This window comes from Neltuma alba, unplaced genomic scaffold, assembly GCF_004799145.2.
Source record: "Neltuma alba isolate B1F8T4 unplaced genomic scaffold, ASM479914v2 tig00005619_pilon, whole genome shotgun sequence".
Taxonomy (NCBI): domain Eukaryota; kingdom Viridiplantae; phylum Streptophyta; class Magnoliopsida; order Fabales; family Fabaceae; genus Neltuma; species Neltuma alba.
Window position 1 is genome coordinate 5542 of NW_021634174.1, and position 63059 is coordinate 68600.

General features: G+C 37.5%; 4 protein-coding genes and 1 pseudogene across 4 annotated transcripts; all 5 read right to left on the reverse strand.

The window, feature by feature from the left end:
• Positions 1-1325: 1325 nt before the first annotated feature.
• On the reverse strand, positions 1326-21157 carry LOC114748125 (uncharacterized; annotated as a pseudogene).
• A 4385-nt stretch (positions 21158-25542) lies between these two features.
• LOC114748121 (uncharacterized) lies at positions 25543-43665 on the reverse strand. Its single transcript, XM_028936475.1, has 4 exons — positions 43077-43665; positions 41665-42495; positions 26720-27306; positions 25543-26394 (listed from the first exon to the last, which is right to left on the reverse strand). The coding sequence occupies exons 1-4, from the start codon at positions 43663-43665 to the stop codon at positions 25543-25545; spliced, it is 2859 nt and encodes a 952-aa protein (XP_028792308.1).
• A 9383-nt stretch (positions 43666-53048) lies between these two features.
• Positions 53049-54968, reverse strand: LOC114748122 (cytochrome P450 CYP736A12-like). The gene is made up of 2 exons (XM_028936476.1): positions 54244-54968; positions 53049-53879 (listed from the first exon to the last, which is right to left on the reverse strand). The coding sequence occupies exons 1-2, from the start codon at positions 54937-54939 to the stop codon at positions 53049-53051; spliced, it is 1527 nt and encodes a 508-aa protein (XP_028792309.1). The 5' UTR covers positions 54940-54968.
• Positions 54969-56664: 1696 nt separating this feature from the next.
• LOC114748123 (cytochrome P450 CYP736A12-like) lies at positions 56665-57381 on the reverse strand. Its single transcript, XM_028936477.1, has one exon. It carries the CDS (start codon positions 57379-57381, stop codon positions 56665-56667), a length of 717 nt encoding a protein of 238 aa, XP_028792310.1.
• Positions 57382-59695: 2314 nt separating this feature from the next.
• Positions 59696-60430, reverse strand: LOC114748120 (cytochrome P450 CYP736A12-like). The gene has a single exon (XM_028936474.1). The coding sequence runs from the start codon at positions 60422-60424 to the stop codon at positions 59699-59701; it is 726 nt and encodes a 241-aa protein (XP_028792307.1). The 5' UTR covers positions 60425-60430; the 3' UTR covers positions 59696-59698.
• Positions 60431-63059: the final 2629 nt, after the last annotated feature.

Below are 63059 nucleotides of genomic sequence, written 5' to 3' on the forward strand. Positions count from 1 at the left end.
AGGAAATTAACTTAAAAATGATTATGAAAAAAATAAACTCAAAGTGATTCATGTATCTCAAAAGCTAGCATGATACTAATTTCTTTCTTTTCTTTTTTAAACAAAATGTCTTTGATAACTAATTTTCTCATTTTATTTTTATTTTTTTAAAAAAGATGAAAAAAAAAAACATTTTTGTTAAACAAGCTAAAAACCCGTGGGTCTGCTCGAGCCTGCAAGCTTAAAAGTCGGGTTCTGTAAAAGTGTCTTTTTTCAAAATACGGGCCTAATTGGCCCTGCCTATTTAGGCTTGTGGCCATGGAGGGCCGGCCTGGCCAGGCCCCGCTCTAAGTTTATCACCTGTCACCTTATGGTTCCCTATGTTTTCCTTTCTTTGACTTCGAAGAAAATTGCCGATGTTGTATTCATGTTTTATATTTTATTTAATACTTCCTGCAAAATATGATTGGTGAGATCTCATATAGCGTCCAATTAGATAAAGCTCAATTGATTAAATGATCTTGCCAAATTTCCATGCTACGTTTTAGGTATGATTGTTAGAATTATCAAACCTTTTACATCATTGTGTTTCGTTTTACACACTATCACCTTTGATATTTAATATAAGAGTTCGTTTGACTTTTGTTTTAGTCTTAAATATATACAAGACCTCAATAAATCTATTTTGTCTCTCATGTTTATCCATTTTTTTGAAAGATTGTCTGTATAGTAATAATAGTTTTACCTAATACATTTAATTAGTAAGGGTATTCTAGAAAAATAACGCCTATTTATTATAAATAACTAATTTACAAACTTTCTTAATTTACTCAAATTAATCAACTAGTTCTTATATTAAGAATAATACGTAGTATTATGATATTTTTACATATTAAGACTAATAGGCTTTGATGTCTCCACTCTCGATACCTATGAATATTATGTTTCTTTTCAAGATATGAATTGTTATTATCATTATGTGGTTATTAATTACAACATGGTGTATTCATTTTCATGCGGCGCGCGAAGATTTTATTATTTGTTTTTTTTAGTTTGCGTAGTTTCATTTTCTTAAACAAACAAGCAAGATGAGAGAAAATGAACATAATATATCTATATATCCTCACTTGTATGCGCTGCATATAAAAATGAAGTAAAAGAAAATGAATATTTTATGTATGATGTTATTTTATTTTAATTTTTTTGCAAAATACAAATTTCAACCTAAGACTATTTGGTCTAGTAGCACAGGATGTGCTCTTGGTGGCAACAGGTCTAGAGTTTGATTCCAACTATTGATCAGACTCTATGAGCATCAATATAATGCGGTTGTTATGTTCTTCATCTATTGTTAAGAAAAAATGAATATCATTTATGTAAAAACTATTACAAAATATGGAAGGAAAGACCCAATCATAACGCAAATTACATAATCTTAAACAGTTCAGGTCATAAAGAAAATTACACTGACATATGATTAAGCACAACAATCACTCTGCTAGGCAATATGATGGAAGAGCTACTAAGTGATTAGCTCTTGGAATCAATAGTCCAAATTTCTCAGTCATATCCACTTCATCAGGAGAAACGCCTTGTGGAAGTTCCCAATTAAAGCAATGCATTAAGTGTGCTATAACCAGCTTAACAGTAATTAACCCTAACTGCATGCCAGGGCATCCTCTTCGACCTGAACCAAATGGTATCAGTTGGAAGTCTTTTCCTCGGAGATCTACATTGCTATTCAGGAACCTCTCTGGATAAAACGCTTCCGCATTATCCGACCATATCTTAGGATCCCGTCCTATTGCCCACACATTCACAATCACTCGTGACTTGTTCCTTATATAATATCCATTGATAGTTATATCCTCGGTGCTGACTCGAGGGAGCAGTAATGGCGCAACAGGATGTAGTCTCAAAGTCTCTTTGACCACCATGTCCAAGTAAGTCAACCTCGGCAAATCAACCTCCTCGACCAAATTGCTTTTTCCTACAAGGTTTTCCAGCTCATGTTGGAGTTTTTTCATTACTCTGGGATTCTTCAAGAGTTCTGAGAAAACCCAGAGACTAACAGTGACGGAAGTGTCTATTGCACCAGAAAGCAAGTCCAAAAGTATGGCCTTGATATTGGTTCGATCTTTGACTGGATTTTGTTCATCGTCATGAGAATCCTTCAAGCAAGAGAGTAATATGTCCACGATGTCCTCGTGTTGCATTTTCTGCAGTACTGCTTGTGCCTCTTCATGCTCTTTGATGATCGTTTCTAACATTTCATTAATTTCCTTACCATTCGTCTTTAAGCGTTTTGTAAAACCCTGGATCAGTAATACTTGGTTAATATGAGTGCTAGTAACAAATTTTTGTAGGATTAATGTAAACTATGTTATATATATTATAAAATTTTGTGCAAAATTATACTTTTCACAAAACTAAAATTTTGCGGCTTATTTCTAACTTCACGTGTGGCCTGAGTTAACAATCTAGTTTCACTCAAATTCTTTTATCTTCTTTAAAATTTAAATTTTGTAATTATATTTTTTAGCTTAGTTTTTATCTGTCATGTTTGTTCTCTCTGTTTTATTATATTTTACTGAGAATCACTTATTGGTAAACAAAGCAACCAACTGTATAATTTAAATAAAAAATTTCAGTAAAAATAAAAGGAGAGCAAAGTAACCAACTGTATAATTATAATAAAAGGTAGATTGACAATGTGACACGCAAATTTTTGGCTTGTATGAGATTTTGATTCTGGACCCACAGAACAAATTAAATACAGACAAGCAAGGGAGAAAGAAAAATAAAATGTACCCTTTTTTACATGGGTTTGAGAAGTCTAACAAAACTTAGTGCGAAGGGCTAATTTATTGTAAAAATCGCAAAAAAAAAAACCTTAAAATTAAAAAAAATTACAAAACAAGAATTAATTCACAAAAATTGTTATGATTTGTTTATCAATTATTGTCAATACTGATGATGTTGTAATGTGTTATTATTTGAAATTTCCTCTTTTCACAGTCTTTTTGGTGATTTTTTTCTTCTATTTTTTAACTATTAATTTATTTTTTGTATTGTTTAGTAATTGCAGATTTTATTATATGTATTTTCATCAATATTCTTTCGCATTTGATTATTTTAAAAATCTATTCAGAGTAGCTTATTAGAATAATTAGAAATTTGATTCTTTAATATTAAGACTGGTTTTTTTTTTGGCCACAAAAGATTATGATTAGTTTTAAAAAGAAAAATTTGGTAAAAAAATCCCTGTTTAAAAACTTAATTGACTAAAAAGACCTAAATTTAAGAGCAAGCAGATATAATCTGTAAGTGTAACTTTTTTCTACTGTGTGTAATATATCTTTCGCTGTGCTAAAATGACTTTAGTGTTGATAATTATTGCACACAGAAAAAAAAAAGTTACATACATGAATTATAGGTGCACGTACTCAAATTTAAATCTTTTTAACCAATTAAATTTCTTAACAGAAACTTTAACCAAATTTTCTTTTTAAAAACTGGGATTAAAAAAAGAAGATACCTGAATATCAAATGGGCGCAAGAAAGGCAGGAAGTCTGCGATATTGAAAGCTCCTGCCAAGCTGAGCGTCTCTTGAACTATTCTCTTCAAATCAAACCTATCGTCTCTCTTGCGTCCCAGTATGATTCTATATATGATGTCCTCTATCACCTCCCCCACCTTCTCACTTACATCCACCACATCACGCGCCGCCGCCGATTCCTTTATCGACTTCACCGCCTCTCTCAACTCCTCCCTTCGTATGGGACGAAACATCTCCACTCTCGACGCACTAAAAAGCTGCAAAGTACAGAGCTTCCTCATGTCGCGCCAGTAAGGGCCATATTCAGCGAAAGCGATTCCCTTGGAGCCATAAGAAAGGAACTCCGACGCTTGAGTCCTTGGGCGGCTGGCAAAAACGACGTCGTGCCTCTTGAGGAAAAGCTCGGCAGCTTCAGGCGAAGAGACGACAACGGCAGGCACCTGTCCTAGTCGGAGGGACATGATGGGGCCATATCGTCTGGCCAGAGAGTGAAGGGAACGGTGGGGGAGGGTACCCAGCAGGTGGAGGTTGCCGATCACCGGCCAGGCCGGTGGACCTGGCGGTTGTTCCCGGCCATCTCTGGTTGGTTTGAAGTGAGAGAGTAGGAGCAAAAGTGATACAGTGAAGAAGAGAAATACGGCAAGAAAGAGAAATGGAGGGGAAGGTAGCAATAATGGAGATGGAAGCAGCATGTTTAGACTTTAGATGAGCGTTTGTGTCAGAAAGGGGAAGGAATTGAACGAGGAAGCACATGAGGTGGGGTTGTATTTATAACGTTTTGTGGGGAGGTGATTACGGAGGACATGTTTGTTTAAATTTTCTTTTTAAATTCTTTTTAGAGTGACTTTGAGGAGGTAAATAACTAAATATGAGATAACTATTATTTAAATTAGGTTAAAAATTTTGTTTTCAGTTCATTTAATTTTGTTTAGTCATTTAAACCATTTTTTGAAAAATATTCATTTTAAGAAACTAATAATTTATATCACCTGAGAAAATAATTTATTTTTTTAAAATTAGCTCAAGTAATAATTATTTCATGTCTAATCTCTTATAATAATTTTTGAAAACTTAGACAAGGGCTAGTTTAGACATTTAAAAAATTAACATTTTTTTAATACCTGGAAAAGTAACTTTTATCTCGACTTATTTTATAAATTAAAAATAAAATTAATCAGCATAATATGCTTTATTTTTAAATAAGCTTTTATAAAAAAATCAATTTAATAGAAACTCATTTGAATAACATGTTGAAAAAAAAAAGATTTGAATCTTAAAATATTAAAGGGTGAAAAGACAAATTTACTTATCATAATATTAAAAAAAAAAACATCAAACACTATAACAAAATACTAAGGACAAAAATACACATGAACTCTTTAAAACGAGATAAAAGTGTCATCTCCGTTAATTTTCCAAAACGGCCGTTACTTTTATGTTTGGTGGGTCCCATTTTACTGTCCAGGTGTCATCCAATATCACCCTATTCATGCCCCCTCCAATCACAATGCACGGACTCATTAATTTAATGCCACGTGTCCCATACGTACAATTACCTTTCCCATTCTTCAACGTTTTTCTTCTCCTCGGCGCACACAGCCATACCCATCGACCTTGTTCTGTTTCCCTTAGTGCAACCCAAATACGTTTTGTTTCATCTCCTCCAGCTGTGACTAAGTCACAATCGAATAGCAGCAACACCTCCTTCTGGTTCTAATGGCTTCCCGATGCTCAAACGGGATGCCCCTTTTCTTCCAAAGATGGTCCCCACCAAAGCCTACTTCTTCTTCCTGGCGGCTTCATCAGCGATATCATCCAACTTGAAGAGCGACGACGAATCGGAGGGCGGTCGCAGGTTCATCTTCCTCCAAGCGGCGACAAACACTACAGCAATCTAAAAAGGTGTTTGGGTGGAAATAAAATCATGACACCATGAGAGAGTCACTTCTGAAACCTATCAGTTCGTACTCGACAAGGTCCGAAATAGATTAAGCACCTGGGATACGTCGCGTATTTCTTTCGCGGGTTGCGGTAGCTTGGTCAAGTCTGTCATTGCTGCTATGCCGACCTACTCCATGCAAACAGCAAACATTCCGTCTCACACTTGCGACAATATTGAGAAGAGAGCACGTAACTTTCTGCGGGGCTCTACTGACGAAGCAAGGAAGATTCACCTTATCTCCTGGGAAGTTTGGGTATGAGGCACTTGAAACAACAGAATCGTGCGTTTATGATGAAGCTTGGATGGGGACTTGTTAAGGATCGCCAATCGCTTTGGACTCGGGTCATCAGAGGAAAGTATGGGTGTGGGAATGATTTACTGCCACAAATAAATCCCCGTAAACCAGGCTCAAATGCATGGAATGGCATCAAAAGAAATTGGAAGGAAGTAGCACATGGTATTCAACAGATTCGGGATGGGAACGGTGATGTGCGAGTCAAGTGGAAGTGGGAAAAATGTGGCGAGTTCACTGTTCTCTCTGCCTACCAGTCCTTAAATACACACCGTGACTGTACTTCGATTAGATGGACGGAGATGTGGAAGCTCAAAATTCCCCAACGGTGTAAAACCGTCGCATGGATCTTGCTGCATGATCGTCTCATTACAAATCAGTTAAAGAAGCGTATAAACCTCCACCCTACGGGCTTATGTGATCGTTGCAAACACATCCCCGAAGACACCCTTCATGCTCTGAGGGATTGTGAGGATGTCAAGAGAATGTGGGAGACACTTATTACTCCTGCTTACCGTCATAGGTTCTTCTCCAGTGACTTACAAGACTGGTTTCAACTCAACATGACTAGAAAGGTTAGTAGTCACTCCTGCTATTGGAAGGGTTTATTCATCATTATATGCTGGCTACTGTGGCGCGACAGGAATGAACGCGTACGGATGAACACTGAGTCCAACATGCATAGTATCCATGCCCGAGCCACTGCCATTCTGGGCAGCGTGGCGAAAGCACAAAAGAAAGTATCTAGCGTCAACCTCCACGGAGCTAGGATAATCGACACTGCAGATAACCTACCCTCTAATGAGTTCGAGGGTCTGATCGACGTAGATGGGGCTTACTCACATCTGAATCGAAGTTCAGCTTATGGTGGTGTCCTTAGGAAAAAGGATGGGAGACTAATCGAAGGCTTTCAATTTAAACTCGACACTGGAGATGAACTCACGGCTGAGTTGTGGGGCTGTCTCATGGGACTACGAAGAGCATGGGACGATGGCTTCAGGAACATTCTCCTCCAAAGTGACTCACAAGTGGCTTTGGCCCTTATCGGCAATGAACCCTCGGACCTGCATAATGACTTTCGCCTGATCACGGAAATAAAGGAGATGCTGAGACGAGACTGGAGAGTGCAGTGCAGATACACTCCTCGTAACGAAAATTTAGTGGCAGATTCTTTGGAAAGAAGGCACTGATGCTTGGTGTTGGACTGCAGATCCTGACTCCGTAGGCCACCAGAGACTTTTTTCATTTGGATACAGGAGACTGTGGGCTCCTTTTGTTTTTGTTTCTTGTTTAGGTCCTCGTGTTATCCTTTCCAGTATATCAAAAAAAAAAAAAAAAGAAATAAAATCATGATTTTATGAAGTAAATATATGAAAAAATTTATTTTAATTTTAAAAAAAATTGTTTTTAAAAGTGATTATTGAGCAATCCAAACACCCCTTAACCCACATCAGTATTTTTGAGGTAAAATATTTTCTCCAAACAGTTTACGGTGAAGTAATTAACGGCATGGTAATTTTTTCGTCCTTTTATACTGTTTATGGACATTTTTATCCCCTATATTTTATTATGATGGCTGATACTTTTTTTAATTTTATAATGAGTAAATTTGTTCCTTCATCCAATATTAAAACTAAAAATTAAAAGAAAAATTAAGGCTATGTACGATATTCAAATGAAATTATTTAAAGCGTGAGAAAGCTTCCAACGCAAAATTAATGCGCTGTTCTTCTGCTAGGAATACGAAAATCTCAAATGAAAACTTCTAACAAATTAAAATGTTTGAAACGTGGTGTGATTTTCTATACCCAAAAAGAAAAACGCGGTGTGTGGAGGTGACGTTAGCAGAGCCCCCGGTGAGCCTTGTGTGTTTTCGGTCAATGGTTTCTCTGGGGCACAAATAACATGTGGCGGTGGATGAATACTGAACTGAATAATCCTTCTCTTCTACTAGCCACTAGTTAAACAGAGCACTATTTTCCTCTTCCTCGTTTTTCACCTTAACCAATTGTGTACCATTTTACTAAGGAAAGAAAGAAACGGTCCTAAACCTGGATGATCCTGGAACCTTCACTTAGGGTGTGTTTGGATGAAACCAAACCGTGGTTTGGAAAAGTAATTCTGGAGAATAGATTCTGGAAAAAATAGATTCTGTGAAGAATAGATTTTGTAAAAAAGTGATTCTGAGAAGTGAGAGTGTTTGGATAGTTGTTATCAGAAGCACTTTTTATATATACAAATTACTAAAAAAAAAACATAAGTTAATATGATAATTATAGAAAAAATAGATTTTATGATATATTTAATTTGAAGAAATAAAATTGTTAATAATATATTTTTACCAACATAATTAATAATACATAAGATAATATAATTAATAAATAATTAATGTCTATATATATTTATAAAATATAAGATTAAATATATTTATAAAAAAATATGTTTATAAAAAAAAATAACAAGATACATATCATATAGGCCCTCACACTCTCCTTTTTTTCTCCAAAAGCAAAAAAATTTTGCTTTTTCCAAAACCATGGTTTTGGAGTCAAAACCATGGTTTTGGTTTTTGGAGAGGCTGTTTGGGTAGCATTTTCCCCAAACCATGGTTTGGGTTCCCAAACCATGGTTTGGAGTGCTATCCAAACAGAGCCTTAACCTCGGGTCGACAAGACTGAACACGTACGGATTGCATAATGCACCGTGAGGATCAAAGACAGATGCCCAAGTCTCCTTCACAGTCGTTTTCCTTTTCGGTGAAAATAGCAGAGGCTGCTTCCAAACACCTCTCTCTTGCAGAATAAGATCACTCCATGTTTAGCTTAGGAGATAATCTTATTCGAATTAGTACCAAATATGATCATTTTTTCCGTGGACATCAGAATCTTAATTTGTTATGTTGTTAAAAATTAGCTCTTTTTGCTAAACTCAATTCCCTTTGGCTAACTTAAAACATATTTGGATCTTGACACCGTGCCATTTTCTGGGGGCCTAGGCTCTCAGCCAACACTTCTCTTCAGTTCATTTTTTTCGTTTGTTATTTGTTTGGGTGCACAAACGAGGCAATAGCCCAAATAATAGCTCCCCGAGTCGCCGATATTGTGCCTATTCAAATATTTTATTCTTTTTTTTGCCCTGAATGAGTTCTCATATTTTTATTCATATGTCACAAAATAGACGAAGAACTACCTTTCAAAGGCGGGGAAAAAAAAAAAAGATAACCAATATATAAAGCTTATTTGAAGATATGGAAGGAAAACTGACATTATAAAATAAATTTATCACATAATTAATTTTTAACCATTCCATTAAAGATTACACTGACGCATGACTAACCAATTAAACTTGTACTGTTACAATGACATGCCTTGCATTGATTAGGATATAAGGGGTGGAGCCATTATTGAGCTGCAAAACGCCTCAAACTAATATTCATCAATTGGTAGGCGATAAGATGGGAGAGCCAGCAAGTGATTAGCTCTTGGCATTGACAAACCAAATGTCTCAGTCATATCCAACTCATCTGGAGACTTGTCCTCTGGAAGTTTCCAGTTGAAGCAGTGCACTAACTGTGTTAAAATAAGTTTAACAGTAATTAAACCCAATTGCAGACCAGGGCAGCCTCTTCGACCTGAACCAAATGGTAAGAATTGGAACTCATATCCTCGATAGTCCATATTGCCATTCAAGAATCTCTCCGGACAAAATTCTTCCAAATTATCAGTTATTCCTATGGTCCACGAGTTCACTATGATTCGTGAGTTCTTCCTTATGTCATACCCATTGATCGTGATGTCTTCCCTACACACACGAGGGACCAATAAGGGCGCAACTGGGTATAGCCTCATAGTCTCTTTAATCACCATATCTAAGTAACTCAACCCTGGCAAATCAGCTTCCTCGACCATATTGCTTGTTCCCACTTGGTTTTCTAGTTCGAGTTGGAGTTTTTTCATCACCCTTGGATTCCTTAAGAGTTCTGGGAAAGCCCACAAAATGACAGTAGCAGAAGTCTCCACTGCGCCAACAATCGTATCTAGAAGGATCGCTTTGATGTTGGTTCGATCTATGACCAAGTTGTGGTGATCATCGTAATTACTATCCATGCAAGAGAGTAGTATGTCCACGAAGTCCTTGTGTCGTCTATTCTGTTCTTCTGATGCTGCCTCTTCATGCTCTTTAACAATGGTCTCTAATATCTCATCAACTTCTTTGCTCGTCTTCACCAAGCGTCTTGTAAAACCCTAAATCGAAAGGAATATACTTTAGCTTCCAAAAGCTAATACTCCCTTCGCTCTTAAATATAAGATTTATTTTATAGTGTAAAGGAGATTTATTTTGTAGTATAATTTACACTACAAAATAAGTCTTATATTTAGAATAGAGTAGTTGATTATTGGTCAACTTAAATCTGTGGGGTATAATTTCACCCTGTTTTTAACGAAACTTGAGCCCTCGATGGGACTTTTTATAATGCAATGCCGACAGAAATTTAATGGTATAGAAGGACATGTGATTCCCTCTATTTTGTGGATGCGGAAAGAGATTTCTGGCCCCACGACACCAAAAGGATACGTACCCATCATTAGCATGTGGCGTGCAGACTTATAACTCAACCAGAGCTTAAATCTTTCTATAACAGCTAAAACAAATTGCCCCCAACCATTAAAACTAACCACGTGCCATGGCTTCAATTTGATTTTGTAATGGTGAGCTGGCGGTGGCTTACTAAATCTTTCCAAGAGTTAACTATTCCATGTTGCTCAATCAATTATATTGTTTGTGCATAATTTCATCCATTTTCTTTGGCCTTTTAAAACTTCAACCCTCTGACTTTCTAGTGTAACATTAGTTATCTCCAACCTGTTACTAACCTTTTTAAACTCCAAATATTTAATAATACTAACCATGGTAGAAAAGAATCTTAGTATAATATTTGAAAAGGCTACCATGGTTATAAAAAGAAATTTGATTCGCTAAAAATGTTAATCATGATAGCAAAGACTTGAACTAATTATTCAAAATGTCTATCATGATTATAAGAGTTTTACTAAGCAAATTGTATGAAAACCGTAATTAATAATATTTCACAATAATTGGGTCTTGGGCTTTGCAAAGTCCAGCACGTCACAATTCATCTCTAAGCCCATAACATGATATTTTCTGAATAAAATTTGTCCAAACCAACAGTAATCAACTACTTTCAAAAGTCATTATGGGTTCACAACTTACAGACCCAAGCAACTCGACAACAAAAGTAACTAAGACTATAAGTCTCAAAGAAATCAGAGTATGCAAAAAGAGTTATATGTGGCAATATACAATACTCATCACATGACAAAAAGGAGGCTATACAAGATAATCGTGATAGCTAAGCTTTCGTTGCCTTCCTTGACGGACCAGCCCTAGAGCTATTATCTGAAAATGTTAAACCACGGGGTGAGACAAAAGTCTCAGTAACCAACAATCCTACTCATTAGGCATACAAGTAAGTGTTTGAGAGGTGTCAAGTGGAACAGTTACTAAAATCATACATTCACAATTGTCACATGGTTATATATATACACACATATCAAAATACAATATCTCACTCTCAATTCCACCTTATTTCCTCACACCTTATTTCCTCTGACTGAACCCATGGGCTAGTACTGTCCCATGTGACTGGTAGCTCAACATAATAAGCTCACCGATCAAGTGATGTGAACAGGCCAAAATCCACAGAGCACAGGATCGGACCATGGATTCCCCCTCTAGTCCACTAGCGGGGTGTCATACGCCCTACAACACATAAAAGGGCCAAAGGATCAACCAGTGTACATCTGGTGTCCTCCCACCTTATTACCTCTATAATATGTACAAAATTCACCCCCTTATTCTCCCTATAATATGTCTCCCACCAATCAATGTTCACCATCCCCTCTCGTATTTATACTCATGAGAATAGTCATTTACTAATAACATAATAACTTTCACATTTACCAAAATCGAGATTTCAAAATTTCAATAATCAACATCAATCCTCAAACCATTTCTCAATAAATTCTTGTTCCACATGACAAATTTATAAATTCATAATTTCATACTATTTTTCAATAACATAAAGTATCTCAAGGCAATTTTAACAATGATGCCTTCTATTGCTCAAATAATAATTCGATAGCATTTCAAGAATCTCATATAATTTGAACTCACTCACAAGCATCATACAAGTATACATAACAAGTGGAAAGTGGTTACCTTTCACCAAAGCTATAAAAGAATTACTACAAAGTCAACCCCGTGCTCAAACCAACAATCCAATAATCAATCTACACCATTAATATAACCACAAATTAATATTAGCTAGTTAATTAAGCTTATATGTATAGTTAAATTTCTAATTTAATAATTTTTTATTCTAAATTCCCACAACTCTTATAACCCAAAATTAAGTATTTTAGAACTAACTTATAAATTTTCCTAACAGGCTAAAATATTCATTTCCATCCTCTGGATTATTTACTTTACTAAAAAGAATTCTCCAAAATTCTCAAATATGAAATTATTATATTTTACATTCTAAAAAAACTCTATTTAAAGTTTCAACCTCAAAATAAAATCATCAAAAATTCAATAGTAACTCAAATATTTATAAATAAATAATCTACTCAAAATTCTATTAGTATAACTATTATATTTCTTTTTCTTCACAAATAATAAACTCTTTTACCTAAAATAATTATTTTAAAATTTTCAGTCATCCAATAACTAAAACTAAACCGATTAAAATCTTAATAATATGTCAAACAACTCAAATAAATTATTTAACATAATTTTGACCGGTACAAATATAATATATCTCATAAATAACAGATTTTTCAACTAAATAAATTAATTTAAATATTAAAACCAACAAATATGCAGATCTAAACCGATAGAAATGATCTGCTATAATAGATCTACAATACTGTGGTTAAAACTCATCAAAACCCAAAACTTATCCCATATATAAGTCTCAAAATTTTCTCTAATTATTATAATAATATTGTTATTGGAAAGCTCAAAATATATAGGAAATATTTATCAAGAAAGTTTAATGAAAAGAAGTAATTTTATGTACCTAAATTATCTCCAAAACTTGCCTTCTTCTTCACAAAGACCGCAACTCTCTTGCTATCTCTCTCTCACTCTCTCTCTATCTTTCCCTCTTTCTCTTCTGCTCTCTTGCGTAGAAAAACTGAAAGTGTGGGGGTATGTTTTCATACCCCTCACACATTTATGAGGGGGAGGGGGAGTTCCCCCTGATAAATTCTTCTTCCCAACTTCCACCGAACTTTCGGTGGAAGGTTTACTTTTTTTTTTTTTAAATAATGATATTATTATTTTATTATAATAATAATAAAATATTATTAATATTAAATCCTAAAATAAAATTTAGGATATTACATCTAGCTATAACCTAATTTTAATTGGTGTGTCCAATAGTTACTAATATCTTTCTTTTGGGTCAAAAAAATGGAACGAAATCCAATTTGAATATGCAATAAGGGGATGACTTATATGAGAAAGAACAATAGGGTTGTGTGGGTCCATTGAAGAAGGGCAGATTGGAGTGGAGGCATAAAATCAAAACGCAGGCGCTTTAGACGCCACTCATTAATTAAACTCTGTCACCGAATAAATTTTAATGATATACAGGGATGTGTCACTCCGTCTGGACTCAGGAAGAGATTAATGGACCCAACACTTTGAAAAAGACTTAAAGTCTGCTCTAACTCTGGACTCAGGAAGAGATTATAATATTCTAATTTTTTTTATTTTTTATATTAAATTTCACATAAAAATGAGTAATATTTTAATATCTTATAATGAGAATAATAAAATGATGTAGTTTTAATTTTTTTAACAAAAATAAAATTGCATTAAAATATTACTTATTTTATATAAAATTTAATAATAAAAAAATATTTAGGAGGTTACAATATTACTTTTTTTTTTTCCGGGGGGCAAGACAAAGTCTTGAATTTACACCAAAGTGAACATTAGAGTCCTAACTCTACATCAGATCTAAGGTCAGGAGTGGAACACATCCCATTGGTGGTTGCTGCAAGATCGTGAATTCTTCCTCCAGATGATGAGTCGTCTTTGCGAGGTAGTCAGCGCATTTCATTGACTCTCTCGAAGCGTGATGAATCTCGACTTCCCAATCTGAATAGATCATGCTTCTAATTGAGTTGATTTCTGATCCCAGGGAGTTATGGTTGCCACGGTCATTCATGATGAGACAAATTGCCTCTAGCGAGTCAGAGTATACTTTAATCTTGGGGATATTATATTGTTTGCATACCTCTAGTCCTATTAGTATCGCCCACACCTCCGCAGCCGTCAATTGGAAGGTGATCAAGTTTCCTTTAGAAGCCTCTAATCCAATGGCCTTGTGAGTCTCTAAGCAAGCCTCCACACGCAGCTTGACCTCCGATGGTGATAGATCCATCTACATCCAGTCTAACATACTCTTCCTCAGGTGGCTCCCACGTCACACTCGTTTGAATCAGACTCTTGAAAATCTGGTGTTTGTATTTCCCGCTTTCTGAGGATTCCATCATGTGATATAAAGAGGCATGGATGATACTTGCTGCTTGAATTCTCGTTCCGTTCATGACTCCGCTACATCTATTCTTCCAGAGTAACCAGCATATGTAGCAAAAAACTCTTCTCCATGGCCATATGTTGAAACCATCCTTTGCCAGTTCGTTGCTGAAGTTAAATTTTATCCACACCTGCAAATCAGAGCAAAAGAAATCTAGGAGAAAGTTAGCTTTAATAACTTTGACCCACACATTTCGGGCCATCTCACAATCACACAGGATATGTAAAACACTCTCTTCTTTTTGACACTCGAAAGGGCATTCCTCACTAATCTCTATTCCTCTGCGAGCTCTGAGGGAATTTGTCGGGAGTCTCTCATGAATAACTTGCCAGAGGAAGAATTTGACCTTTTCCGGAATCTGAAGTTTCCAAACCTTCTAATGGCCAGTGGTAGTTAGCTCCTATTGCAGGATTTTATAAGCTGATTTGATGGTGAAACTTCCATCATTGCTTCCTTTCCAAATGAATCTGTCTCCTTCCACATCCATCGGGACCTTGATTCCCTTAACGATGTTAACAATCCATGGAGGCAAAAATCTCTCCCATTCTTGTATCTTCCAATGTCCACTTTCCGTCACAAAAGAACGTACCGTGGCTGTAGGTTCTAACAAGTGCACATTCTTATCTACATAATGAATTAAGGGTTCCTCTAGTGGAGTCCAAGCGTCCCACCAAAAATAGGTAGTTGCACCATTCTTTATCTGTCTACCTATCTTTTTCTGGAACCTATCCCAAACAGTTGTAATACTTCTCCAAACAATAGAGGAATTACTTTTTTTTACTGATTAAGGGATAGATGTCCCTCCCACAGTCATATTTGGCTTTCAGGCACTGAACCCATAGTGCTTCAGGCTTAGTAAGTATTCCCCAACAGAGTTTCATGATGAAGGCAGTGTTCTGGCTAACCAGATCTTTAATGCCTAAGCCTCCATTCTCCTTGTCCTGTTTTATTGTTTCCCATGAGATCAAATGCATTTTCTTGCCCATTATCTGTTGATTCCAAAGGAAATTCCTGCTGCTCTTTTCTAACTCCTTTAGTATCCCTCTAGGAATTAACATGGTTTGCATCAGGTGACTTGGCAAGGCTGAGAGTACTGACTTAATTAAGACCGTTCTACCCGCCATAGTTAACAATCTGCCTTTCCAACCAGCCAACTTTTGTTGTGTTCTTTGTATCAAGGGGAGAAAGGCTGCCTTAGACACCCTCTTATGAAATAGAGGGACTCCTAATTATTTGCCAAGGTCAGCTGTCATGCCAACTCCTAGGTGTTGACATAGTCCCATAGCTCTGTTAAAGCCTACTCCTTTGGAGAAAAAAGCTTTCGACTTTGCTAAATTTATCTGGTGACCTGAAACTGCACAAAACTGAACCATCAAATTTCTCATCACCTCAATCTGCTCAAGAGTTGCTTCCCCAAAAAGGAGCAAATCATCTGCAAAGAAAAGATGAGAGATAATTGGCCCTGTTTGTTTAAACTTTATGCCCTTCCATCTGCCAGCCACCACTTCTCTGTTAATTTTTTGTGCAAGTCTCTCCATACATAAGATGAAGAGATAGGGGCTTAAACGGTCTCCTTGCCTAAGTCCATGCGTTGGTTGGAAGGGATTTGAAGCTTCCCCATTCCATAATACTTGCATGGAGGCTGAGGTGGTACATGCCATAATCAAGGCAATCATCTCCTCCTTGAGTCCGATATGTTTCAAAGTAGATTTTAGAAAATCCCAATCCAATCGATCGTAAGCTTTTTCCATATCCACCTTGATTGCCACCCATCCTTTCCTCCCTTTCTTTGATCTCATAGAGTGAATGATTTCTTGTGCTATGATAACATTGTCACAACTTTGTCTTCCTGCAATAAAACTGCATTGTTCCTGTCTTATCAGATAATTCATGGCCCCCTTCAGCCTGTTGGCCACAATTTTGGTAACTATTTTCAGAATGACATTGCATAAGGAGATAGGTCGGAAGTCTCTTAATTTCTCTGGTTTGTCAATCTTTGGAATGAGGGCTATATGAGTGTGATTAACCTGCTTCACCATCTGTGGGTTCTGCCAGATCTCCTTCATAAATTCACAAACTTTCCTTCCAATGATATCCCATTGGGATTGGAAGAAATGTGGTTGTAGTCCATTAGGTCCCGGGGCTTTAAATGCTCCCATCATAAAAGCCGCATTTTTTATCTAAACATCATTCAGTTCTTCATGAATCAGATTGACATCACGTTGCGTCAGAGCTGGGAAATCTGAATCCCATTCTGGGATATTACTTGCTCCGACCTCTTTAGTATATAATTCCTTGAAAAAGAGTTCTGCCATGTTTTTTAACTGGTTTTGGTCAAAGACCCATCTGCCTGTATGATCTTGTAAAGCCTCCACTCGTTTCTTCCTTTTCTTAATGATTGTAGAAGCATGAAAGAAAGTAGTATTTCTGTCTCCCCACTGAAGCCATTTACATCTTGACTTTTGCAACCAAATCAGCTCCTCCTGTGTAGACAATTTGAAGTACTCCTGCCATAGTTTTTTCTCCAGCTTGAAGAGCCCGTTGGATAGCTTGTTTTTTCTTGCCCTGTCAATTCCTTCCAACCTTCTTAGAACCTTCTGCTTCTTCCTTGGGATATTGCCAACCACATTTTTATTCCAGCAGCTTGCTTCCTGTTTAAAAGTAGCAACTCCATTGCACCAGTCTGTATTGTTCCAAGATTTAGCAACTATATCCGTAAACCCCTCTTCCATGGACCAGGCCGCATTGTATTTAAAAAGACGTGTTGTCAATCTTGAATTTGGAGCCCCAGTGCCAGTATTAATGACAAGTATCCTATGGTCAGATTTAAATTTTAAACCATGTGTAACCTTGCTCTGTGAGAAGTTCAGTTCCCATTCAAGGTTACCAAAAGCCCAATCTAACCTTTCTTTCACTCCCTTCTTTTCCCAAGTAAAACGTTCTCCAACAATAGGTATCTCCATAAGTCCCGTATCTGAAACACAATCAGCAAAGTTACGCATAGCTTGGTAATTAGGAGGGGATCCGCCAAGTTTATCCTGGGGTTTTAGGAAGGTGTTGAAGTCCCCTACAACTAACCAAGCCCTCTCTAAGTGTCCTGCAATTGTTCTCAGAGAATGCCAGAGATTCATTCTTTTTGCTCTAGAAGTTTCCCCATAAACAAAAGAGGTAAGGTACTTTTCACCATTTCTCAAGTCGCAAATTTCACAGTGTAATAATTGAGTACTAGAACAGATGTAATTTACTTGCATTTCATGATCATTCCACAGGACCCAAATCCCCCTTGTGTACCCAGATGCTTCCACACGCAGCCAATTACTAAACCCACACCGTCTTACCACTTCATCAGCTCTACACCCACTAACTCTTGTTTCCAAAAGGCACAGGACGTTTATATCATACCTCCTCACCACTTCTTGTACAGTTGCTGGAAACGTCTTATTTCCAGCCCCTCTGCAATTCCATGAAGCAACAATCATTAGTATAAAATAAATTCACAAGGCAGAGCCACTTACTCAACGTTAAGGTCCCCCTCTTCCCAGGTCGGCCTCTGTTCATTTGACTGCCATACTGAGCTTCCATGGTTAGCTTTCTCTGCTAAAACCACAGCAGTGTCGTCTCTACCCAACCTGTTTTCTCCTGGATCCCCAAGAAATGATTCATCTTGTTGAGGAGTCAAGGCTTGTAAGCCTACTGTTCTTGGGACCTCAATGTTCAACTTTGGCATTAGTTGAGTAGATAGGTTCGGTTGATGGGAATCCCTTAGCACCAAGTCCTGCGTTGCTCTCTCAGAAAATTTGTCTCCCTGTTGACCTGTCCTATTCTGTTCCTCTACCATTATACTCGTGGCTGAGTTCAGAATACTCGAGCCCATTTCATGGATATTACCGTGCACTATGGTGTGTTGCCTTTGACCCATAATAGCCTTACTAGCCTTCACCTTATTCCCTAGGCCCACCTTCTCAATTGGTATTTGGGCCTTACCTTTTTTAGAGGCCCCATTAGGTACTTCATTTTCTTTTCCTCCTGCCCGATTTGACTTACTTCTTGTTCCTCCTCTTTTTTCTTTTCCTGCGTACCCCACCACATCCTGAGTGCTCTTTTCCAACCTATTTTCCTTCTCCATCTGACCCTTTTTGACTAGATTGCCTTCTCTCTGCCACCATTCGGCTTCTCCTCCCTCTACAATCTTATTGCCTTCTGACAAATCCATCTCATCTTCTTGTAAACCTTCTAGTACGGTGAACTGAATCTGAGAGTTTTCTCCCCTGTACCCTCTAACATTCCTCGAGCCACTCCCAATAGTTCTTTTAGTTTCTTTAACCATATTATTTCTTTATGTACGGAATCTGCCTCGTCGATTGACAATCATCCAGCTCCCGAACTCTTCCTCCGCGGCTATTTTCAAATTCACCGTCGATGAGTCCTGATCTGGTTGCTCTCTGTTTTTTCCCTGCTGTAACCTTGAAGCCGATGCTGCATCTGATTTCGTCTCATTTGAGTTCCCTGGGTCCAGCTGCTGCGGAGTCCTGAGCGTCCATGAACAAGTTTCCTTACGATGACCATATCGACCGCACGCAAAGCAAATAAGATAGAGACCTTCATACTCCACATTGTAAATAGAGTTTGCTGCAATTACTCTCAGCACCAGTTTCTTTTGGAGATCTAACTCCACGCACACTCTCGCGAACCTGCCCCTCTCAACATTGGAGAATCTGGTTGAGTTTTCCGTCAGCGTCTTTAAGTCTACTTTGAGAGTTTTCCCAACCCTGTTGCCTAGTCTCGTGATGAAGGTCTTATTATAGCAATGGAGGGGAATATTGGGTATTCGAATCCAGGTTGCTATTCGCCTAAGGGGGTTGTTATACGGGTCAAAATGTGGAGTCCATCTCTGGACTAATACGCTATGTTGTTGAACTACCCAAGGGCCTTCGTATAGCACTTTCTTATACAAGTCCGTCCAGCCTTCTCTATTGGAGAATTTTACCACAAAATAGTTGTTTGGGATATCAATTAGATCGAAATCCGTCATACCCCACAGTTTACAGAGGAGACCCTTCAGCGTGTAAACATTGTATCTCTTACCTAGTACTGTAATGATGAGAGCTGAGTTCCAAGGCTTGCACCACTCTGTGTATTCTTCGGGCTCAATAGGGACTACTGGATACTGGTTCATCAGTGCAACAAGCTCCTCTGATGGTTCCGGTAGTTCCCATTCCGTATTGAGCACGTCTGACAGGAGTTCATCTTCCTCCATACCACAACTTCCATTTGCCACTCCATTAAAGCCGAGGAGAGATTCTCGGTAGGATACTCGTTTGCGCCGCTGATCCCCTGCTTTGCCTTCTAAGTTTTCATTGTCCGGCATGGCCTCGTCTCCTGGTTCCATTCCTCGTTTTCTAGTAGATTCCTCCGTCACCATATCTGAAGTGGGGTCATCCATTTCGATCCTGGATTTCTTCTTCTTGCTAATACACACTAGCGCATCCGAAGGTCGGTCTAGAGGGATTTTCCAGTGGCCAAGATCTTCCATTCGTGGGGTGTTTTTAGGTAGCACGCAATCCAAGAGAGAGAGCGACGAAAGTTCCCTCAGAAACTTGAAAGCGTAATTACCTTTCCGAGGTTACAATATTACTAAAAACATAAAAGAGAGGCATATCATAAGGCCAGGCCATGCACGGCTATATATAACTCTATCCATCCATGAATGAATTATTTTGAAAAGACATGAATTCTTTTAAATTCCCATGCCCATCCCCCCTTGTGCGTTCAACAGTAACACTTCACCTTGGACCGCTCTTGGATCAAAATCTGGGATTTAGCTAGACAACGGACAGATTTAATTTGCTGGTTGAAACATTGATGAATATACCGGAAGGAAAAAGAACAGTAAATACGTAGTTGAGGTGATCATGGTACCTGGATATCAAGTGGCGCCAAGAAAGGCACGAAATCTGCAATATTGAAGGCTCCAACCAAGTTCAGCGCGTCATGAATAAGACCCTTCAGATCAAACCCATCGTCCCTGTTGCGTCCAAATATCATTTTACACATTATGTCTTCTACAAGCCGCTCTAACCTTCTCCGTCAGATCTACCACCTCACTCGCCGCCGCCGATTTCTCAATCGACTTCACCAGCTGTCCCAACTCTTCCCTTCTTAAGGGAGCAAACGTCTCCAATTTCGATGAGCTAAAAAGTTGCAAAGTACAGAGCTTCCTTATGTTGCGCCAGTAAGGCCCATATTCAGAGAAAGCCATCCCCTTGGAGCCATAAGAAAGGAACTCCGACGCTTGACTCTTTAGCCGGCTCGCAAAGACGACGTCTGTGTCTTGAGGAAAAGCTCGGCAGCTTCAGGGGAAGAGACGACAACAGCAGGGACTTGTCCGAGTCGCAAGGACATGATGGGTCCATAGCGCTTCGCGAGAGACTGAAGGGATCGATGCGGGAGAGCACCCAACTGGTGGAGGTTCCCAATAACCGGCCAGGCCGGTGGACCTGGCGGTTGCTTCCGGTCACCTTTTGCTGGTCTGAGGCACAGGGATAGGAAGAGAGCTGATAGAAGAAAGAGAAGTGGAAGAAGTTGAAGAAGGGAAGGGGAATGGTAAAGGGGAAGAAGGCAACATTTTGTTGCAGAGAGAAAATCAGGAGCTCAGTGCATTAAGTACTGGTAGGTGGGAAGTGAAGATTTAAAAGTTGAAGGTGTGATTAAAATCACAACTCGCCTGCGTCGCCCCATGCTATCCATTCCATTCAGATTTGGGACAAAAAAAAAACAGATTGCTATAAATTGGCGCGGAGCCTCTCCTCTCCTTTTCCTTCGCATCCCATTTTTATCCTCTCCCCTGATCATGACCCTTCATTTCATCGACGGCCAAAAATAACCCATTTATCCAGCGACAGTGCGGGAACTCGCGGAAATGAAAATGGGGAAGATCATTTGACTGATTTGCAAAATGATCGATGGCATGTCCTCCAAGAGACAAAATGTTGTATGTATAATTTGAGAATATATTGGGGGAGATATGAGATCATAACCTTTTGGCCACTTGAACATGGAATATATTGACACATGATCAACACAGAAACAAACATAAATTAACTTTGTACACAACACGATGTAAATACTATGTCTTATTTTGATTAAATAAGGTTGCAATCATTTTAAATTTCAGACATTAATTACCTACTTCATCCGCAAATAGCTACTCTATCGCTCGATGAGGTGAAAAAGGCTTGCAAGTGATTAGCTCTTAATTAGCTAGCACTGTGAGGCCAAAATTTTCAGTCATGCTTGCGTCCATCTCACTAGGAGACATGCTAGGTGGAAGCTCCCAATTAAATCATTGCACCAACATGTGCTAGAAGAAACTAAACTTAACTTATCCCAAAAAAAAAAGAACAAAGAAGTTAAATATATTTCACCATAATTTGTGAATTCTTCCTTATATAATACCCATTGATTGTTATATATCTTCCGACCTCACCCGAGGGATCAATATGAATAGAACTGCGTATGATATCTTCAAGTCTCTTCTATATCACCATATCCAGCACTACAAAAAAATTGACTTTCCGCGGCGACAAAAGTCGCCGCCGAAAGTTTTTTGCGGTGACAAGTCGCCGCTGAAAAGTCGTTGCCGTAGCAGCCGTGGCTGAAAACTTTCAGTGGCGACTAAAAAGGTCGCCGTTAAAAGATACTTTCAGCGGCGACTTTTAGATGTTTCAGCAGCGACAAATGTCGCCGCCGAAAACACTTTCGGCGGCGACATTTGTCGCCGCAGAAAACACTTTCGGCGGCGACAATCTTGTCGCCGCCGAAAGACTTTTCAGCGGCGACAATCTTGTCGCCGCCGAAAGACTTTTCAGCGGCGACAAATGTCGCCGCCGAAAGTGTTTTCTGCGGCGACTTTTTTGTCGCCGCTGAAAGTAATGCTTAAGAAGAATTGGCTGTACCAATGCCACGTCATCATCGCTGGTGCCACGTCATCGTCTCCGGCCGTCACGTCAGCACCGTTGACCTCCACGTCATCGCCATCGGCGGCCACGTCATCACCGCCGACTGCCACATCATCACTAGCCACCTCCACGTCATTGCCACGTTACTCCTCCTCGCCACGTCATCGTCTAAATATTTTCACCTTAAATGTGTCTTCTTCCAGGTTCGAACTCGTGACCGCCTCCCTTCGTGTCCAACCTTCTTGCCGCTGAGCCAGATTGAATTTGTTTATTAATATTGTAAAATAAAATATATATTATTATATTATACTTTCAGCGGCGACAAAAAAAGTCGCCGCTGAAGGTCCACTTTCGGCGGTGACAAAAAAAGTCGCCGCTAAAGGTCCATTTTCGGCAGTTTATTAATATTGTAAAATAAAATATATATTATTATATTATACTTTCAGCGGCGACAAAAAAAGTCGCCGCTAAAAGTCCACTTTTGGCGGCGACAAAAAAAGTCGCCGCTGAAGGTCCACTTTCAGCGGCGACACTTTTGTCGCCGCTGAAAGTCTTGGTTTCAATGGCGACTAGAAAAGTCGCCGCCGAAAGTCGTCGCCTAAAGTCTATTTTTTTGTAGTGCAGATAACTCAACTTATTTATTCTAATTATGTTTTCTAATTCGTGTTGAAGTTTTTTCATCACTCTTGGAATTCTAGAGAGCTCTGAGAAGGTTCACAAAGTGACACCATCAATGGTACCAGTAATCATATCTAAAAGGATGGCTCTCATTCATTAATGTTGGTCATGCAAGGGTGTGGAAGAGATCAGCAAGATGCATACTCCTCCGATCCTAATATATAAGATTCATTTTGTAATATAAATTATAATTATAATGTAGAATAATCCTCCGGTTCTTAATATAAGACCCATTTAACTAATTTGATTAGATTAAGGAAGTTAGGTAAATTAGTTAATTATAAGAAATGTGACCTATTTTTTTTAAAATACCATAATCATCTTTCTTAATACCCCTCTGCTTCTTTTACTTGATTATGGTTGAAAGAGTATCCATGGGGGTAATTTAGAGAAAATTGATAAATGTGAAAAATGGGTCTTATATTTAGGACTAAAACCAACTCAACAATTGGGTTCTATATTAAGGACTGGAGGAGTATTAAATTTTACATTTAGAACAGGAGGAATATAATATATATCTACCGAGTTTTTTTTTTGGTTGCTTTTTCTGCTCATCAGCTTCTTCTTCGTTCTCCTTCATCAATTAAGTTCCTTCCCATTCTTCTTCAACTACTGCCTGGTCAAACCCTGAATCAAATGGGTATATGGTGTGATACTTTCTTTGCCCTCATATATCTGACGCATTCTAAAAAATGTTGAGTGTGTGTGTGTATTTTTTTCCTTCAAAAATACAAGTCACGTTACATGATCGGTAAAATGTTAAGTATTTATTTTTCCAAAATTTTCTTTTACAACTAAGATAGTGGAGAGAGATAGATAGATTAAGAGACCTATTGTTAGCATGGACATCAAATCAAATAGATGTCTCGTCTATTTGAAGACATTAATTATTCTTTAATACTCTATACAAAATCTATATGTTAGATTCTGGTTGAATTATTATTTGTGGATATTTGCGGCTATCAATAATGTGCGCCTGCTTATCTTTTGAAATAAGGAAAAATTATGCGCAAACCTCAAGTAAGAAAATTAAATATAAAAAATTATATTCACAGGTCAAACTTATATATTTACAAATTATGTTTGACAACCTATGTTTACAAGTCAAACTTTTATATTTATGAGTCGAGTTGCTTATTTAGAATTCAAATTTGTAAAAAAATTAAATTTTTTGAAATGACTTTTTAAAATTTTGATGTCATATAAATAGTTGAAACTTTGTGGTTAAAGGGTGTCGATATCGAATACTACCTCCAGTCCTAATTATAAAATCTCGTTTGTCATATCAAAATGTAGTCGATTGAGTACTACAAACGAGGTTTTATAATTAAGACCGGACATAGTAGTGCGCACTTGATCAACCACATTTTGATAACAAACCCCAAGGAATAATCTTTACTTATTACGATATTTTTGCATCATACATGCATATTCATTCAAGCAACTCTGCGTGTCTATACACGTGTGCGCGTGTTTATATATACATATACATACACATATAAATATATACAGTCTTTCTTGTCGGTGTCATTTATTTATGGGAGAATAGAAACGGGAAGAAACACGGAAGTGAACAAAATAACTTACACGTTAAGCCATATGCTTTAAATTATTGAAATAAATTAGATTTAACAGTTTCTTTAGACATATGCTTACATTTAAGTCAGTGATTGAACGACTTAATTGTGCCAAATCAAATCTTTGTCTCGTCTTTTTGAAATGGTGGCATTCTTCTATAAGTATTGATGAAATATTTCAACGACCTCGCTCATTTCTTGTTTTCTAGTTAGTTGGTATAGAGCATTGAACAAAAAAGGTTTTATGCAGACGTACGTACGTTCAGAATAAAGATATCTCTAGTCTGATAATGGGAATGATAAAGCACTGTTACCTGCCCATGAAAAAAGAATTAAAAAAAAAACTTCTGGGAGACAGAAAGTTGTCTTTTTTTTGGTTTCATATTTGAGGGAAAATAAAAATTCATATTTATCGTATTTTTTATTCAACACTTTGTCTTCTTTCCTAATTTTCAGCAAATTTTAATTGAAATTTCTGCCCCTACATATATAAATAGTCGAAAATTAGCCGCTAAAGTATCAAATGTGGTACTTGAGAATTCATTTCGATAACAAATCCTTGTAATGAAACATCTTTACTTGTTACCATGCATATACTGTTTGTAAGATCCCTATTCTTACGTGTGTGTGCGTGCGTGCGTGCGTGTGTGTGTTTTTTATGAAAGAACTTTCCTGCCACATATTTAAAACAGAAATACCATTTTAGAATAGAAAAAACTTTCACGTTAGCCATAGATTTTAAACTATTGATGAAATGAATTACAATTTATTCCAATATATATTCTTCATATGACATGCATATAATTAAAACACAAGGGATACACAAGCCTTGTAATATGAATCCTTATTATTTTCTAAAAATACAGAACTGGATCCATATGTTGAGCCAAAAGCATATAAAGTGGAAAACCTTGACTACCATGACTAATATGGACATTCTGTGCTCAATCTATAAGTTGGAACGGCTAACAAGTGCTTGGTTCTTGGGACTGTAAGGCCAAACTCTTCGTTCATGTCCAAGTCACTAGGACGCCTGTTTAAAGGAAGCTCCCAATTAAAGCAATGCGCCAATTGAGCCACAGCAATTTTAACTGTAGTCAGACCCATCTGAATTCCAGGACATGTTCTACGACCTGATCCAAATGGTAACAATTCATAATCGTGTCCTCGTATGTCTATGTTTCTGTCGAGGAACCTCTCTGGATAGAACAAAGAAGCATCATCTGACCATATTTTAGGATCTCGTCCTATAGCCCACACATTCACTATGATCCTTGTCTTTTTTCTTATGTAATATCCATTAACTGTGACATCCTTAGTACTTTCTCGAGGGGTTAAAGGAGCAGGGGGATGCAGTCTGAGAGTCTCCTTAATGAATATGTCTAAGTAACTTAACTTGGCTAAATCACCTCCTCGACGATTCTGTAAATTACCTTCCTCGACGATTCTGTTCCTTCCAACTGCATTTTTAAGCTCGTTTTGGAGAGTTTTCATCACTCTTGGATTCCTAAAGAGCTCAGATAAAACCCAGTCAACTGCAACACTGGAAGTGTCAGTTGCGGCAAAAATCATGTCTATTAGAATGGCCCTGAGGTGAGGTCTATCAATCACATGGTTTTGTTCGTCCTGCAAATCTATGGGCTGATCATGCACCAGGGAAAGCATTGTGTTCATGAAGTCCTTGTGGTCTTTAGAAGCTTCTTCGTGCTCTCTCACTATCTTTTCCAGAACACCATCAAGCGCCTTATGGTTTCTCCTTAGTCTTCCTGTCAGACCCTGTCATACGGTAGAAAATATTGATCATGAAATTTAAAGTAGGAAGGAAACCCAATTATTATTCTCCTAGATATTAATATCATTGAGGGATTAGAATTTGGGTTGTATATTATTTCTTTCAGCAAGAAGAATTTGGACTTGATATGCGTCAGAAATGAGCTTGAACTCGTCGACGCACAGAGAACACGAGTGTTATTTAAGGAAAAGAAAATTAACGAATTTCCATTGAAAAAGTAATGAATTAACGAATTTTGAAGTAAGTAAGATGAGATATTATTATACTAGTTGGAGGAATAAGACATTGGCACGCACATAGCATATACACCTGGAGATCAAATACACCAAGCCAAGGGACAAAATCAACCAGATTAAATTGCCCCGCCAAGATTAGTCCCTCCGTAATCAACCCCTTTAAGTTAAGCCTGTCGTCCTTAGCACGTCCCAGTATAATCCTATATATTATGTTTTCTATAACGTCCCCCACCACCTCACTGAGATCGACCACCTCACGCGCCGCCGCAGCTCTATCCAGTAACTTCACCATGGCTCCCAGTTCCTCCCTCCTCAGAGGAGCGAATATCTCCACTCTTGACGCGCTTAGAAGATGGAGCGTGCACACTTTCCTCGCATATCTCCAATACGGACCATACTCTGCAAACACGAGTCCCTTGGTTCCTCTAGAAAGTGGATCCGAGGCTTGTATATGGGGTCGGGATGCGAAAACGGTGTCGTGAGTTTTGAGGAATAGCTTCGCGGCTTCAGGGGACGAAACAACAACGGCAGGAACTTGTCCCAACTTGAACGACATGATGGGGCCGTACTTTTGGGCGAGAGATTGAAGGCTGCGATAGGGCAGTTCTCCCAGCATGTGGAGGTTGCCGATGATCGGAAGGGACATTGGGCCCGGTGGTCGTTTTCGATCATCCTGACGTCGTTTTGTGATGAGTATCGAAGTGGATAGAAGGAACGCGAATGTGAGAAAGAGGACAGCAGGAATTGCTAACGATGGAGGAACCATGTTTGATCGTTTGCTTTGGAGATGGAAGAGCCCTAATTAGTGCAAGAAAATGGGGGTTCGTGGGGTTTGGATTTTATAACAAGCAGGAATTTATTGATTAATTATTATGGTATATAGATTTTTTCTTGGCCAAAATTATAGTATATAGATTAGCCAACTAACTTGAAAGCAGTGAGGCGTTATGGAATTAATATCGGAATATCTGATATGGTTGAGGTTGAAATGTTGAATGAACAAAAAACCAAAAGATGTGTGCAAGTTGATTATAATCAAGGTTGTCTCAATTCAGTCCTTAGTCAAATGAGCACATGAAAGTTCTCTCCACGCACCCGTGTGAGAGCTTCTCGTTCTCTCCGCCCAGCGTGAGAGTTCCTCGCTTTTTCTAAGAGGTGATCGGAGGTGGGAGGTAGGATTGGAGGGCGATAGGAGGTTTTGGCGGTGAGAAGGAAGAGAGTAAGATCAACGCTGTGTTAGTATGGAAGACGCTCGCATTACGGCTCCGCTAGTATGGAAGGAAGATGAATCGAAGCGAGTGTTGATCGGAAAGATCTTGGCAGATAAGATCTATACCAGAGCAATCATGGAATCAACTGTATAGAAAGCATGGAATCTTTCTTCAGGAATCGATGTAATTGATATTGCTAGCAATGCTTTTTTGTTTAAATTCTCAGATAGTAATGAATATGATCGTATTCTCCATGGCCGCCCTTGGTCAATTAATGGTAACTTGTTGAGTTTGCAAGAGCGTTCGAAATATAAATCATATGAGGAATTTGATTTTGGTTTTTGTCCAATCTAGATACAAATTCATAATGTACCTCTTGAAGCGATGTGTCTCGAAAATGCCATTATGGTGGGAGGATATATTGGAGAGGTGGTGATGGCTGAGGATCCATGTCCTAATGGCAAGTTTCTTCGGAGCTTTCTACATGCCAGAGTGATATTGGATCTGAGGAAAGCCCTTGCGTATGGGTTTTGGATGCCAAAACCTGACGATAGCAGCACTTGGATTACTGTGAGGTATGAGAAATTACAGAATTTCTGTTATAAATGTGGAAAAATTGGTCACGAACACCGTAACTGTAGAATTGAGAGGATGATGTCTGTTTATAATTCTGCGGAACCACGTTATGGTGCTTGGTTATCCACAAACCTCAGTAGAAGCTGGGACGAAGCTATGATAATTGTTAAAGATGATTGGTCTGAAGCTGAATTTGTTAGAAGGAAGAAAGAAGAAATTCATAGGAGAAGATCCGAGGATACTGTAAGGAGTAATAAGGAGTCTCATGAAGTATCTGAGGAAGATCTGCTTTGCATTAAGTTGAAGGGACGTGTGGAAGATGGGAAGTTGACTGGGGAGGTCGGTGGTATGAAGTGGCAGGAGAATGTTGCTGTTGAAAAAACTCCTGTTAGAAGTGGGCCTGGCCTGGAGGTGGGGAAGGACAACAATATAACTCGGGTAAAGCATACTTCTTCTAATGTGAGATGTGAAGATGTGGGGCCAAGTGGCCTTAAGAGCTTCAAAGGGAAAGTAATAGACGAGGAAGTGTGTGGTGGGCTGTCTAAAGTCAATTCGAAGCAGGAAATGATTATAAATGTTACTGAACCAGAGGAATTAAATCCTTTGGCTATAGTTCCTTACTCGGGAAAGGTCCTGATGGAAGTGGTTGATAAATTGAAGGTGCTTGGGCTAAAGAGAGAACCTCTAGAGGAGATTAGGCCGAAGACAATTAAAAGAAGAAAATATTCTGTTGGAAATGATGTTCAGACTCCTGAGATTTCTGTTTTTGCCAACAGTCTAAGGAAAACTAAAGCAAAATTGAGAAGAGGACTAAAGAAGAAAGGGAAGGAAAATAGTGCTAATTTGATTATAGAAGAACTGTGTGAAGATACTACGATGGATGAGATAAACTCAAAGGAATATGGTGGTGGTACTTTTGTTTTTAAGGCAATTAAACTAGAGGAAGGAAAGGGAGAATTATGTCTGCTGAAGGTGCAGGTGGCTGGCCTTTATCAGCCACCAAGGCGCCATGAAAGTACTATCTTGGAACTATCAAGGTCTAGGGAGAGCCTTGATAGTTAAAGATCTCAGGGACATGGTGAAAAGGTTTGGTCCCTCTATTATCTTCCTCATGGAAACTAAAAGGGGTAGAGAAAAATGTAAAAGAATTAGAAGTTGTTGTGGGATGACTAATGAAGTATATATTGACCTGAAGGGATTGTCTGGTGGGTTGGTTGTATGGTGGAAAGATGATGTTGATATAGCTGTCCTTTATAAGTCTGAGAATTTAATCCATGTTGCTGTTGCTTCGAAGAATATACATATGCCTCAACTGATCACTTTTGTATATGGGCCGCCAAAGGAAAAGGAGAGAAAGATTGTGTGGGAGAAGCTTAAACTGACAGCAACCAATATAAGGGACATGTAGCTAGTGTTGGGTGATTTTAATGACTTACTTACCCAGTCAGAGAAGGAAGGTGGAAATCCCAGGGCCTTAAGAAAGATTCTTAACTTTCAAAATCTTCTTTCAGATTGCAGATTGATGGATTTAGAATTCAAGGGCTCAAGATTTACGTGGTGCAACAAGAGGCCCGGTGCTATTGTAAGGGAAAGAATTGACCGTGCCCTGGGAAATACAGAATTTAGAGAGATATTTGATAAAGCTGTTGTATTTCACACTGAACCAATTGGCTCAGATCACCATGCTCTCTTGGTTGACTGTTGCTATATTGAAGAGAAAGTTCCTCGGCAGTTTAAATTTGAAGCAAACTGGGTAAGTCACGAAAATTACCTGTGCACTGTTAGAAGGGGGTGGAATGATGTAGTAGAGATGGATGATGATGGAGTGAGGGAGTTGGTAAGAAGACTAAATGCTTGTCGAAGGGAACTCATTAGGTGGAGCCGTAAAGAGTTTCCAAATTTCAAGAAACTTATTGATGAACTGAGGAGACGATTGGAGGTTTGCCAGGAGGGTGTAATGAATGATGTGAAGTTGAAGGAGGTTGAGAATTTAGTTAAGCAAATTGAGGAAGCATGGGACAAAGAGGAGACTTATTGGTGGCAGCGCTCTAGAATTAATTGGCTGTGGTGTGGTGATCGTAACACCAAATTCTTTCATAATAGTGTGATTCAGAGAAGACAGAGGAATAAAATTTTGAAAATTAGAAAGAGCTCTGGTGAATGGATTGATGGTAGAGAAGACATTGATAGAGAGTTTAGTACTTTCTATCAAAATCTCTTTAAACCAGTGGGTGCTAGGTCTATGGAGCAGGCTCCAATGTATGTGCAGAATATGGTCACGCAGGAGGACAATGATCAGCTTCTAAGTGCTATTACTGATGTGGAAATTGAAGAGGCAGTGTTCCAATTAGGGGCAAATAAGGCCCCAGGGCCTGATGGTTTTTCTGCTTTATTCTATCAATTTGCATGGGAAGAAGTACATGATGAGGTTTGTGGAATGGTGCATGATTTCTTTGAAGGCAGAGCTTATCTGGGCTTGATTAATAATACTAATATTGTCTTGATTCCAAAAATAGACAAACCAGAGGGGTGAATCATTTTCGTCCGATTGGTCTATGCAATGTATCGTATAAGGTCATTGCAAAAATTCTTACCAACAGGTTGAAAGGACTGATGGACAGAATAATCACTCCAAATCAAAGGGCGTTCATTGCTGGAAGAATGATTCAAGATAATATTATAATAACACATGAGGCCTTCCACTATCTGAAAAATAAGAAGTCTAGATGTAAGTGGGAGTTTGCTCTAAAGATTGATATGAATAAAGCATATGACCGGGTGGAATGGGATTTTATTGAAGCTGTCATGTTGAGAATGGGTTTTTGCAGTCAATGGGTTAAGTGGATTATGATGTGCATCTCCTCTGTTGCATTTAATTTACAAATGGCTGGTAGAAATGTTGACTCTTTCATCCCAGGTAGAGGGATCAGGCAAGGAGATCCTTTGTCTCCTTATCTGTTTATTTTTGCCACAGAGGTCTTATCGCTCATGATTCATTACCATATAGAGAGAAAGGATTTGAGGGGTGTGAAGCTTGCCAGAGGAGCTCCTGCTTTGTCCCATTGCTTCTTTACTGATGACGCTATTCTCTTTTTGAATGCAGAAAGAGTTAATTGCTTGGTGGTTAAGAAGATTCTTGAGGTTTACTATGGTGCTTCGGGACAAATGGTAAATCTGGACAAGTCAAGTATCTTCTTCTCAACAAACACGCCTCTGCATGTTAGAGAAAGGGTATCTGATTGCCTTGGTATAAAGTTTTTTGATCAGGCTGGGAATTACTTGGGGCTGCCAGTGCTCTGGGGCAGGTCCAAATCTGCATCATTAGCCTTTGTCAGAGACAAAATTGGAATGAAGTTGCAAGGATGGAGCAGAAGCTGCTCACCTTTTCTGGTAGGGAGGTATTGATAAAGGCGGTTGCTAATTCTATTCCAACTTATCTAATGACTTGCTTCTCTTTTCCTAAGAAGTCTTGTGTTGAGATTGACCGTGTAGTTTCTGCATTTTGGTGGGGCTCGAAGGATGGGGAGGAGGTAATACATTGGAGAAGCTGGGACAAACTGACTAGGAAAAAGAATGATGGAGGGATGGGTTTTCATGACCTTCTATGTTTTAATAAAGCATTGCTAGCTAAGACGGCTTGGCAAATTTTGACGAAGCCAGATGACTACTGGTGTCGTATTCTAAGAGGCATATACTTTCCAAGAGGTGATTTTTTGAAGGCTACGAAAGGAAAGAGGCCCTCTTGGGGATGGTCGAGCATTTTGGAAGGTAGGGATTTGCTTGTGAAGGGGCTGTGTTGGAAGGTTGGGGATGGCAGGAGAGTCCATGTATGGAATGATAGATGGATTCTGGGATTAGAGGATTGCAAACTCTCTACAGAACCAATTTCTGATGCTGAACAAAACATGAAGGTCCAAGATTTGATTATTGATGGCAGGCGGAATCTCAATAGCATTTCTGGAAGAGTTACAGATCACGAAAGGGAGAAGATCTTGCAGATCCCTATACCGATGAGAGCTTGCGATGATTGTGCGATTTGGTTAAAAAGTAAAGATGGTTGTTACTCAGTTAAGTTTGGGTATAATATTGCTAAGAATATGAAGGAGGATACTAAGTCTCGAGATCCAGGTACTTCTTATACAGTGCCTAGGAGCCTTTGGAAGTGTATATGGAGGGTTGTGGCTCCACCGAAAGTTCAACAGTTTCTGTGGAGAATTGTCATAGGTGCTGTAGCAACCAAGGATGCTTTAGCTAGAAGATTCTGTGCTAAGGATGCTACACGTCCGATCTGTGAGTCTGAAAAAAAGACTATTGAGCATCTTCTATTCTTGTGTCCTTGGGTGAGGCAATGTTGGTATGGAAGTATGTTGGGAATAAAATTTGATAAATGGAATGTTTGTAGATGTGAGGATTGGCTTAATGAAATGCTCTCTGCAAGAAGCGTTTTGGATGACTACGGAAAGTCAATGGTAGCTGTCATGTGCTGGTGGATCTGGAAAAAGCGTTGCAACCGGGTTTTCAGAGGGGAGATGCCTGATGCCACAAACACCTTGTGCTTAGTTAATGCCCAGGTTGATGAGTTCTGGAGATCCAAATCCAAGGTGAGTAAGGGTCGGAAGAAGCTGTATGAAGTTGCCTATGAGAGGAAAAACTGCTAGGTACCTCTTGATGAACATTCCATTAAGATAAACATTGATGGCTCCTATATTGATAAGCAAAAAGCTGCTGGTATTGGCTTGGTGTGCCACACAAAGGAGGGGAAGCTGGTAGGAGGCTTGGCGAAGGAGGTAGAGGCCACTTCTCCTTTTATGGTGGAATGTTTGGCACTAACGGAAGCCTTGTTGATAAGAAATAGGTTCCCTTATTGCCAGGTAGTGATAGAAACGGACTGTGAAATCTTGTTTAAGTTTGTTCAGAAAGAGTCTCTGGGTGGCTGTGAATGGCAGAGTTGGGATGTTCTTCGTGAAGTTCTTGCCTTGAAAAAGTCTATGAGTAATGTGACCTTCTCTCTTGTCTCAAGAAAAGGTAATAAAACTGCTGATTTTTTTGGCAGGATGTGCTGTAAAGAAGATGTACCAGAATGAGTGGCTGGTCTCTGCCCAATCTTCTTTAAGCGTCTTTTTAGCTCATGACTTGACTAAAGGTAGGGAATCCAAGGCTTATGAACGTGCTGTCAAGGCTCCAAGGGAAGGCATTGGTTAATGTGCCTTTTGTTCTCTAGCTTAGCTTTGACTTTTCGTTGTGCTTTAGTTCTTTTTCCTTTCCCGTGAGTCTTTGTGCGTTAGGTTGTATTTTAGGCTTTGTTGAGGGTTTTATTTTTTGGCCTATGGCTATTGGTGTTTGTAATTGTTTTTTGAATATTAATAAAATTGACTTTTTTGGCCAAAAAAAAGGTTGTCTCAATTCTCATGAGTTTAATTATATACTTTTAATGCCATTTTATTAATAAAGATAAACTTGGCTTTAAATTCGAATCATAAACTCATAATAGTTTACTTTTATTAATAAAACAGTATCAAAAATATATAATTAAATAATTAAAATGTAAAAAATGACAATAGTTTTGTTTAAACAAATTTTAAATCCAAACCATTGAAATTCATAATTTATCATATTTCACAAAAGAAATTTTTATGAAATTCATATATAAAGTTACTAAACATAACTAAATCTAAAAATTTAGCATGAGTTTAAGAGCGAGTTAATATGATTTTATAAACTAAAAATATAAAAAGGGTAAACCTGATGAGTAAATTTGTAAGTTCAGCTAGCACGAATTTGTTATAAACTGAAAACATGAAAATGTTGAATTCGGAGGGTCAATCTGCGAATTTGATAACAATAATTATAAAAAATAAAACTTCATCTTAGCCGAAAGGCCAAGAAATTAAGGTAAGCTTGCGAGTTGGTAAATATGGGCAATTTTTGGCAAGTAATATATGCGTGCCTAAAATAAAACATCTGTGTGTGGGTGGGTTGGGAACACCGGATAGGGTGGTGCGGAGATTCAACCTTGCAGCGTAGTGCTGCGCCCATTTGGATTCACAGAAAACAAATGGATTTTAGATTATTGTTATTCTTATAACCAACATTGATTGGAAGTGATGTTAGTTAATGGGAAAATTGATTAAAAAAATCCCTATTTAAAAATTTAATTGGCTAAAAAGATCTGAATTTGAACACGTGCAAGTATAATCCATGAGTACAACATATCTTCCGTCGTATGTAACATATCTTCTATTGTGTGCAAATCATTTCCTATTGATAATTATTGCACATCATTGATGACATATTACACACAGCGGAAAATATATTGCATTCACAGATTATAGTTACACTTGCTCAAATTCAGGTTCTTTTAACTAATTAAATTTTCAACCAGGGATTTTTTTTTACCAATTTTCCCTTAGTTAATTGTAATTTATGTATGAATATTTTTTATAAGTAATTTTGAGAAATTTGATTATATATATTTGAATTTTATTAATCAGAATCACTTAGTGATATATAATTATTAGAAAGGTTTGGCAATAAAATTACCAAAAAGGGCGTGAATTTTATAAAATTGTTTACGTTTTCATATAATTATATTTAATAATAATTATTAAGTATAATTTAACAATAGATTACTTGAATCTTTAAATATAATTTTCATTTAATGATATAATGACATAATAATGATAATTTTTGTGAAATTGTCAATTTATTTTAAACCACATACGACAATTTCATTAAAAAAAAAAAAAGAACATACAAACACACAACAATAGTACGCACTGTTAGATAAATAAAAATAGTTAGGCCATATTTTTGGGAAGGATTCACAATTATCCATTTTATGATCAATTATGCCAAACCATATATAACACACAAAACATTAAGGAAACGTAATCCAACAAAATATGACAACCTCTAAGAAATATAATTTCAACTGGACCTAAAATTCTAAGGTGGATAAGATTGGAATTGAACGCAAATTCTCAATCTTAATCGTGATCAATATTTGCGGCTGAGAGAACGGAAAATTTGGAATAACATGAAAATTTTCTTTTTCCGGACGTGAAAAGCTGCTGCAACTGTAATAATATGAGACATTTTTTTAACCTTATTTTTCGGGAAAAGAAAATATAAAACATATTTTTAATACTTGTTTAATAAAATAAAAATAAATGTAAAAAAAATAATTTAATGCAGATTTTTAATTTGTGGACTTAAACTGTGTTCGGAATCGTGTTTTGTAGCCTAAACTTTTATCCCAACCACCAAAGCTACTTTTTGGGTTTTGAAATTGTTTGGGTTGACTTCTTTTGTGATGGACTTCTTGGGTTTGATGAGCTTTTCAGCTGAATTTAGAGGTATTTAGATGAATACTAAATTATAATTTTAAAATAATTTTATAATATACAAAATAAATTTATAGAAGAGTTTATCTTGATTTATAAAAAAATATTTTTTAAAAACACTTTTATTACGTACCAAACACCACCTAGTCTTTTGTGCTTTTGGGAAAAAAAGAGAAGATAGCAGACATTAGACATTAACAATTTTTTTTTGGCATTCACACATTATAAAAGTTAAAAAATAAGTTGAGGATAATATTTTTTGCAGTAAATACTGATCATAAATTATCGAAAAAAAAGTAAATACTGAACGTGAAATTGGGAAAAAAAATAAAGCACCGTGCCATTTTTTTCATTATTTACTTATTGTTTAGATTTTTTTTCTTTTTTTTTTTTATAAAAAGGCATCTTTTTGTTTTTATTTTATTGCTTAGAACTTACTCTATAGTTATGTAATATTATTTAATATTATTTACTTAAAAAATTTTACCTTTATATGATTTCTGATTTATATATAATTTTATCCATCAAGTACATTTAATTAAGATAATTTTATTTTTAATTTTTTTTACAATCATCACATTATAATATTACGTAATAAAATTTTTGTACTTTTTAATCATTTTATATCTAAACTTATTTTTTATTATTTATTTAAAAATAACTGTTTAATAAAACTCAATCTAAATATAAATCACCTGCTTTTTTATTTTTGCAAAATCTGTAACTTTTCCCATTGATTATCCAAACACATGTCAAGGTTAGGAGTCGGCATTATTGCATCATATTCTTTTCACGGAGAACAATGTTAAAAAAAATAGGTCTCATGTTGTTACTGTTGCTCTGCAACAGTTAACAAGGTAATTCCTAACATCCTGAAGTTCTAAACAACTCCTTCTACCATTCACGAGTAAAAAATAAGTGTCAGTTCTCGAATTGAGGGTTACTAGTATTTTCAATTCATAAAATTTTATATTGTTTTGTTTTATATTTCTAAAATTTGATTTGATTTTAATTTTAATATCTAAAATTTAACTTCTTTTTTGTCCATGAAAAAAGGTTTTAGAAGCCAAAACTATTGATTTTAAATTTTAAACACAAGACCAAAATGAAGTTAAATTTAAGGAATTAAAATTAGTATTAATGTTGTTGCAATTGAAAGACATTAATCTGGAAGCCTGCGTTTTTTAAGTCAACATGAAATAAATAAATGCTTAGTAATATTGTATTTACCTCACGCCGAGGGCCTCGCATAAATCCAGATTGCCCTGTCCGTGACCGTGCAACCACTTTGCAACCGATAAGTAGATGCTATGCGATGAGCTTTAGATATTTAACTTTGTTTATTTTAAATGATTTTGTATGTGATTTCTCTTGCTACTAGTAAAATGAACTCTTGTTTTTGGCCAAAAAAATGATCTTGCATTGTGTAATATTAATTTACTCTTCCTGTCTGTAGTGTAAGACTTAATTAATTAATTTGAGTAGATTAAAAATATTAATTAAATTAGTTAATATGATATGTTTTTTTTCTAAAATACTGCAAGTATCTTTTTTAATTTCCTCTCTCCTTCTCTTATTAATTATTGTTGGGAAGATAACAATTGAGTTAATTTGATAAAAAATTAATAATAGTGTAAAATACATCTTACATATAGAACTAATATCAACTCTTTAATTAGGCTCTACATCAAGAACCTGAGGAGTAACATTTATTGTTAATGAAAATATTTTTGTTTCATAAACCGCAAAAATATTTTTTTCAAAGTAGCCAAACAAACACGTCGCACAGGCTGCAAGGAAGCGCACCAGATCATGGCAATACAGTAATTGAAAGGCGGCAACTTTTTTTTTGGATTACTCCATCCAGTATCCCAGGATAATAAGTGTCTTTCAGCCGTGACAACGACCCCAGACTAGTCCGGATTCGGGGGCTTGCAAGGATCCTTTCGGACGGCGCCCCCTAGCCCCTTAGAGTGCTGCATTCCTACGTCTCGAACCCGAGATCCATAGTTAAGCTAGGACAGCCCCAGCCAACTGACCTAATCTCACGGGGTTAAAGGCGGCAACTTTAATATATATTTGAAATAGTGGCATTCTTTTAATAATTAGTGATTATTATTTCAACTACAACATTTTGACTTTGGCCCATGCCTTAATTAATATCTTGACGTGATGCGATTAGAAAAAGTTCATGGTTAATGAGTGTGTGATTAGAAAATGTCCAAAGCTCTAATCAAGGGTTTAAATTAAATATGAGACTGAACCGATTGAACAAGGAACCAGCTCGTTCTAATTTTGACCGTGCCATTTTTGTTTTCTTAAAAAAAGTGCACAATCATAATCGTAATTACTTAAATCAGTGGGCCAAAAGTTGCAATATTCCTAAAACACAGCCTTCAGGATTCAGTCCCGTTTGTCGGTTATTATTATTTTTTTTTAACAAGAATTTTTTTTGAGCGGAACAAGAAAATTTATTGATTAATGAATATTGCTGATAAGGCTTGGTACCATACCACAAGGGGAGTGATACGCCATTGTGGAAATATCACCCAAAAAATATTGCGTTACTTTCAGCGTTAATAATAAATTAAAATCACCATCAAATTAATTATAGGCATAGTTAATGAAACTTGAAAGATCAATACGAAAAGGACGTATTTCATATTTTTCCACAATATTAAATACTCCTCTAGTCCTTAATATAGGACCCAATTGTTGAGTTGGTTTTGGTCCTAAATATAAAATCCATTTCTCATATTTATCAATTTTTTCTAAACTATCCCTATGGATACTCCCTCAACTATAATCAAGTAGAAGAGAGAGAGAAGATATTAAGAAAGATGATTATGGTATTTTAGGAAAAACGTGTTAACTTTCTTATAATTAATTAAGTTACTTAACTTTCTTAATCTAATCAAATTAGTTAAATGGGTCTTATATTGGAACCGGAGAAATACTTCAAATCAAGTCACCGAAAATTTATAAGGGAAAGATACTATAAATCATATAACTAATTCGTATGGTTAGCGGGTGAAGGGTTTGCATCACTTGGAAAAGGTGTTTAATGAATTATTTGTTATTGGCCTAAAAAATATGGAAAGGAAGGGGAACTCTATTGTTTGTTATTAGGGGTGAAAATAGGCCAAGTCAGGCCAGGCTTCACCTTTAATAAGCCTAGCCTGTAATGAGGCCTATTGGTCTAAGCCTAGTATGCGGCCTGTAAAAGGTAAGGAACAAAAAACCGGACCGGGTATTAAACCAGTTAGAACAGTGGGTCAAGGGTCAATGGGTCAGATCGGGGTTAGACCGAGTTAAACTGGTAATAATTAAATTAAATAAAAATATTTATATTTTAGTTATAAAAAATAATACTTACTGAATGGCTACTCATATTACAAAATAATTTTTTCGGATATTACAAAATATTTGTGTATACAATTTTTTTTAATTTTTTTCTCTTTCTCCTCTTTTCCTGACCCAATGCAATCTTCTTTTTTTATTTGGTATTTTATACTTTTATCTCTTTCTTTTCTCTCTCTCACGTGAATACTTAGACTTTTTCTTCTCCACAACACATCACGAGGTGACCATTTTATGCCTCTCTCCTCCTTGAACGGCAGATTCAAATTTCCATCTTGAAAGTTGAAACACTTCTTCTCTTTCTCATTCAATTTCGTTCCTCCGGTCCTCCTTCTTCGCTTCTTTCTTTCTCAAACAACAGAGGTGGTAAACAGTAACCATTGTTTCTCCTCTGCACATCCGTTCTATTTTACCTTCCCCCTTGCCTTCCACTTTTCATTTCACTCTTCCACGAGCACATGTTCGAAGTGGCGCAAAAGAGACGTTCAAATAGGTCTTTCTTTCTATGATTTTTTCTGCTTTTACCATTTCTCTCAACAGTATCCATGTCTTCTCCGGTGAGACGGTAAGAGTAAAAAAGAAGTAGGGGAAAAAAAGAAAACCGGCGACCTACCAACCCAACGGTTTTCTCGGTTTTTGTCGGTTTTTTACGGTTCGTTCCGGTTCGTTCCGGTTTCATTTGAAGCCGGTCTTTTCTTCAAACCAGACCGGACTGGAGGCCGGTTCACCGGTTTTCCGGTTGAACCGGCCGGTCCGGTCCGGTTTTTTTTTCATTGGTAAAAGGCCTTCTATTCGGCCTAAACTTGACCTAGCCTATGGCCTGTTAAGATGTCTTCTTTTAAACAAATTTCAAACACACATAAATCATTTCAAAATTATAATAATTCAACCCAATTTATCTAAAATACAAACGGAACATATAAAATTATGAAATGAACACAATTTGTAAAACGTGTCTCCTTGGGCTAAAAAAAAAATCAAATATGAAAAATTATTAGAAAACATAATTTTACTCTGGTATAAAATTATCACTTCATCCCATCTCTAGTATAAAAATTAATTGATGACTAGATCTAGTTTAAAATATGAAACGTCCTTAATCCCTTTTATATTTTAAATTTATCATTTGTTCAAATTAATTTACTAACAAAATGATATTTGATCTCGTTGTTACACATAGTTGTTTTAAAAAAAATATTTTACATTTATTATTATTTATTTAAATTAATTAAGCAACTATTATAATAAGAATTAGATTGAGCACACATATATATAGTCTAAAACATAATAGGTCAATTCTATAAATATATATATTTTATATAAGATTAATATGAAAAACATGGATCAAATAAATGAATGATGCTTTTGTTTTTTTTAATGCACTTATGTTTTTTTTCTCTGTTCAAATATATATCATTCTACACACATCAATTATTTTTATTATAGAGAATGAAAATAAAATGAAGCATACAATGATATCTGGATAACACGTTTACGTTGGTGGAATTTTCTCAATTAATCAATCAGAATAACAGATTCCCTCCTGTCTGTTTACAATTTTAACCTAAAAAAAAAGATAATAGGCCCAAACCGCCTAACAGGTCTAATAGATATATTATCAGGCCTAAGTCTAACCTGATAAAGTAAACAAGCTTTTTTACAGGCTTGAGCCTGTTCGGATATCTAAATAGGCCAGGCCATAGGCCCTCCACAGGCCGTCTGACCTATTTCTACCTCTATTTGTTATGAAGGTTTTTGGAGGTTAAAAATAAATTTATATATATATGTGTGTGTATATATATCATCAATTTTTCTGCCGAAGAAGGGGCAAAAACGCGTGCTTCGTCGACCGTATAACGGCTTAAAGATAATTGTATTGTGGTTCAGTACAAACTTCCCTTGGGAGAGAATAAAAACTTAAGAAGAAACATACTCCCTCCGTTCCTTATTATAAGAGACGAATAACCGAATTACGTTGATAAAAAAACAGTTAAAATTAGTTAAGAACAATTAATATGTAAAAAGTATAATTTTTTTCCAAAAATGTCCTCATTAATAAGGAGAGAAAACATGAGAGAGAACAATGGTAATTTATTAAAAGAAAGAGAAGTGGGAAGGAGAGAGAGTGTGAGTTGGAGACAATAAATATGGGTAAAATAGGAAATCAACACAAAAAAATAGAGACAACTTTTAAGTGTCTCTTATATATAGGAACATGCCATAAGCACCAAATGTCTCTTATAATAAGGAACGGAGGGAGTATCATTTAAGTATCAACAAACTTACATGCTAACCCATATACTCCCTCCAATCCTAATTATAAGACCTCATTTATAATTATAAGATCTTGTTTATAGTCCACAAATAAAGTTTTATAATTAGGACAAGAGGTAGTAATATTTTTAGGAAAAGAAACATTTTTTATCTTATTGACAGCGTCACCATATACTTCTTTTATGTATCTTGCACAGAACAGTCCACCTTGCCCATTTAACGTTCTTTTACGACTAGTCCTATCATTACCTAATTATGTAAACGATAAGTTGGAATAGCCAGTAAGGGCTTAGTTCTTGGGATTGTGAGACCAAACTTTTCGTTCATGTCCAAGTCACCGGGACAAACGCCACGAGGAAGCTCCCAATTAAAGCAATGCACCAGTTGAGCTAAAGCTAATTTAACTGTAGTTAGACCCAACTGGGTCCCAGCGCATCCTCTTCGACCTGAGCCAAATGGTAATAGCTGGAAATCATGCCCTCGAACATCTATATTGCTATCGACAAATCTTTCTGGATAGAACAAATGAGCATTGTCAGACCAAACCTTAGGATCACGTCCTATGGCCCATACATTTACTAAGATCCTTGTCTTTTTTCTTATGCAATATCCACTGACTATGACATCATCCTTCATACTTTCTCGAGGGATTAAGAAAGGTCCAGGTGGATGTAGTCTGAGAGTCTCCTTAATGACCATGTCCAAATAACTTAAGCTCACTAAATCAACTTCTTCCACCATTCTTTTCATTCCAACTACTTCTTGCAGTTCATTTTGGAGATCTTTCATGACTCTTGGATCCCTCAAGAGTTCAGACAGAGCCCATTCAATTACAACAGAAGAAGTATCAGTTGCCGCAAGGATCATATCTAATAAAAGAGCCGTGAGGTTAGGCCTATCAATGGTGTGGTCTTGATCATTGTGCAGCAAATCCATGGGTTGATGCAGCAAAGAAAGCAATATGGAGATGAAATCTTTATGGTGCTGTAAATTTGGTTCTGTAAGTGCAAGTTCATGCTCAGCGATTATCTTCTCCAATGCATCGTCAAGCGCCTTTCTGTTTCTCTTTAACTTTCGTGTCAATCTACCAAACATTAGTTGAATAGCTCCTTAGCTGATTTGAGTGTAACACTAAATACATATTTTTCTCCTTCATATATATTTTGTGTAACAACTTCAATTAAGAGAATATTCAAAAATTTCCTGATCCATCCTTTTATCTGCAGCTTCTTATTCAATGATCTACTTGTGGCGCTCGCGCACACACATATATATAGCATTCTTTTATAATTAAGTCATCAATGAAAACTATAACAATCATGTTATCTTAACTTCTTTCTTTTTTTTGCCAGGAAACATATTACCTTAACTCTCTTCCGCAATAAATCTATGATTTTCTTGAAAAGTATCCAAACAAGAGATGATATTATTAGTTTGTAAGATAACCCTAATTTTCGGTTCATATATGATGAATTTTGACATGCACAACTGTGGTTGGTCTTGAATTCAAGATTAATTTCAGCACGCATATATATGTTTGGATTTTTTTTATCGAAAAAGACCATAATTTTGACTCTTATAATTACTAAATCAAACAATTTTATGCCATTAGATTATCAAATATTAATATTAAGCAAAATTCTCTCTTTTGCGCAAGGCATATATACCTGAAGATCAAACGCAGCAAGCCAAGGGATATAATCAGCAATGTTAAACTGTCCCACCAAGTTCAGAACCTCGTTCATCAGCCCTCGCAACTGAAACCTATCATCCTTACGACGTCCCAGCACCATCCTATACATCATGTTCTCCAAAAGCTCCCCCACCTTTTCACTAACATCCACAACTTCTCCGGCGGCCGCCGCCCTCTCCAGCCTCTTCACCGTCGCTCCCACCTCCTCCTTCCTCAGAGGAGCGAACATCTCCACTCTTGACGCGCTTAGAAGATGAAGGGTACACAATTTCCTCACATATCTCCAGTATGGACCATACTCTGCAAACGCCACTCCCCTCACTCCCTTCTTGAACGGATCTGTCGACTGTACTTTGGGTCGAGATGCAAAAACGGCGTCGTGCGTCTTCAGGATTTGCCCCGCAGCTTCAGGGGACGAAACGACGACCGCAGGAACTTGTCCCAGCTTCAACGACATGATCGGACCGTATATTTTGGCCAGTGATTGAAGGCTGCGGTGTGGCCGTTCGCCCAACAAGTGAAGGTTGCCGATGATTGGTAGGGACGGTGGTCTTCCGATCATCTTGTTGTCGTCTTGTGAAGAGCATGGAAGTGGATAGAATGAATATGAATGTAAGGATGAAGAGGATAGCAGGAGGAAACATGTTTGATTGTTTCTTCAGAGACAAAAAACAAAATTATGAGCTTTTTACATGAAAGTGGAGACGCAGGTAAGAGGTTTCGATGGCTAATGTAGTAAAATAAATAAATAAATAAAGGTTCAGTAATTCATTTTAGGTATTATTTTTTATTTTTTAAAATGGCTCTTACATTTATTGTAAAGGTATAAATTTATACCTTGCTGGAAAAAAGGAATTATCAGCCAAATTAAAATTTATTTATAATGCCAACTTTCGAGAGTGCTTCAAGAGGCAATGTTATGAATATCCACGCTAGATTTATATCTCACGGAATGCACGGGATGTTTTAGTACATGAAAGGTAAAGTTAAATAGAAATTGTAGGTTTTCGGACATACCTGGAGTCTGCAATGTAATCAGGTTGCCACGCGGAGGTCCGATCACGGTGACGGAGTCGGATCTGTGTTTTCACAGCAAATGCACCACGAGAGAGAGAGAGAGCCGAAGGGAGGAAGTGTTTTTGTGGAAAAATAAACCCGCGGGTGTGTTGCATGGAGAGGAAGGAAAAAACGGAAGTTATATCTAGCGGCAGTTTTTGTAACTACCTCCACTTATCCATTCCTCATAACCGTGCGGTTCCAAAAACAAGAAGGGGAAAATTACGACTAATGACCCACATTTCTTGTTATTTTCACCAGGACCCCAACTGATAATGGGCTTGGGTCCAATCCACCAAGGGTGGACTGGCCCATTTTCCTACATCTCCCACTCACACTTGGTGGATTAGATGTCGCGGGTCTAGTCTCTTCACCTTCCCTCAATTTCATACTTAGTGCTTTGCCGTGACCGCGTGGGCATGACGTCTTCGCTTGGGTCCTTGTACTAGAAATCCCTTTTAAAGGATCAGCACAAGTCACCCTCTCCTTTGTGTAGCTTGAATTTTAAAATTATGCCTCAGATGTCCCAGATTTACTTATATACACTTTTTTGGTAAATCTAATCCCTCTCGAGTCAATGTTGACTCAGATTACCTTTCTCTTATGTCTAGTATCCACACTTACGACCACAAAATGTCATAAGGGACATGTCACAGACACTAGCATAGGTGTGTATATCACAGTTAATCTTCCTTTCGCCCAAGTATCACTTTGAAATGAATTAGTCGCTTTCTCAGCATACTACCTTAGATCGCATCAATCATGACCATAGGACATATGCCAAAGTAGCAGTCACTGAAACATATCTTCATGATATTGTCAAAGTCAAAGGACACCAATAGGAGGATAATTCCTCCCTGGGACTCACACAGCAATGAAGCAGGGATCTTTCACTTGCTTCCCTTTTTGCGGTTCTCTCAGCACATGTGGTATGAAACACATGCTACGGTGTTACTCTTTTACTATAAGAGCGTATGTCGATTTAGATTTATTATCAACACCGTACAGACTTAGGTCCAGACACACTCAGTATCTAAACCCAAATTCTTCAACTCTGCTCATTGTTATGACGTCGACGTTGAAGAGTTTGTTGTCTGGCTACAGGTATTATGGAAGTGGGATTCCAAACTTCGATCCAGCTTTATCAACGTGGATCTCATCTTGACTTGCTACACTTTAGTCAAGGCGACATAAAGTTTGTGTTTCTTCTCTACCATATCAGCATTCATTGCTGCTTTACTGGTGAACACAAATGTCTCATCTTTGTTCACTCCACCTGAGTGTCAAAGGCGGTTGCCCGTGTGAGAGAGCCAACCTTTTTAACCTGTACGACATACTAGACATTGTATACTTTCAGACAGACACATAAAGTGATAACGAAATATAATTTCATTAATGAAGCATTCATATTACACTTTACGTATGCCAAGGGCTTGTACATGTTCTTTAAAAACTTTTTCGCCTATTGGCTTTGTCAGAGGATCTGCTACCATACATTTGGTTGAAATGTATTGTACAGTAACAATCTTTTGTGCTATGTAATCTCTAACAAAATTATACTTGATGTCAATGTGCTTGGTTTTGCTGTGATACTTAGGATCTTTAGTATAGGCTATGGCTGCAGTATTGTCACAGTATACCATCACCGGATTGGTACTCTTGTTTCCAAATCCAAGGTGTTCTATAAATCTCTTCAGCCATAAAGCCTCTTGCACTGCTGCAGTGCATGCCACAAACTCAGCTTCCATTGAATGTAAGGCAATGCACGTTTGCTTCTTGCTACTCCAACATATGGCGCCATTGTTGAGTAAGAAGGTATAACCTGAAGTTGACCTTCGTTCTTCTTCATCTCCGCCTACATCAGCATCGGAGTACCCAACAAGACGCAGGTCACCTCCTTCGTAGCACAGTGCATAATTGGAAGTGCCCTTTAAGTATCTCAAGATCCTCTTCACTGCTTTCCAATGCTTTTCACCGGGGTTAGACTGGAATCTGCTCACCAGTCCCACTGCATAACAGATGTCTGGTCTTGTACACATCATTGCGTACATCAGACTACCAACAGCACTGGCATATGGAACTCTTTCCATCTTCTTTTTATCAGATTCGGTTTTGGGACACATGTCAGAACTCAAAGCCACTCCAGTAGCAACGGGTGTACTCATGGGATTGCAGTCTTTCATGTTAAATCGCTCAAGAATCTTGTTGATATAATTCTCTTGTGAAAGAGAGAGGATTCGTTTTGAACGATTTCTTTGGATCTTAACTCCAAGTATATACTCTGCTTCACCCATGTCTTTCATTTCAAAATTCGACGAAAGCCATTCTTTAATAGCCACCACCGAATCTAGACTATTTCCGGCTAATAGTATATCGTCTACATATAAGGATAATATGACAAAATTACCCTCAAACCGCTTAATGTAGACGCAGTGGTCTTCCTCTATCATTTGGAAGTCATATGAGGTTATTGCTTTGTGAAACCTCAAATACCACTGTCTGGATGATTGTTTCAATCCATAAATGGACCTTTTGAGTTTACAAACTTTATTTTCTTTTCCTTTTTCAATGAAACCTAATGGTTGTTCCATATAGATTTCTTCATCCAGATCACCATTCAGAAATGCGGTTTTTACATCCATCTGATGTAATTCTAAATCTAAACTGTTTACTATTGCCAGAATAAGTCTAATAGAATTGAAACGCACAACAGGTGAGAATGTATCTTCATAATCTATTCCTTCCTGTTGTGTGTACCCCTTTGCCACTAATCGAGCCTTGTATTTGTCAATTGATCCATCCACTTTTCTTTTAATTTTGAGAACCCACTTGTTCCCAATGGCTTTACGCCCTTTTGGAAGATCAACTAACACCCAAACTTGGTTCTTTTTCATTGAGTCCATTTCTTCTTCCATAGCTTTCATCCATTCATCTTTTGCAGGACCTGACAAGGCTTCTCGTACAGAACGGGGCTCATCATCCCCTTCTGGAGTAACTAAGAGAGATTCGCTTTCTATTTGAAAGCGTCTTTTGGGAACACTTTCCCTGTTACTCCTTCTGACGGGAGCTATTTGCTTATCTTTCTTTCTTTGTTCAGGTCTTGGTGTTGACCTTTCTTGGCTCCCACTCAGATTGACACACCTAGACGATTCTGGTCTGTCAATTTGTTCTGCACTGACTTGTTCCTGTGTCTCATAAAGAGATACAGTGCGGTCAACATCTCCTCTTTTAGGAAATTCAGTCTCAATGAATGTGGCATCTCTTGATTCCATTTCAGTCACTGTTCCATCTTCGTTTTCACCTATGAAAACGTATCCTTTAGATTGTTCAGAGTACCTTATAAAAATACACTTCTTTCCTCTAGGACCCAATTTCCCATGCTTGTGGGAATCATCATGAACATATGCTGCTGACCCCCAGGGTCTTAGGACACTTAGATCCGGTTTGCGTTTTGTCCATAATTCATAGGGTGTGGAAGCGACTGATTTTGAGGGCACACGGTTAAGTATGAAGGTTGCCGTTAACAAAGCATCACCCCAATATGAAATTGGTAGGTTTGCTTGAGCCATCATAGACCTAACCATGTCTAGAAGAGTTCTATTCCTCCTCTCAGCCACTCCATTCTGTTGTGGAGTGCCAGGGATAGTCAGTTGTCTAATTATCCCTTTTTCCTCACAGAGCTGTTTAAATTGATCAGATAAATATTCACGACCTCGATCAGTACGTAATGCTTTAATTTTACTGTCCATTTGATTCTCTACCTCATTTATGTATCGTCTAAAGCACTCAAGTGCTTCAGACTTATGCGAGATCAAATAGACATGACCATATCGTGAAAAATCGTCAATAAAGGTAATAAAATACCAAGCTCCGTGTCTCGCCCTCACACTCATCGGACCACAGATATCAGAATGGATTAATTGCAATGGATTTTCAGCTCTTGTTCCCTTACCGAAAGGTTTTCTAGTTGCCTTACCAGCTAGACAATTTTCACATAAGGACATTTCCATGTTAGGGATTGTGCCCAACATTCCTTCTTTTGCTAGTTTAATCATTCTATTTTGATTAATATGTCCTAGTCTAGCATGCCAGATATTCATATCAGGATTGCTTGAAGAAATAGCAAAACAATCATGAGCGTTAAAACCAAAAGCAAGATCCATAACAAAAAATTTCTGGAATCTGAATGCTGAACCATAAAATTCAGAGTTGAAGGAAATGTCTGCAACTTTATCATGAAAATAAACATTAAACCCAAAGTCTACTAAGCAAATAACAGAAATTAAATTCCGTCGGATGTCGGGAGCATGAAGCACATCATGGAGTATCAAGGTCTTTCCACCACGCAAAGCAAGCTTGCAGGTGCCAATCCCTCGAACCTCGATTCTCGCATTGTTCCCAACATAAAGCCACTTGCTTTGATACGGCAACCGACGGTATTCCACGAAGGATCCCCGATCCCTGCTTACGTGGTCTGTGGAGCCTGAGTCTATAATCCAAGAAGAAGAAACAGGTTCTGTTAGAAAAACAGTACTAGAAACATATGAAACATGTGAATTCACATAATTCACTAATACCTTTTCGCTTTCAGCCTGTTTGGAACAGTCACGTGCGAAATGGCCCATTTGTTGGCAGGCGAAGCATTTGACCTTCTTCAGGTCTAGCTTCTTCTTCCCGCCTTTCTTTCCCTTCTTCTTAAATTGTTTCTTGCCCTTTTTAAATTGAGGACCGCCCTTCTTCCCTTTCTTTTGGGGCTTCTTGCCCTTTTTGAAATTGGGCTTAGATTGGGAAGTACCAGCATCCTCAGTTAAATAAGTCTGTCCAGAGCTCTTGTAAGCCTCTAGACGTTCATCTTCCAGCTCCAGATGCTTAGCTACATCGTTAAAAGTGATGATGTTTTCATTGTGGGTTAGGTTGACTTTCATGTGCTCCCAACTTGCAGGGAGTGACCTGATGACAGCCTGCACTTGCTGCTCATCAGACAGATTATGTCCAGCTTCCTTCAGTTCCCGGATCATATTGGCCATCTCTCTCAGATGTTGCTTCATAGGATTGTTTGGCTTGAGCTTATAGGTATCGAACTTAATCGTCAACCTTCTAAGCTTGGTCGTAGAGACTCCGCCAAACTTATCCTTTAATGCTATCCACATGGCCTGTGCAGTTTTGTGCGACTCAAACTCGCACATCAGGTCGTCAGCCATGGAGCTCAAAAGCGTGATTCTTGCTATGCTATTCTTCTTTTTCCAGGTTAGATATGCCTCTTGGTCTCTCCTGTGCTGGGTGTTGCCAGCTTCAGGTTCAACCATAGCAGTGGTGAGAGGCTCTATCGCATCCTGTTCTTCTAGGATATACTGGACCTTTCGGTGCCAGATGTCCCAGTTGTCCCCGTTAAGCTTTTCTCCCTTGTTCAATTCAGCAATTATGTTCTTGGTTGCCATTCTTAGTTCTGTGACAAATCTATCCCACATTAATCTATGTTCTCTTTGAAGAGAACCGAACCAAAGAACATTTCAGTTATATAGCACAATGAAGTATACAATGTAATGTGCCTATATTATCCTCGATCAGTAAATAATGAAATTACAAGATCTATGATCAAGAGAATACGTTTGTACCTCCCATCACACAGATACTAGCAATAATCATCATGTCCTATCAAGGATTTTATATAAGCACTTCAAAGATTGTAACCTTTAGAAGTCTCATCTTCTAAAAGCTCCCACTTATAAAAGGCATACATATGATATTCATAAATAATCATACAACAATAATTCAAGTAATTTCATTAAATGAAATAACATACTTAGTCTGTTTACAATGCATGAAACCACAAATTCAAGGCGAATACAAATATTACATCATTTGATATGAACATAAATGTAATCAAGCATTGCTTTTCTTAGGCTTCTAAGTTTGCGCGTTTTGTTCATAAAGGAGGACACTAGCTCTATGGCCCAAATCCAGTAAGACTTTCTTATGGGTTTGCCTTTAGGTCCGCCTCTAACTCTTATTGCTCTTATGTACTCCATTATGACTCTAGGTAGAATTCTGTATTCTTCTTATCGGTCATGTAATGGACGTAGCTAGCGAGCACACCATTGATGCCTTTTATGTTTGTCAATTTAGCTGCATCACTTTCAGCTATTCTCATAGCTAAAGCAGGGGTACAGGGTTGATCCACCTCTTCGCCTTCCTCTACTTCGGTTTTATTGGGAAGATCTAGCGAATCATTACAGACCAAATGAGGTTCGGTACGGAGGGGTTCAGTGGGAAATAAAGATTCTGACTCAGGTCCAGAATCCATTAACTCCTCCGGGATTTCTTGAGGAACCTCTTCAGGGTCCTCTTCAGGATCCTCATCCTCTGGTTCATATTCTGGAACTGCATTATCCATGTATAAGTATTCCAATGAACCATCTTGGATATTTTCAGTGCTACTAGAAGCCTCTTGCTTCATTTTCACCTAGAACAAAATAATTTAAATTATTTTGAATATTCTGGAATTTATTTCCGCATGAAAAATACCAGAAAATACACTGAAAATACTCACAAATAGATCCTTAATTATCTCCAAAATTATCAAATTATATATCAAAATAAAGATCTTGATTTTAGGGATTTTTAGAGACAAACCGCACCTCAAACGGACCTTTCACGCGCCTACACGCGCCCCTAGAAGGAAAAATTAGCGAAAAATTGAAAAAAAAATTTCCCACTCGCCCTGTCGGCGCGTGTACTTCACGCGCCCATGCAGCCTGCCGCCGGCGACACGCGCCGTGCCTGCGGCTTCCACGCGCCACCACCTGTCAGGTGGTGGTCCCCACGTGCCAAGGTGGGGTGCCACGTGGCAGAACGCGCCACGTGGCGCTGCTTGGTCCAAAATTTTTTTTTTTTTTTTAATTCTCGGTTTTTTTTTTAATTAAAGTATTTGGACCGGTTGGGTTTGGGTCCATTTCGGCCCAACCGGTTCCCTTCAAATTTTTTTTTTTTTTTTTTTGGTCTGGGCTGGATCCTGCCTCCAGCCCAGTACACCCTTTCCCTTTTTTTTTTTTTTTGGTCTGGGCTGGATCCTACGTCCAGCCCAGTAAATAACCCTTTTTTTTTTTTTTTATAGGAGGGGCCAAAACGACGCCGTTTTGGCCCCTGGAGGTCACCTTCAACCTCCAGCCGGGTCGCCTTGACCCGGCTTCTGCAACCGGGTCGGGTCCGACGGACCCGTCGGACCCGATTTCTTCTCTCCTCCGTATCTTCGCCGTCCGGTGTCCGTTTTTAGTGTACTTTATATCATTTTCTTCGTTTTTTCGAGTCTACGCAATGGGATAAATTTTGAAACCTAAAAACTTGATTTTAAGCAAACTCAAAAACGAGAACCGTACGGCCAAAAGAATATCAGTGTAAAACGATCTTCACAGAGGCAAAGAAGCAACCCAGTATGTCTAAACATAAATATAAGATACAAAAACTATCATACTGAAAGTAAAATGGAGGATTTGCATAATATATTGAAGCAAATCGCAAGTTACTCAGACCGAACAATCAGAAAAAAATACTGATATGAAAACGCAGGCCACAGAATCTATAGAAATATCACATGCTCTGATACCAATGTAAGGTTTTCGGGCATACCTGGAGTCTGCAATGTAATCAGGTTGCCACGCGGAGGTCCGATCACGGTGACGGAGTCGGATCTGTGTTTTCACAGCAAATGCACCACGAGAGAGAGAGAGAGCCGAAGGGAGGAAGTGTTTTTCTGGAAAAATAAACCCGCGGGTGTGTTGCATGGAGAGGAAGGAAAAAACGGAAGTTATATCTGGCGGCAGTTTTTGTAACTACCTCCACTTATCCATTCCTCATAACCGTGCGGTTCCAAAAACAAGAAGGGGAAAATTACGACTAATGACCCACATTTCTTGTTATTTTCACCAGGACCCCAACTGATAATGGGCTTGGGTCCAATCCACCAAGGGTGGACTGGCCCATTTTCCTACAGAAATATTAAAATTTAAAACAGACGAGTATATCATTTTAATTATAGATGATTTTCTTCGATTTTAAAAGCCGTAAGAACCTCCCCTGAAATCAATAGTTATAAAGCACAAACATTCCTTTTATTTTTAACATTTTATTTCCATCCACTACCCATTCGTTATTTTATAATTAAGTCATACGTGTTGGATCAAAGTACCTCTCCTGAGACACAGATGCTAGGTTACAAAATTGATAATACATTCGGTCCTAATTATAAGACCTCGTTTAGTCTACAAACGAAATCTTATAAGTAGGATCAGATGTAATATTAAATAATAGGTGTTTTAATATATAATAATCATTTCATAATAACTAAATGATTTTTGGTGCACGGAATTGCAGAAATTGTCTCAACCGCCCACCAAGCGGTAGCTAGTCTGCTTTTATTTTTGAAATATATAGATTCATTTGATTTGTTGGCTGGCCAAAAGAAAAATCCCTTTTATTTGAAAACGTCCATGGAAGAGAAATGAACGTAACTCGTATCAGCAATTCGCCTTCAGAGTACCGTCATCTGAAACATCGAAGAGTATTAAAAATGAGTTGTGCCTTTCACTCCAAAACAAAAAAAGAGATGTGCCTCTTTGTATTGATCCAAGTGAGTTAACATTAACAACTAATAAGAGTGAATGTATTCAATTTAAAACACGTACTTCTAATTCCAGTATAAATCGAAGGACTCTAAATTACATTATTGAATTAAAGTAAAATAGTATAACAGTCTCTCTCTCTCTCTCTCTCTCTCTCTCTCTCTCTCTCTCTCTCTGTCTCACACACACACACGCAGTCTCTTACACGTACATGGAACAATAGACTTTGTACACACACTAAAATAACTTAAAAAAAGGCTTCTCACCCTATTTACGTATGTAAACGATAAGTTGGAACTGCTAGCAAATGCTTGGCTCTTGGAATTGAGAGACCAAACTCTTCATTCATGTCCAAGTCACTGGGAGACATACCATAAGGAAGTTCCCAAGAAAAGCAATGAACCAATTGAGCTAAAACAAATTTAACACTAGTCATACCCAAGTTCATGCCAGGACAACCTCTGCGACCTGAGCCAAATGGTAACAGTTGAAAATCGTGTCCTCGAACGTCAATATTGCTGTCAACAAATCTCTCAGGATGGAACATATGCGCATTTTCAGACCAAACCTTAGGATCACGTCCTATGGCCCACACATTTACAATTACCCTTGTCTTTTTCCTTATATAGCACCCATTGATTGTAACATCCTCCATACTCTCTCGAGGGACAAGTAAAGGTGCAACTGGATATAGTCTAAGAGTCTCTTTGATTACCATATCTAAATAACTTAACTTCGCTAAATCAGACTCTTCCACCATTCTCGTCATTCCAACAACGTTTTGTAGCTCATTTTGAAGATTTTTCATCACTCTTGGATGCCTCAAAAGTTCGGATAAAGCCCACTCAATTACAACAATAGAAGTGTCAGTTGCCCCTCCAACCATATCTGATAAAATAGCTTTGATGTTGGCTTTATCTATCACATGGTCTTGGTCGTCCTGTAGATCCACAGGTTGGTGCATCAAGGAAAGCAATATGTGTATGAAGTCGTTATGGTGTTGTAAATTTTGTCCTTTTGAAGTGTTTTCATGCTCCATCACTATCTTATCCAACACATCCTCGAGCGCCTTGTTGTTTCTCTTTAACTTTCGTGTCAAGCCCTGGCAACATCAATTCAATAGCTCACTATATATGAAGGATAACACCAATCTGGAAAGTCTAGATATGATCTGAACAGTCCAGACCTCATTTTCTTTTATTTTAAGTTTTAAAATAATTATTTTAATAGGTATAGAATCTAAAATAAAGATAATATGTTAATTATCATTTTCCAAAAATATTTTTATTTAAAATAATTAATGAAAAATTTTAAATTTAGACCATCCAAATCTGATAAACGCCAATTAAATGTGTATTTTTTTAAAGTTCATACTATATATGTTTAATTTCTATCTAGAAACGCAAGGAAAAATATTTAAAAACAATCAATGCTCAAGGCGAAAAGATTATAGGCACATAACATACCTGGAGATCAAATACACCGAGCCAAGGGACATAATCAGCGAGATTAAATGCTCCCACCAAGCTCATTGCCTCCTTAATCAGCCCTTTTAGGTTAAACCTATCGTCCTTGGCGCGTCCCAGGACCATCCGATAAATTATGTTCTCTATAAGCTCCCCCACCATCTCACTAATATCAACAACCTCACGCGCCGCCGCGGCTCTCTCTAGGGACTTCACCGTCACTCCCACCTCCTCCTTTCTCAAAGGTGCAAACATCTCCACTCTTGATGCGCTTAGAAGGTGAATGGTGCACAGTTTCCTCACATGTCTCCAGTACGGACCATACTCGGCAAACACCACTCCCTTGTTGGCTCCTTTAGAAAACGGATCCGCCGCCCGTATTTTGGGTCGGGTCGCAAAAACAGTGTCATGAGTCTTGAGGAATTGAACGGCAGCTTCAGGGGACGAAACGACAATCGCAGGAACTTGTCCCAACTTCAACGACATGATGGGACCATATTTTTGGGCCAGCGATCGAAGGCTACGGTGTGGTCGTTTACCCAACATGTGGAGGTTACCAATGATTGGGAGGGGCGGTGGCCCCTGTGGTTGGTTCTGACCATCTTTGTGTCGTTTTGGGAAGAGGATATTAGTGGATAGGACCAATATCAATGTCAACAAAAGGATCGCAGGAATCGCTAGTGTTGAAGGAAACATGTCTGGTTGTTTTGCTTCGGAAACCGATCAAAGAGGGAATAAATTTTGTGCTTATGCTTGATAGTGGCGGATTGAATGCTAATATATATGTGAAATAGGTAGGATCCTGTTCCTATGACGTGATCAGCAAGATAATACGTAAATAGATAGAAACAAACAAAGACCTAAGAAATTAAAAAAACAAAAGTGTCAAACCCTCGAGAAAGAGAATCCAAACTCATCAACCTCTTTCGTATATATAAAATTGTGAGCTTTTGTCTCCCGATAAATGGATATGGACATTTGTTGAGTTCACACTACGTATATTATATTCAAGCATCGTCATCTTCTTTGTTCCCAGTAATTTTTTGACCAGATTGCTGTTGAATTGAAGGAAGCTCTTCCATGGACATAGTCCTCTACTTCTTGCCCAAGGATAAATTAAATTCTCGGTGTCCAAAATCCACACTTGGTGCTCAAGAAAGATGGAAACTTCCATGGAGCCTGCGTCAATTACCATCCATGAAGCTCCATTGCCATGATCAGATGGCTAAGGCAATATAATTGAGTAATTTAATTATTGGGCGCTACACATCATCACCAAATGATAAAATCAGAGCTTAATTAGAACCATCCCCTCATAAGAATAATAATCTTCACCGATAGAATCTTATGAATTAACTTTTAAAAGTACTATCAAACATTAGGGTTATAAGATAATATGTGTGTATTGGCACGGCAAATGCACGGACCGTCACAAGTTAAGACATTATATGTTTATGTAAAATCATGCGACATTAACAATCACTATTCTGATAATGAATATAAGCATATGATAAAGAATTGTTGCTTGCCCAAGAAAGAAGGAAAAAAACAAAGTAGTTTGGGTAAATCAGTTATTGTTTTGTCTAGTTTTCTTTGAGGAAGATTTAAAAAAAATGAAATTTATGGCATATTTAATTTAAACTTTGTTTTGTTTCTTAAATTTAGATTTAAATTTCTGCTTCCACCGGAATACCCGAAATTGTGCCTCTAATTAAAGTGTCAAATTGATCATACTTGATAACAAATTACTAAATCGTTTGAAGGAAATATCTTTATTTGTAATATACTATTTGTAAAATCCATATACTTATACAGATAGTGGTTTATATATATGTATATATATATATATTTGGTATACTAAAAGTTTAGATGAGTTGGGTTTTAGAGGCTTACCATGACCAAGGTATACTTTGAAGCTCAGAAAACGCTTATTTGATGCCCACCAATGCGGTCCTTACATAGGTAATGGGATTCACATTCACGATCTTACAGGTTATGAGCCGACTTTTTACCAATTAAGCCAACTCTTGTTGGTAGTTTATATACACATATATACAGCGTATGTCTGACTGCTTGGGTAAAATAAAAACAAGGGGAGAGAAACAATTATATGTAGACTATAGAAAATCTTACACGTTAAGCTATATATGTTTGACATTATTGAAATAAATTTCAACACACACACAAGCACAGTACATTCTTCATGCGATTTCCATAAATTAAAACAACACACATATACAATAGAACGCATCAAGTTAAACTAAAAAACTGATCGACGGAAAAGTATGAAGAATCTTGCTAATATAAAAATACCCACATAATTCCTCAAACGATAGGCCTTGTAATCTGAGCCTTTATTTTCAGACAAGGTACACTGGATGCATAACTAAAGGCATAGCCTAAAACCCTAGACCTTGATAATCAGTTTGAATAGTCCGTATGTAATCTACAAGTTGGAACAACCTGCAAATGCTTCGTTCTTCGGACTGTGAGGCCAAACTTTTCATTCATATCCAAGTCACTTGGACACACGCCACAAGGAAGCTCCCAACTAAAGCAATGCACCAATTGAGCTACAACTAACTTAACTGTGGTCATACCCATTTGAAGTCCAGGACATCTTCTACGACCTGAACCAAATGGTAAAAATTGATAATTATGCCCATGAATATCTATATTGTTATCAACGAACCTTTCTGGATAGAACATATAAGCATCATCGGACCATAACTTAGGATCTCGTCCGATAGCCCATGCATTCATCATGATCCTGGACTTTTTTCTTATGCAATATCCATTAACTGTGACATCCTTCATACTTTCTCGAGGGATAAGTAAAGGAGCAGGTGGATGTAATCTAAGAGTCTCCTTAATGACCATATATGAGTAACTTAACTCTGCTAAATCAGCCTCATCCACCATTCTGTTCATTCCAACCACATTTTGTAGCTCATTTTGGAGATTTTTAATCACTCTTGGATGCCTCAAGAGTTCAGATAGAGCGCAGTCAACCACAATGACAGAAGCGTCAGTTGCGGCAAAAATCATATATGCTAAAATAGCCTTGAGGTGGTCTCTATCAATAACATTGTTTTGGTCGTCATACAAATCCGTAGGTTGACGTATCAAGGAAAGCATTATGTGTACGAAGTCGACGTGATTCTGGCCATTTTGTTCTCTTGTAGCTTATTCCTGCTCTCTGACTATTTTTTCCAACACACACTACAAAAAAATAGACTTTAGGCGACAACTTTCGACGGCAACAAAAAAAGTCGCCGCTGAAAGTCCACTTTCATCGGCGAAACCAAAAAGTCGCCACTGAAAATTCGCCATTGAAACCAAGACTTTCAGTGGCGACAAAAGTGTCGCCGCTGAAAGTAGACCTTCAGCGGTGACTTTTTTTGTCATCGCCGAAAGTGGATTTTTAGCGGCGACTTTTTTAGTCACTGCTAAAAGTTCGTTATTAAAACCAAGACTTTCAACGGCGACAAAAGTGTCGCCGCCGAAAGTAGACCTTCAGCGGTGACTTTTTTTGTCGCCGCCGAAAGTAGAGTTTTAGCGGCGACTTTTTTAGTCGCCGCTGAAAGTTCATTATTAAAACCAAGACTTTCAGTGGCAACAAAAGTGTCGCTGCTGAAAGTAGACCTTCAGCGGCGACTTATTTTGTCGCCGCCGAAAGTGGACTTTCAGCGGTGACTTTTTTTGTCACCGCTGAAAGTATAATATAATAATATATATTTTATTTTACAATATTAATAAACAAATTTAATCTGGCTCAGCAGCAAGAAGATTGGACACGAAAGGAGGCGGTCACGAGTTCGAACCTGGAAGAAGACACATTTAAGGTGAAAATATTTGGACGATGACGTGGCGAGGAGGAGTGATGTGGAGGTGGCTAGTGATGATGTGGCTGCCGGTGGCAATGACGTGGAGGTCGACAGTGATGACGTGGCAGCCAGAGACGATGACATGGCACCGGCGGTGATGACGTGGCATTGGTAAAGCCAATTCTTCTTAGGCATTACTTTCAGCGGTGACAAAAAAGTCACCGCAGAAAACACTTTCGGCAGTGACATTTGTCGCCGCTTAAAAGTCTTTCAGCGGCGACAAGAGTGTCACCGCCGAAAGTGTTTTCTGCGGCGACATTTGTTGCCGCCGAAACTTCTAAAAGTCGCCGCTGAAAGTATCTTTGAGCGGCGACCTTTTTAGTCGCCACTGAAAGTTTTCAGCGACAGCTGCTACGGCAACGACTTTTCAGGGGCGACTTGTCGCCGCAAAAAACTTTCGGCGGTGACTGTTGTACTTTCAGCGGAGACAAGTCAATTTTTTTGTAGTGACATCGTCCAGTGCCATAACGTTTCTCTTTAATGTTCGTGTCAAACGCTGTCATTAATTAGTCAAATAGGTCATTCGATTCAGAGTTTCACACACAGACACACATATATCTATATATCAATGTTTTCGCCAGCTGTTATGCATAAACACACCGCTTTATCTGTATAACTTTAGAGGGGTATCGAAGAAACTATTTACTGTTAAAGAAAAATGGAAGGAAATCCAATTATCATGCGCTTAAAATGATCGACTACTAGCACAAAATTAAAGCAAATTCTTTAATTTAATAAGTCATCAATGAAAGTTAACAATGTAAGTTGAAGTAAGATGTCCTTCACAAATATTCCACGCGTGCTAGCATTAAGAAGAAAATTGGGTGCCATTATTCTTGATGTTATTTTTCATGTAGGCAAATCTTTAAGCTTAAACAGGCCTTTTTATTCCTCTGTCTGAATGTAGAGAAAAGTAGGGGAAGAGAAAATTATGAGAAACGTAAGACAAAATAGAAGAGAAAAGCAACAAGCGAGATACCGTATACAGTATACCTAGCCACGGGACATAATCAACCAGATTAAACTGTCCCGCCAAGCTCAGTGCCTCCTGAACAAGCCCTTTTAAGTTAAACCTATCATCCTTAGCACATCCCAGGATCATCCTGTTAATTTTATTTAGTTTTATTTAGTTTGCGCAGTTTAATTTTCTTAAACGAACAAGCAACATGAGAGAAAATGAACATAACATATCTATATATCGTCACTTGTATGCGTTGTATATAAAAATGAAATGAAAGAAAATGAGTCTTTTATGTATGATGTTATTTTATTTTATTTTATTTTGTAAAATACAAATTTCAACCTAAGACTATTTGGTCTAGTAGCACAAGATGTGCTCTTGGTGGCAACAGGTCTAGAGTTTGATTCCAACTATTGATCAAACTCTATGAGCATCAATATAATGCGGTTGTTATGTTCTTCATCTATTGTTAAGAAAAAATTAATAATAATTTATGTAAAAACTATTAAAAAATATGGAAGGAAAGACCCAATCATAACACAAATTACATAATCTTAAACAATTCAGGCTATAAAGAAAATTACACTAACATGATTGAGCACAACAATCACTCTGCTAGGCAATATGATGGAAGAGCTACTAAGTGATTAGCTCTTGGAATCAATAGTCCAAATTTCTCAGTCATATCCACTTCATCAGGAGAAACGCCTTGTGGAAGTTCCCAATTAAAGCAATGCATTAATTGTGCTATAACCAGCTTAACAGTAATTAACCCTAACTGCATGCCAGGGCATCCTCTTCGACCTGAACCAAATGGTATCAGTTGGAAGTCTTTTCCTCGGAGATCTACATTGCTATTCAGGAACCTCTCTGGATAAAATGCTTCCGCATTATCTGACCATATCTTAGGATCCCGTCCTATTGCCCACACATTCACAATCACTCGTGACTTGTTCCTTATATAATATCCATTGATAGTTATATCCTTGGTGCTGACTCGAGGGAGCAGCAATGGCGCAACAGGATGTAGTCTCAAAGTCTCTTTGACCACCATGTCCAAGTAAGTCAACCTCGGCAAATCAACCTCCTCGACCAAATTGCTTTTTCCTACAAGGTTTTCCAGCTCATGTTGGAGTTTTTTCATTACTCTGGGATTCTTCAAGAGTTCTGAGAAAACCCAGAGACTAACAGTGACGGAAGTGTCTATTGCACCAGAAAGCAAGTCCAAAAGTATGGCCTTGATATTGGTTCGATCTTTGACTGGATTTTGTTCATCGTCATGAGAATCCTTCAAGCAAGAGAGTAATATGTCCACGATGTCCTTGTGTTGCATTTTCTGCAGTACTGTTTGTGCCTCTTCATGCTCTTTGATGATCGTTTCTAACATTTCATCAATTTCCTTACCATTCGTCTTTAAGCGTTTTGTAAAACCCTGGATCAATAATACCTGGTTAATTTGAGTAACAGTAACAAATTTTTGTAGGATTAATGTAAACTATGTTATATATATTATAAAATTTTGTACAAAATTATGCTTCTCCGGTCCTTAATATAGGACCCAATTGTTGAGTTGGTTTTGGTCCTAAATATAAGACTCATTTCTTATATTTATCAATTTTCTCTAAATTACCCCCATGGATACTCCCTCAACCATAATCAGGTAGAAGAGGGAGAGGGAGCATTAAGAAAGATAATTATAGTGTTTTAAAAAAAATGTGTCACATTTCTTATAATTAACTAACTTACCTTACTTTCTTAATTTAATCAAATTAGTTAAATGGGTCTTATATTAAGAATCAGAAGAGTACTTTTCATAAAACTAAAATTTTGCGGCTTATTTCTAACTTCACGTGTGGCCTGAGTTAACAATCTAGTTTCACTCAAATTCTTTTATCCTCTTTAAAATTTAAATTTTGTAATCATATTTTTTAGCTTAGTTTTTATCTATTCTCTCTGTTTGATTATATTTTACTGAGAATCACTTATTGGTAAACAAAGCAACCAACTGTATAATTTAAATAAAAAAATTTCAGTAAAAATAAAGGAGAGCAAAGTAACCAACTGTATAATTATAATAAAAGGCATATTGACCATTTGACACGCAAATTTTTGGCTTGTATGAGATTTTGATTCTGGACCCACAGAACAAATTAAATACACACAAGCAAAGGAGAAAGAAAAATAAAATGTAGCCTTTTTTACATGGGTTTGAGAATTCTAACAAAACTTATTGCGAAGGGCTAATTTATTGTAAAAATCGCAAAAAAAAAACCTTAAAAATTCTTTTCAAAGTGACTTTTTTTTTTTGAAGGTAAACAAACAGGGCCCAAAGCCCAAAAGTACCCTCAAAAGATCAACCTACGAAACCTAACCTTCCCCAACACGTTCAGATTCACTTCCAGTTCCGACTTCAGACGCCTCCATTTCCAACCTTATCCTCAAAGGTAACAGCGGCAAGTCCCAGATCTGAAAATCCCTAACCATTCGAAGTCCAATTTTTGCCAGACTATCTGCACAGCCATTCATCTTTTTCAGAATCGCTGTGATCTTCAACTCCCATCTCCTTTCAATAATCTCCCAAGCTTTCCTTTTCAATCCACACTGCAGATTCCAATCTTTTTAGAGTAACCACTGATCCATTTTTCATCACTGTTTCTGATTAGTCCCCCACAGGCCGCAAATCTAGGGTCCCCAAGACAGGAATCATCAGAGTTAAGTTTCACCCAATCTCTGTTAGCTTTGCACCATTTCACAGTCTTACTAGCGCATTCATTTTTTCGCTGGGTATCTTTGGTTTTTTCCTGTATACACTCAACAGCTAGTCAGCTAGGGTCTGACATTTCATTATCAGTTCACTCGGATCCTTTGTCTTTTTGCTAAAGATCTTGTCGTTCCTATTTCTCCGCAGATTCCAAAACATGAGATTTGAAAATAATTTATTTTTTTAAAATCAGCTCAAATAATAATTATTTCATGTTTAATCTCTTATAATAATTTTTGATAACTTAGACGAGGACTTGTTTAGACATTTACAAAATTAACATTTTGTTTAATACCTACAAAAGTAACTTTTATCTCGACTTATTTTATAAATTAAAATAAAAATAAAAATCAATCAGGATAATATGATTTATTTTTAAATAGGTTTTTATAAAAAAAATCAATTTAATAGAAACTTATTTGAATAACATGTTGGGGAAAAAAAAAGAGATTTGAATCTTAAAATATTAAAAGGTGAAGAAGAAATTTATCCATCATAATATTAAAAAGAGGCATCAAACATCGTGATAAAATACCGAGAGTAAAAATGTACGTGAACTCTTAAAAACGGGACAAAAATGTTACTCTATTGAGTTGGTTTTGGTCCTAAATAATAAAACTCATTTCTCATATTTATCAAATATCTCTAAATTACTCCTATGGATACTCCCTCAACCATAATCAAATAGAAGAGGGAGAGGGGGTATTAAGAAAGATGATTATGGTGTTTTAGAAAAAACGTATCATATTTATTACAATTAACTAACTTACCTAACTTTCTTAATCTAATCAAATTAGTTAAATGGATCTTATATTAAGGACAGGAGGAGTATTTCCGTTTATTTCCAAAACGTTTGTCAACTTTACATTTGGTGGGTCCCATATTACTGTCTCGGTGTCATCTAATATCACCCCATCCATGCCCCCCTCCAATCACAATACACCAACTCATTAAGTCACAATCGAATAGCAGCAACACTTCTGGTTCTAATGGCTTCCCAATGCTCAAACGGAATGCCCATTTTCTTCCAAAAATGGTCCCCACCAAAGCCTTTTTTCTTCCTGGCGGCTTCATCAGCGATGTCATCCGATCTTTGCATCCTACTGTTCATGGGCATTTTTGTCTCCTATATTTTATTATAGTGTCTGGTATTTTTTTAATATTATAATGGGTAAATTTGCCCATTCACCTAATAGTAAAATTAAAA

What these genes read in the sequence shown, in the direction of transcription:
- LOC114748121 (XM_028936475.1), bottom strand. Translation starts at nt 43,665, where the DNA reads ATGATCGGAAGACCACCGTCCCTACCAATCATCGGCAACCTTCACTTG. An exon ending in TGCTGCGTTTGATCTTCAGG is followed by an intron (nt 42,496 to 43,076) that starts TATATATGCCTT and finishes TAATGTTTGGTA; the next exon opens with GATTGACACGAAAGTTAAAG. An exon ending in TCCAACTTATCGTTTACATA is followed by an intron (nt 27,307 to 41,664) that starts ATTAGGTAATGA and finishes ATGATCGAAAAC; the next exon opens with GACCACCGGGCCCAATGTCC.
- LOC114748122 (XM_028936476.1), bottom strand. Translation starts at nt 54,939, where the DNA reads ATGTTTCCTTCAACACTAGCGATTCCTGCGATCCTTTTGTTGACATTG. An exon ending in TCGGTGTATTTGATCTCCAG is followed by an intron (nt 53,880 to 54,243) that starts GTATGTTATGTG and finishes TGATGTTGCCAG; the next exon opens with GGCTTGACACGAAAGTTAAA.
- LOC114748123 (XM_028936477.1), bottom strand. Translation starts at nt 57,381, where the DNA reads ATGCTTTCCTTGATACGTCAACCTACGGATTTGTATGACGACCAAAAC.
- LOC114748120 (XM_028936474.1), bottom strand. Translation starts at nt 60,424, where the DNA reads ATGCAACACAAGGACATCGTGGACATATTACTCTCTTGCTTGAAGGAT.